The sequence below is a fragment of the Sciurus vulgaris genome, assembly GCF_902686455.1.
Source record: "Sciurus vulgaris genome assembly, chromosome: 10".
In the NCBI taxonomy this organism is placed as follows: Eukaryota; Metazoa; Chordata; class Mammalia; order Rodentia; family Sciuridae; genus Sciurus; species Sciurus vulgaris.
Genome location: NC_136470.1, coordinates 15433628 through 15505716, shown reverse-complemented (window position 1 = coordinate 15505716; position 72089 = coordinate 15433628). Strand labels below are relative to the sequence as shown.

General features: G+C 35.4%; 1 protein-coding gene across 2 annotated transcripts; it reads right to left on the bottom strand.

Moving 5' to 3' along the window:
• Window positions 1–12288: 12288 nt before the first annotated feature.
• LTN1 (listerin E3 ubiquitin protein ligase 1) lies at window positions 12289–67483 on the bottom strand. Of its 2 annotated transcripts, none has more exons than XM_079155207.1 (30): window positions 67350–67483; window positions 62125–62328; window positions 61431–61529; window positions 60543–60773; window positions 55916–55968; window positions 54833–55013; window positions 52578–52751; window positions 51863–52053; window positions 50709–50844; window positions 49037–49846; window positions 48567–48608; window positions 45738–45927; window positions 45027–45266; window positions 44070–44223; window positions 43210–43354; window positions 42664–42850; window positions 39629–39788; window positions 38427–38531; window positions 29550–29692; window positions 27746–27881; window positions 27401–27545; window positions 26110–26323; window positions 25423–25660; window positions 24603–24677; window positions 21919–22105; window positions 17947–18118; window positions 16859–17079; window positions 16209–16403; window positions 14861–15028; window positions 12289–13985 (listed from the first exon to the last, which is right to left on the bottom strand). In XM_079155207.1, exons 1-30 carry the CDS (start codon window positions 67389–67391, stop codon window positions 13923–13925), a joined length of 5301 nt encoding a protein of 1766 aa, XP_079011333.1. In that variant the 5' UTR covers window positions 67392–67483; the 3' UTR covers window positions 12289–13922. The 2 variants fall into 2 exon arrangements, with proteins under 2 accessions (XP_079011333.1, XP_079011334.1); XM_079155208.1 differs by having other exon boundaries at window positions 14861–14901.
• Window positions 67484–72089: the final 4606 nt, after the last annotated feature.

Sequence of the window (72089 nt, the reverse complement as noted above, 5' to 3'; positions counted from 1 at the left end):
TCAATAAAGCTGTTAGCTAAGGCTGTAATCATCTCAAGTCTCAAATGAGGATTAATGATCCACTTTCTGACTCATTCCCATGGTTGTTGGCAGGAGAACTTAGTTCCTTAGCATGTGGGCCTCCTCATACGCCTGTTCACAATGTGTTTGTACCACAGCAAGTGCTCTAAGCAACAGACAGCCCAAGATGGAAGCTTCATTCTTTTATAACTATCTCAGAGGTGACATAACATCACTTCTGTGATATTCTACTGGCCATATTGAGCTCCCACCCCAAGGTCTTATCCTATGATGACATCAGCTTAATCTATAATCTCATCATCTTGTTTCTAACCTACAGCACCAGATAGTGTCTGTTCTATTTTAAGGCAGCAGGCAGCTGATGGGCAAGTAATCATAGGTGTGCCCAAATGGCACTAGCACAGTGACTAAAAAAATCAGGTGTAGGTGTGACCAACATCCCTAATGTGTAGTTCCTTAAATTCAGCTCAAGTATAACAACTTCATTTGTAGAACTTTGAAACTATAGAGACAAGGTATCAGCTTCCACAACCAACATACAATGGTGAGACAGATGGCTGCTATAGATAACCCCTGTTCAAAAGAGGAGGAAGATAGGCACAAAGGTGTCCTTCGTCCTGAGCATTCATCTCCGTACATGTTGGAATATCATTAGTTAGCATTCAGTCCTGCTCCTGCCCAGAAACGACTCTCTGTGGCTCTGGGTTCTGCCCTCTGATTTGCGTTTCCTTTTTCATTAAAGGTAGCATGTATTTGCATCTGAGTAGTTTTCTCAGGCTGGTTCCTGCTTGCAGTTTAGAGATCTAATGCCTCTTCCCATTTTATATGGATCATGTGGATATGATTCTCTTCAAAACTTTAAAGTATCCTACAGATCTTTTTGGGATTAACTCCATTATCTTTATTTTCAAGACAAGCCCTTATCTGTCATGCATTTCTGCTATTTTAGAACTCAAGAACTTCCGAGAAGCACTATTACTTGAGAATCTGAGGTATACCCTAAAATATTTAGATATTCTTTTTTTCTGACTCAACAATACTTTGAGGCACGACCTTTGATCTTTCTGGGGTCAATGAAGGATTGTATAGTGATAACCTCCGAAGATCTTTAGGTCAGGTTTTCCTACATTTGCCTATAAGTCACCCCTTCCACACTAAACCATGAGGTTTTTCTTGCCAATTCTGCTGCTCCTCTGTCAACAAACTGGGCCAATCTGGTTGGTTAAAATCTGTGAGAAAAATGGTAAAACTGAACCCAAGTTGTTTTTCACTTGATCATCTTGAGCAAAAATCAAATCTGGGACAGCATGGATGGGCCCAGGTGAATTCTATACAACACAGTAGATTGTACTACAGGAGAGAAATCCTCAACATGGGGAGCCATTAATCTTTCATTAATGGGCATTAACATTGCCTTCCTTTGCTAGGCATGTTTATTAGACTGGAGAGTAAGAACTATGACTTTTTGCTCCAGAGACTTCTATTTTAGAGAGACACTATCCATATGTCCCAAAGATGTTCTCTATGCAAACATTCTTGAAAATACAGTCAAGAACAAAGTTCATGCTTCACTGGCAAGACAAGAACACAGGAAACCCATGGAGAATTGTCTTCCAACATGTACCTTCTGCCTAATGGAGGAAGGAGACCAAGGATTGAGAGCAGAATTACATGTGAACATGGCTTTTGGCTAAATATCATAGCTGTGTGGCAATCCATAGGCAAGGGCTCTTGAGAGTAACTTCGGAATGTTACTCTCCAACATGAACCTGCCACAATGAGGTTAAGAGTGGGGATTCTGGTAGAAAGGTAGTTCTTAATGGTGTAGTTCTATACTTGACAAATTATATCATACCTAAGCCTATGCCAAGCAGCTAGTTTCAAATGGTAAAGATTAGAGAAATTGAACTATTTGTCATTGTTAGAATATTAGTGAGACTCTTGCAGCTTAGCCCTGCACCAGCCTTCTATTGTAGCTTCAAGGTATCATTTATGTTGTGTTGGTCTAATTCAAGAAGTTGACCAACTATTGCCCACAAAGCAAATCCATACCACAAACTGTTTTTGTAAATAATGTATTATTGGACCAAGGCCACACTTGCTGATTTGCTTTTGTGATACAATGGTAGAATGGAATAGTTGTCCATGAAGCCTAAAACATTTATCTAGCCCTTTACAGAAAAGTTTGCTAATTCCTATTAATCAGAAATAGAGCAAAGGTTCTTAATTGTGGCTGCACATTGTATCTCCCTGGACATATTACAAAATATACTGATGCCAGGATTGCACCATACACCACTGAATCAAAAATGTTGGGGAATGAATATTGGGAATTCGTATCTTTTCAAAATTAACTACAACCCAAAATTCAGCCAGGGTGAATAAGCACAAGAATGGAAACATTAGAAATGGATGCCTACACCCTTCACAGGTTTGGTGATAGCCGCAGAAACTGGAATAACTCCCTTGTCTCAAAGTAAGGGAAAGACTTAAACTAAGAAGTACAGGGCTAGCCCTTAACTGGCCCCAGGGATGCAAACATTGGACTTAAAAAAAAAAAAAAAAAAAAAGGTACCTGAACCAAATGTTCAGAGAAAGAGAAGTGACAGGTGGTGCTGGTTTCTACTCTCAGGAGGGAAGCTTAACCTTTGTGGGTGAACTAAGTTCATCCTTAAGCACCTAGTGGACTGATTCTATTTACAGTGTGAATAATTAGTGAAGTGTGCTCGAATGGAGGGCTAATCCATGCAAAGTGGGGCTATACATACCACAACTAGGAACTACCACTAGAGATCTCAAGGTGCTGGGGTGGAGAATAGATTATAAAAGCTTTTGTCTTTTTGTCTAGAATTCACTCACTTTGGGGGAAACCAGATGCTATTTTGGGGAAGACACAAGCATGGAGAGATCCATGTGGTGAGGTGTCATGGTCTCCTGCCCACAGCCACATTCGGGAGCCATTTTGGAAGTTGATCCTACAACCACAGTCAAGCCTACAATGACTGCAGACATGGCCAATTTCATGACAGAGTATGATACAGAATCACCCAGGTAAGTCATCCTTAAATTTCAGACACACAGAAACTGTTAGGCAATAATTCTTTGTTCTTGTTGTAAGCTACTGTTTTGATTTTTCTTAAGTACACAATAAACCTACATATTTCTCAAAAGAAGACATAACAATAGCCAACAAGTATATTTTTAAATGCTCAACATCACTAATCATCAGGGAAATACAAATCAAAATTGCAATCAAATACTTCACTCCAATTAGAATGGGTATTATAAAAAAATAAAAATAAATAACCAGTGCTGTAAGAATGTGGAGAAAAGAGAGCCCTTTTACACTGTTGGTAGGAATATAAATTAGTACAGCCATTATGGAAAAAATAGTATGGAGTTTTCTTAACAATATAAAATCAGAACTACCATATATTCCAGCAATCCCACTACTGGGTATATATTCAAAGGAAACAAAATCATTATGTTTGAGAGACATCTGCACTCACATGTTTACTGCAGCATTATTCACACTAGCCAAGAAATGTCCAACTGATGGATCAATAAAGAAAATGTGGCATAGACAGTGAAATACTCTTTGAATCATATAAGAGGAAATCTTGTCATTTAAAACAATGTATATGGAACTAGAGGTCATTATGTTAAATGAAATAAGCTAGCCACTGGAAAAAAAAATACCTCATGATCACACTCATGTGGAATCTCATAAAGTTGATCTCACAGAAACTGAGAGTAGAGCTGGGCATGGTGGCACACACCTGTAAGTTCTGGTGTTCTCTTGCACAGTAGGATGATTACAGATAATGTGCTATATATTTCAAAAAGTCGAGGAAACGATATTTAATGTTTTCTTCACAAAAAATGTTTAAGCAGACAGATATACCTACCCTGATTTGTACACAACTTATACGTGTTATTTAAATATCATGATACCCCACAAATACAATTTGTATGTGAACGAAAACAAAAAAGCATGAGAAAATTCTTCAGTGATATACCCATCTTGTTCTTCATCAAACTTTCACTTTAAGGTTTTAACATAGTTGATGATTTTTGCCTGGATCAGTCATTACTGTGATGACAATAAAATGAGTATTATTTAAAGTCTGAAGCCAGGCTGAAACAGTAGGGCTGTGTGCAAACTTTTGTATCTGTCTCTACCTCTAAAATCCTGTTTATCATCTTTTTATCATCTCCAAAAGGCTTAGCTTGAAATCCCAACAGAAAGGTAAATTCCCAGGAAGACTGAGAGTCTTATAGCCCAGGTTGAGGATATCAAGCACACTAAATTTGTCTGTATCCACCACATTCTATCTCCAGAGTTGCTGGGGAAGTAGATGCCGTTAGACATTTTTGTTGAATAAGACAAATTGATCCAGACCTCCCCTCCATAAGTAATTTTTCAGTGTCTCTAGGCAGCCACATTGATGACTGCTGAAACAAATTTGGACTCTTGACTTAGGAACTCCAATTTCCTTGGCAAGTTGTCCTTTGGAATCAGTTCCAGGTAGAGGTTGCTCATGAATGCTTTGATGAAGGTGTGTAGCTGAGAGAAGCTGTAGGTGGTTTGACACCATCTGACTTTACTTTGAATGTGTTCTTGAAGGTGATCATGTCTAGCCTTGGCTTAACTCCTTAAGTTCTGGTCTTTTCTGGAATTGGTGCTTAGCTCTTCGATTCTAAAATCAAATCTGGATTCTTGACTCTTCAATGTTGATTTCCAAAGCAAGTTTTTGTTTGATAGCATAACCTGGGTAAGGCTCTTGGTTGAAGGTGTTAATGAGGATTTTCAGCTGTTCTTTGGTAAATTTGGTGCAATTGTGCTTCCAATTCATTGGCACAGACTTGTTTGAAGAGTGTCTAGCACCATGTTGGAAGAATCCTGATATCCAGGCATCCATCTAAGAGACCACTACTTTAATAATCAGGAATGTCTGAGGTAGACAGAGCTGTGTACTTAGCAGATTTGCTAAGTATGGTAAATGTCATTTTCATTTATTAAAGATTCCCAATTGAGTAAACAAAATGCAACCAAAACATAGAGGACTTCTTAGAAAAATGCATCTAAAATTCAATTTTTGACTGGCAGCAAAGAGAAAAAGTATTGCTTTGTTGAAGAATATATTTTGCTTTACTGTCAGCATAAGTATTCTATAGTTCAGTTACTAATAAGTGTTTATGTGCAAAGTGAAAAACTATAGGGCTATTTTGACTGACTGACAGTTTGGATAAAATTTTAACTTACACAGGCGCTACAATCAGTTTTAAGCCACAGAGGTTAAAGCCTTCCGAAAGGTCCTCATGCAAGAATATGGTACATGTATTTGTTATTGCTATGAAGGGAATAAATACCCCACCCCAAAAAAGAGAAAGAATGGAATTGATAATTGAAGAATAATCTAGGTGACTGCTTCACTCCAGTGGGAGATTTTGTCATGGAAAATATCGTGGCAACTTCTGATTTTGGCTAGAATAAACTTTTACCAGGCCAAGTACTCTACCCAAAAAATTAAGACATATTTCTGTATATGCAAAAACAGAGATAGAAATATCTGCTTATATAAGTCAGAGGGCTACAAGCTAGTAGAATTTGAAGAATTAGGCACCACTGGGTTCAATCCCCAATACAAAAAAAAAAAGTAATAGCAACTCAGTTTTTCACTCATAATGTCAGGTGTTCAGAACATTATCTACTATAGTTGGAGACAAGAGCAATGACTGAAAGTCAAGAGAAAAAGAGAAACTAAAATTGTATTAAAATTTACTAAACATGTTGCTCACGGTGGCGCATGCCTATAATCCCTGCAAATTGGGAGGCTGAGGCAGAAGGATCACAAGTTTGAGGCCAGCCTGGACAACTTAGCAAGATCCTATCTCAAAATTAAAAAAAAAAAAAAATTAAAAAGGTTGGGGATGTATGTAGAATGCCCCTGGGTCCAATTACCCCCCAAAATTACCATAGACTTCTAAATTATTTCCAAGTAACTATAATTAATATGCTGAAGAAAACATACAAGATGAATTATAGTAAATGAGCTAAAACGAGATTACACAGTTGAAAAAATAAGTTCATTGAATTAAAAGATAGTTCAATAGATAGGTCAATAGAAAAGAATTCAGACTAAACCCAAAAATTAAAAAAGATGACTTTACCCAAGTAAACTAACTTCACTCTTCACAAGAGTAAAGCAATAAAACTGAATAAATAAAATTAAGACGTGTGGTTAATGGTGAATGCCCCTGAGTAGGAAACAAGAGAGAGAATGGGATCAAAGAAGTATTATTAGAGATCATGCCTGAATTTTTCCCCCAAATGAAAAAAGACATCAAATCACAGATTCAAATAATTTTACAACCCCAAGCAGGGGAAAGAAAAAAAAAAAAAACACTAGGGCCATCATAGTAAAGCTGCTTAATACCAAAAACAAAGAAAAAACTTAAAAGCAGTGAGGGTAGGTTGGAGTGGAGGGACATATTTTCTTAAAGAGAATAAAGACTTAGGGCTGACTTTGCAACTGAAACAGTTTAAGTCCAAAAGACAACAGAATGATGCTGTCAAGATAATGAAAAACTGCCAAAGATGCAAAAAAGAATGAAGAACAATACATAGGGTAAATAATGAAGAAAAATGTAAATGAACATGTAGACTTAAAAAAGCAATAGTAATGTCCTGTGTGTTTAAAATATAGCAAAATAGAATACCTGAAAACAGCAATACAAAAAACAATAGAACTGAAGTCATTTTAAGGTCCTTGAATTTTCTAGGAAATTTAATGAAATTAAGGTATTAATTTATGAGATGTTGGTAAGTATGAAGGCTATAATCTCCAAACTTTAATAAAAGAATATAAACATTTCATTTTTACAATGTAAAACAAGACAAATGGAAATAAAAAGTACCCAATTAATAAAAAAAGCAGACATAAGAAATTACAAAACTATATAAAGCATATCAGTAATTACATTATATAAACTATTACAATTAAAATACAAAAATTGTACATTTTAAAATGTACATACTCAGTCCGTAAACAGAGGGGCCATGGAAAGAATATCCTAAGAAACAAAACTAGCCAAAATTCCTATAGCAATGGCACTCCAGGAGACATCAGTACTTAATAATTCCCTAATATTCTTCTAAACTCCTTCAGAGAATGATCTACAAATATAGGACAATAAAATATGAATATATGTCATGTTACCTAATTCTCCTACCATACCACATCAGACCCCTCAGAGTACTAAAGCCATGAAAAAAGTGGAAATTTCTAAGAAGTTATTGTAACTATAATTTTGAGAACATTATCAAGGTATAGTTCTTTTCTTCTCCATGGTATAGCTATTGCTAATATAATAATTAGGGATCAACTTAACAGGTGGAACTTCAGGTAAAATTAATTGCAGGATTATTTTTTTAAGTTCTGGAAAATTCTGCATATGATTAAAGTATAGCTAATCTGGACATATACCTATACTGTGTATGATTTAAAAAACAAATGAGCTATATCAAACTCTAATAAATAAAACTAATCCTAGGCAAAAGTATCTGGAGCTGAGCTTAAGAGTTCAGACTGATTCTTCCTATATTATCATAAACCTTTCTTTTTATATGTACATCTAAGATTAGGTGTGCACTATCCAATACAGTGGTCTCGCCCAGCATAGTGGCGCACATCTGTAATCCAGTAACTTGGGAGGATGAGGCAAGAGGATTGCAAGTTCAAGACCAGCCTCAGCAACTTAGCTAGACCCTGCTTGGGGGGCGGGGGCGGTGGGGCTTGGGGACTTAGCTCAATGGTAAAACACCCCTGGGTTCAAACCCCAGTACAAAAAACAAAAACAAAAACACAATAGCTACAAGCTACGTGTACCTACGAAGAATTGAAATGTGGAAGTGTAACTGAGGAACTAAATTAACGTAGTTTTAAAAGGGTCACTCAATCCAGCTATTGGAAATTTTAAGTATGTTTGGAACTGGAGTATGTGAATTCACCTTTCAGTTATAAATTTTCTGAAATCTAAATACAGATCAGGGATATGTAATGAAATTTTCATATCCAAATTGAAATGTGCTATAAACTTAAAATACACACTGGATTCCAAAAATTTAACATGAAAAAAATGTAAAATATGTAGTTAATTTTTATATTGATTACATTTTAAAATATCTTGGATATACTGAATTAAACACAATGCGTTAAAATTAATTTCACCTATTTTTGTCTTACATATTTAATATGCCTACTAGTAAAATTTAAAATAACATGTGGCTCACATTGTTTCTATTGAATGATACTTGATTAATCTGTGCTCTAAGGCAATTGTTCCCCACCAGAGGCAATTCTGCCACCCAAAGAACACTTGGCAATGTCTGGACACTTTTTGTTGTTACACAGGGGATGGTACATGGCTATCTAGAGGACAGAAGACAGGGATGCTGCTAAACATCCTACAACACACAGGACAGGTCCCAAAACAAAGAATTATATAGCTGAAAATGCCAACAGTGCTGAGAGTAAGAATAACCATTTCTCAATAATATGACATACATAAAAACTCCAATGCCTTAAAAAAAATGCATTGCCTTGCTGGGCACAGTGGCACACACCTGTAATACTACTTGAGAGGCTGGGGCAGGAGGATGCCAAGGTAGAGGCTAGCTTTGGCAACTTAGTAAGACCCTGTCTCAAAATAAAAAATAAAAAGGGCTAGGTTTATAGCTCAGAGGTAAAAGCACTCATGATCTATGAAATACGAAAAGGTATTTGTACCTTTTAACAAATACCTTTTAATGTTGAAAATATATAAGGAAAGGTTAATGTTGAAAATATATAAGGAAACCAAATGGTTGTAGAGCAAGAAAACAACCAAATTTTAACTCCTGTGTTCAATCCTCAGTATTGGGGAAAAAAACATCAATTACCTCTTACGCCTGTCATTTGACCCAACAGTTGATCTCTTATATCAGAGAAACTGCATCCTAATTAGTTGAAACATCTTCAGATCCTGTACTAAGTTCACCTTTAAGCCTGATTATATCACCCAAAGCTAACATCACAATGGTGATTAATTAAAACAGCCCCCTAAGATCAGGAAAAACACAGGATATCTGCTCTTAACCACTTCTAATCAACACTGGAGGTTTGGGCCAGGGTAGTTAGGGAAGACAAAGAATTAAAAGACATCCACACTTTAAAAGATGAAAAACCACTTCTTTTTGCAGATGACATGCTCTGCTAAGTAGAAAAAGTAAGGACCCCATTAGGATAAAAAGAGAGAGAGAGAGAGAGAGAGAGAGAGAGAGAGAGGACATTAGAATTAACAAAGGTGGTTTCAGGGTATAAGGTCAATATGCAAAAAATAATTCTAATAGTGGCATAAAAAGGATAATATTATCAATTTCTCCTTTCCCCATCTACAGGAATAACCCTCTGAAATAAAAAAAAACCTTTCTTACCCTTAAGTGATAAAGGAGAAACTCATGATTATGGTTCTACAGTTGGGGAAATATACATGCCCAGAAGTCAGTTTGAACGATTCTTTCCCAAATTCTCACAGATATTGCTTGTTAGCGGGTTTTAAACAGTGAAAACAACAATGCTAACTGGTTATGTAACAATTACACCAAACTCTTTTAGAAGCCAGTTCTTTACCAGAAGCCAAATATGCTCAAGTGTCCAAATCTGTGGTTCCCTATTGGGTATGTCAAATTGAGAATAACTGATATAGGGTTTGTTTCTGAAATATTATGACTTTGGAGTGCCATGGAGACAAACTGGTTTCTTAACCTATTCAAGCACCCCCAGTAAATCTGGATACCAAACAAAAATTATCGGATGCATTGGTGCTAAAGAAATTCTTGTTGTTCTTAAAAAGAAATCCACAATGAAAACGGCATTATCAAAGCTACTGAAAATAGAAGACTCCCACAATAAACACCCTGTTCTAACAAGTCCTTTTGCAAGGAATGTTTATAGAAAGAGAAGGGAAGGGGAGGGGAATGAATTAGGTTGTAGGACCCTTGAGGATAGTGTCTAGTAAAGCCAGAAGAGCCACCTGGGCATATTAGAAAAACTCAAGTTAGACATTTGTCCAGTTCTTCCCCAAGACAATCTATTCTAGTAAGAACTGATTGATCATGATATTAAACAAATAGAAGAGTCGATGTTTTTAGATAGCAGACGATATGGCTTACCCAAAGAAGTCAGGAAGCACTGAAAAAGAAAAAGACTGAAGAACTACTCACAATTAATTATAAAGCTATTTTTAAAAGAAAAAAAATGTAGAATCAGTACAGACAGATGAATAGATAAAGGGAAAAGAATAAAACCCAGAAACCAATCCACACATACAAGAAGATTTAGTAATGTAAAACAGGAGGCACTACAAAGTCAATGGGAAATGAGTCTACTATTTATATTTAATAAATGATGCTATCAGAAAAATCTATCAATATGGAGGGAGGGAGATGGGGAGATGGAGCTCAGTGGCAGGATGCTTGCCTAGCAGGTATGAGGCACTGGGTTCAAGCCCCAATACCGCAAAAAAAGAACTACTATTAATATGGAGTAAGAATTCTACCTAACAATAGTAAAACACACACACAAACACACACACACACACACACACACACACACACACACACGTACGTAGATAGATAAATAGATGATAGATAGACTGATTGATTACTGGTTAATTATGCACATTTTGAAATTTAAAACTTTTAAGACAAAATATAATCAAATTTTCTTTCTTCATTTTTTAATCTTAGGGGGAGGAACAAATTTTTAAAACCTAACATAAAAAAAGGTTTGATCATAAAGGAAAAGGATGATTAATTTGATTACACTAACTGAAAAATTCTGTAAAATTAAAGACAGTCACAAGACCATGTTAAAGACAAGCCACATACTAGAAGTTCTATAAGGTAAGGCATTATGATCAGTAAGACCACAAGTAATGTAGCAGAAAAATAGGCACAGATTATGGACAACATATTTGTAAAACAATGACCAATAAACATTAATGAAACTGTTTCTTGGTAAACAGGAAAATAAGAGCCCTGTATCTCACAATCCTCCAACTAGAAAACTTAAAAATTCCGGTAAGACTAATAAGTGTTGGTGACAAGGTAGAAAGAAACTGAATTCTCTCACCTTGCTGCTGGGTGTGCAAACTTGCACACCACTTTGGAGAGCAATGACAACATCTAAAGTCAGAGTATACATATCCTGCTACCCGAAATTCCATCTTTAGGCATATATCCAGAATACCTACCACATTTAAATGAGAATGTACACTTGTAGCACTGTTCAAAATGGCAAAAAATAACTAAAATAACCATCAACGGGAAGACTGATAAATAAATACAATACTAAACAACAGGTATAGTAAGTAAAACAAATTACAAAAGATTACATACAGTAGGATATGATGACTAATTTTTTTTAAAAAACTACATATTGTTCAGGGATACAAACGTGGTCAAGTATAAAACCTTAAATAGAAAGGGGTCATACCAACTTCAGAATAGGAGGCTAGCTCTGGGGAGGGAAAGAGGAAAATGGCGCCGGGAGGAGTATAAAAGAGTAACATTTTATTTCTTTAAAAATCAGAGGCAAATATGGCAAAATAGTAGGTGAAGAATACAAGGGCATTTATATTATTATTTTTCTGTATATTTGAAATACTTTGTAATTAAAAGAATTTTAATGGGCACATATGGTATAACAATCAAATAACATTAATTATTCACACCACAAAAATGTATCAATAACATATTATGTAAGCCATAAAACATATGTACATACATTAGAGCATGAGATAAATAAGAAAAATAAATTTTAAAATCTGCCATTTATTTGGGGTTTTTAAATTAATGATTTTATAAAGGGCTCTGAATTTCATGCAATTTTATAAATGTCCTTATGCTAATATTTTAAGGGCTGCTATTTTTTTTTAGGATTGTGAAAACTATTATAAATAAAATATTAATGTGGTATCCTAAATTTCAGTATTATTTTTTAAAGTTTTTTCTTTAAACAGTAACAAGATTTACGATTATACTTACAAGTCTTAAGGACACATATTAAGAGTCCTAAATATGAAGAGTAGTTATTTAATTATATAACTACTTAATTACAGTGTTTCAACAACAAGCTATTGCCCTAATACTTCTGTAGAAAAACAATGCTGTATTTTCCCCCACTACTTGGGGTTGAGTGAGAAGCCAAGAAATACCAATACTGGAGAGGTTATAAACAAAGTTTTATTATAAAACCATTTTTAAAGGAAACGTGTGTAACTTTCACAGGAGAGTAACACAATCCTTTGGGATTACTATGTCAAAGACAGACATAGAAAGAGAATATTTTAAGAAAGGGGTTAAAAAGAGGTAGTAGAATTTTGCTATCTGTACTGCATTTACTGACTCTGAGTCTCAAGGCTAAAAAATAATATTACAAAGAAAAATTTCAGAGACAAAACTGGGTAGGACACTGTTGTCTACAAATAAAACTCCAAGAGATCTGTAATTCACACATTGTATTTCACTCTCAACTATAATCCTCTGATCACATTCATACTATTTCAATAATAGTCATTTTACCCAGTTGATGGTAAGCAATAATTTTATTTAACATGAGTTGCTTTTTGCCAATTAAACATTTGCAACACAGATGATTAGCTGATCTCTTAAATAGCCTATCAGATATACTATTTCTTATGAAATGGAAGACTGTATGTAATAAAATTATTCTAAGTTCCAAACTTCCACACTTTTATACTTTGGGCACAATTTTTAAGAGTAATAGTGCTGTGGCAAAAGGCAAGTTTTCACCTATTCATATACTTCAGCCTATTATACTTAATTTTACTTAGTACTAAAATCCTTAATTTTCATTTCTGAAGGCTGAAAAAACTTAGCTCCCCCAAATCCCTTATTTAGTGTAACTTTGGCTAGTTAGAATAGCAAAATTTTCTTACAAAATTGAAAGCCTCCTACAACACTTTTAAATGTTGGTTTTTCCATCAATCCTAAAGTTCCAGTCATATGTATTTCTTCCCTCTCAAAAGAGGGATAACTAACATTTTGCTTCACAAATGAAATAATCAATTTCTCTCTAATTCCCACCCTTTGAAGATGCACTCAAAATGAGTAATAAAATCACTGACAAATTTACAATTCAAATTTCACTTAATACATGAAAATAATTCTTCCACAAGCAAAAGGTCAGTGTCATGAATTTAATTTTCTGAATTTCATAACCCTTGATAAATGGAGGCACCTTAAAGTTCAATTTACATTCTTTAATATAGGATTTCATAGCATGCTTCAAATAGCTTAAGATAAGCCATATTAATAGCTTATTGTCATTTTTATCATTAAAATAATCTAAAAAATCAGAATACTAATTTTGCTGTCATAACTAATAAATAAATCATAAAACATCTGTAGATGTAAATCAACTCTCTCAATTCATTTTGGTTCACACTTGGACTGTTCTAGAACACAGACCAACAAACTGAATGGGTTTATAACTTACAGTTGTACAATGTTTTCGCAAATTTTAATTCTATAATTTAGGGTTTTTCATATTCATTTTTAAATATACAAAGAGATTAAACCATTAATATAAATATTTTCTCTCAAATATGTAATATTCTTTTGTAAAAGTAAAAGTTTCCAAACATTTACAAAGCAATCTAAAGATAGGTAAACCTGATTTTAAGATCATCACATTAACCAAACTAATTTTCCAGAGAAGGCCCTATTTAAAAGTAATGCTGACTGGCTTCCTCACATCAACACTTTAAGATGGATCCAAATCCAATGCCTTTGCTTAATTTACTTCAGGGATCACTTCCAGTGAAAAAAAATCTCAGAAAAATGTCTCACGACAGAGTGGACAGGTGGATTTGTTGCTAGATGTAAACCATTTGTACTGAAAAAGAAAAGGTTTTAAATGTTAGAAGAATTTTTTTAAAGCTATCATCTCATAAAAATACATCAAAATAACCTTCAAAGGATAAATCAAAAGGGAGAATATTAACACTTCTCTCTCCCCACATCTGAACACAAAATCAACACAGCTGAATATTACTTCCAACTGTATTGACTTCCAAAGATTACACTAGATTCTTTCTTCCTAAGCTCATGCTCAAAAACCATGAAAACATAAGGATGACCTGTGAAGCAAGTAAACACAGGGAGCTGCCTTTCAATATGATGTTTAAAAGTGTAAAGGGCTCTGATGCCAGAGGGCCCCAGCTCAAATCTTGCTGCTTTTTCTCATGGTCCAGATCTCACTAGATTATCCATTTCTTGAATGCTGAGAGCTCTATTAGAGATATCCACTTACAGAAGAAAGAACAATAGAGTAGAGGAAGGGGACTGAGGTGGGGAGGAGGGTAAGGGTATGGGGAAGTACCGGGAAATAAAATCTACCAAATTATGCTGTGTCTATGTATGAATATACCACAATCAATCTTGCTTATATATATGATTATAATGCACTAAGCGAAATAACAGAAGAGAGATCAGTAGAGTAGAGCAAGCAGATCAGGGGGAGGGAAAAAGAAGGAAATGGAAGGTACTGGGGAATTAGGCTGGTCTAATCATGTTATGTGCAAATATAAATATGGCATAATAATTCCCAGTATTATGTATGAATATAATGTACTAATAAAAAAAGAAATATCTATTTATTAAAGTACTTGGATGCTACCAATCTCTATAAATTACTAATTGTTTTCTTTCCCAAAGTTAATCATCAAGAATACACAAAATGTAAGAAAGTTAATTTTGCCTCAGACTTACCAAACAGGCTGAATGGAACTTTTTCTTGCATGTTCTACAAGCTTTTTTGGGAAGAGAATAGTTGAAACCATGAATGACTGAGAAACAGATCATGCAATCTTCAACACCCTCAAAACGTTTATCTACGTTATTTTTCCATAATGCTAAGCCTTCCATAATACTTCCATTCTGTTAACAAAGAGAAAAATAAAATAATCATTATATACTGAAGACCAGCTTATTTTTACTCTTGATTTCACAAATTTCGAAGTTGAATTTTAATTCTAGAAAAAGAGAATCTGCCTGACTACATTCACATCTTCTAAGTTTTATGAATGCTGGTTTTTTTTAAATAACCTCCAAAGTTTTTAGGAACAGATATATTTTTTCTCCATTAAAGATAAACTTCAGGGGCTGGAGTTGTGGCTCAGTGGTATAGCACTTGCCTAGCATGTGTGAGGCACTGGGTTTGATTCTCAGCACCACATATAAATAAATGAATAAAATAAAGGTCTATCATAATCTAAAAATATTAAAAAAAAAAAAAAAAAAGATAAACTTTATCCGGGTGCAGTGACACACACCTGTAATCCCAGCGGCTTGAGAGGCTGAGGCAGAAGGATCAGGAGTTAAAGCCAGCCGCAGCAAAAGCAAGGTGCTAAGCAATTCAGTGAGACCCTGTCTCTAAATGAAATACAAAATAGGGCTGGGGATGTGACTCAGTGGTCAAGTGTCCCTTAGTTCAATCCCCGGTACTCAAAAAGATAAACAAACTTCAAAGACTTCTGAACTAATACTTCAAGTCCTATGGTCTCAGCTTCTTTGATGAAACTCTTAATAATTAAATCATAAAAGACCTAAAGTTCTCCCAACTCTTAACAAAAATGACCACATTATTTTACCTTCTCATCTGATTTGTTCCAGCTTCACAATATTGGTGAATATATTTGTTTTAAAATAATTTTTCTTTAATGCAGAATGCCTGAGATATATCACAGTGTACAAAGAGAACTGGAGGAGACTTACAATTTCTTTAAAGTTCAAAGGTCTTTCAGAGTACTGGGATTTCTCTAACCAAAGAAGAGTTGAAATATAAAAGTAGCTCAGAAAGAAACAGATTCTGAATTTCCATTTCCTTAATACCATGTATTGTTCTACATGTTCTATATTGACAATGAAATAAAGTCAATCCCCCTCAACTACCAGAAAATAAACTACAGTAGAGATGGCACATTTAGGCACATATCTCTTTATTCAAGAATGTTTTGACTATTTCCATCTTAAGCAGAAGAAATAACATTTTTTGTTCAATTACCCTTTGAAAAACATAATCTCTCCAGTTTGGGAAGCCAAGTGAGCAAATCCTTACCTGATGGGTGAGGTAAGTGCTTAGCTGCAGCATCCAGTTCCGCCACTGCTGAACAGCCACTCCAACTCTTTTCCCACTTTCCACTGTTATTGAACCCAATGGATAATTTGAAGGCAGTTGTATTATAAGTTCAATGACTATGTCCTCGATAGTGTAAGTAGCCATTACTTCTCGAGTAGTAGCTCGAGCTTTAACCTACAACACACAAAAGGTCATATTTTTGCCAAATTCCTTTCTTCCATTCAAAACACATTTTACTAGGTTGACTCTTAGCAGTTAATATCTTCATGGGAGGAAAAACCAGGTAAACATTCATTTATCTGACACAAGTCATTTAATAATTGTAAGTAGTTAGCATGTTTCACAGTGATTTTCTGACACAATTTGTGTTAAAAGAAAATATGCTATTCATAAAAGTACATACTATTATATTAGGTCTGTCATAATAGTTAAATCATTTTTAATAGCAAATGATGCCCTGAGTATTAAACATCACTTCTGTGTCTACTATCTTTCTCAACACAAAACAATCAGAAAATAAGGTAGACAGATTTCTGTAAAATTATGAATCAAGAGCTACAACTCTGTGATATTTACTAATGACAGATATAACCAATTTGTAAACTTCACTACAAAAAGATGATACTAACCGTCATGCCATTAAATAGCTGTGTACTTGTTTGCACAGAAGATATTTCTTGAAAAGAAAGAACACTGCTGACATACTTGCTTGTAAATCTATCTACAATATTAAAAACACGCTTCTCACTGCTATTCCACCACAGCCTAACCATGGCAGGCAAATCTTTTAGTGTCATATGATAGACTGAACAAGCCAAGTGTGGAATATGGTATGGAAGAGTTGTAGTTTCTGAAGAAAAAATAAAATTCTTAGTTAGTGATATGCACTTACAGAAGAATTGTTGCCTTGTATTAGTATTTTCCTTAGAAAGTCATCCTTAATCAACAAGAGTGCTTACTCATAAAACAAACACACCAGAGAAACCAGAACCCTGGAGTATTAGCATCCTCCCACACACTCAAAATGAACCACAAGAATGACAAAAGAAGTTGAGAGTGAAAATCCCATCTGACAATGAAAAATTTGCCTAGAAATAACATTGTCTCTCATATAAAAGACCACAAATAAAATGGAAACCACATATTTTTAAAAAGGAGTGAGAGTTAAAGATTCTCTTTGTCATTAATTATGAAAAGGAGTTTGGCCTCCTTTCTCTAGAGCTCAATGAGCTGCTGTGCAGAAGTCCTAGAATAATCACTTCAATATTCACAAGACACAGTTTAGATCGCTGACATTTAAAAACTTCCTATTCTTAGTAAATTGTTTATAATGCTGTAGTATAGCTAAATGCCTTTATGTCTCCCATCTTAGCAATGTTTGAGCTACTAGAATGAAAGATATGAATTTTACTCATCTTGTTTTCCTACCTGAAGACAACTTATTAACATAGCCACAAAATATCATCATATAACCAGTACTTGTTTATAGAGTAAAAGATAAAAACCTCAATACAGTAAGCTTTAAAAATCATTAGAATCTCTACAATCTTATGCACAAGATCTTTTTGTCCTACTTAGAGAAATTCAGAAATCTTGCATTTTAACATTCTGATTGAGCAAGGACTCACATTTGATGTTATGCCCCAGGATAAAAGTTTATTACGACCTAGTCTAAGCCTAGTCTCCAGGAAAGGACATAAACCCATATCTTACTGACCTCTAATACTCAGCTGGAGCTCCTCAGTAAAAAATGTTTTAGGGTCTTTATTTGAAACCTCAATAGCTGTCTCTCCGTAGGTTGGATTTTCTGGCATAAGCCTGAAGAGGTGATAGAGTAATTTATTCAAACTCTTTGTTTTCCGAAGGTACATTGAATACAGAGCCCGAAGCTGATGGAGAACAAGGAATTTGTTAATAAATCCAATTAAAGCAAGATCATCAGTAGAAAAGAAGAAATCACACTATAACAAATTACAAGAACACAATAAAAAATGCATTAATTTGAATACTTAGAACTACATGCAAGAGTCCTATATGCCATATTCTCACTTTCCAGATATGTCATATGATGTGGCCTGACTCCTTACTTCAGACTGGCAGAAGTTCTCTTTAGCCCCTCCCTTATTATAACACATATGCTTCTAACATCTTTCTCAAATTATGTCCCTATTAATACACTCAGCTTGGCTTGGAGTCACTGAGCCAAGAAAATCTTTTCACTATTTTCCACAGTTGACTTGCTCACTGTCCTCCCAAGTCTTCCACAGATTCCTTCCACACCATAGTCCTTAATCATGCAAATTCCTGGTAAAACTCATCCCATTTTCAAGAATAACCTCATCCTATTATCAAAACTACAGCATCCTTTAAGTATAGAAAGAACAGACTAGTAGTCCAAAATGTCTTGGGGTCTCCTTACAGTTGTTTTATCAATTAGGAAATTTCATATACAAATATAGATTTCTGGTTTCTCTTTTAAAAACAGGAAAATCTGGCACCACTGGAAGCACAATATGTATCTGTGTGATACTTGTGTTTTACAGCTCCTTCTTTCTCAACTGTTGTCCCTTAACAACAGTCTGCATTTTTCACATTTACTTTGTAGTTCTTTGGTATTTACATCTGTTTTAACATGATTTCTCCTACTATACCATACATCTCTTAGTACAAAAACACCATTTTATGAACATTAGTATGACTACTCAAATATAATAATCAAGCTATAGGACTTGGAACTCATTCTTAAAATATGTTGATCAAAAAATGAATTAAAAAAATTAAAGTTATAGGTAAAAAAAAAATATGTTGATCAAAGTACCTTTACAATGGAGAAATCTGTGGACACTACCTTTACTGAGCAATCCAGATTTAACATCACCAATAAAAGGACACACTATCATACGCCTTCTGAAATAATACCCTGAGGACACATCACACAACTTGGGCAATAAGTACTGTTGCTAAGTATTAACCAGAATCTATCAGAAACACCCAGACATCCAAAAATCCCAAACAATAAGAAACATCCAAAAATCCAAAAATTATGTGACAGGCTACATACAGCTCTAAAACAATGACAAGAAAAAAATGAAAGGTATGGGTATTATAGGTTAAAGAAACTAAAGAAATATAGCAAATACATGCAAATGTGATCCTTGACTGAATCCTCCAATAGAGAAGGAAATAAAACTAAAAGATATTACTGGGCAACTAGAGAAATCTAAATATAAATTAGACTATATTCATGTATCAAAATTACATTTCTTAAGTATAATTATATTTTGCTTATGTAGAATGCTCATGCTTAAGTTATTCCATGTCTTTATTCTTAGGTAATTACAAACTTACTTTTGGCAAATCCTTGAAATCTGCAACTTAAATCTCAAAGGAAATAAGAAAAATAATATATAGAACCAAATTATGTTGTATGCATGTATAAATATATAATAATTCTACCAATATGTATAATTATAATGTGCCAATACAATTTTTAAGTAAAAACAGAGGAAATACAAAAATTTAGCAATATGTTAAAAACTTGTGAATTTAAAAGGGTATGTGATTTTTCATTCACAAATTATTTTTCCAACTTCTCTGTAAGCATAATTTCTTTTTAAAAAAACAAAAAATTCGAGGGGAAAGAGAATTTTTTAAAAATTAATCAGCAAGATCAATGGGCTTTAAAAAAAAAATTTTTTTTAAAAGCATGAATGTGACCCAGACACCCCATGCTCAAAAACTTGTACATAAATGTTCACAGCAGATTTATTCACAGTAGCCAAAAGTGTAAACAAATGTCTAGCAACAGCTGAACACATGTGATATATCCAAACATTCAGAGATTCAGTAGTTTACTGCAACATTGATGAATTTAGAAAATAATGTACCAAGTGAAATAAGGCATTGTCATGAAACATCTAGAATAGGCGAATCCATATAGAGACAGAACATAAACTAATGATTGCTGCAAATGGGGTTTAAGAGAAAAAAGCAAATCCATATAGAGACAGAACATAGATTAATGATTGCTGCAAATGGGGTTTAAGAGAAAATGGGAAGTGATTGATAACAGGTATGAATTTGTTTGGGGGATGTTAAAAATATTCTAAAATTAGTGGTAATAGTTCCACAATTTTAAAAATATAATAAAACTGCCAAACTGTAAACTTGAAATGGACAGACTTTATAGTATGTGAAAGCTAAAAAACACAGAGTGCTTTGTTTCCAGTTCAGTCCGATTTGCTTTGTTTTTTTTTTTTTTTTTTAAAAGAAAGTTAAGATAACCAATGATTTAGGACCAATTAAATTCTGTTTATTTCAGGATTTATCTACTTTTCTTTATTTACTTGATTATTCTCACTTTATCTTCACAGCTCAAGTTTCAGGCTCAATAATAAATGTTGTTGTATAATTCTCTGCACTCCTGCCCACATCCTGACAATGAAAAGATGCCAGATGGCCATTTTCCTGATTTTTCAATATAAGATAATAAAAAAATCTTCTATGTCAAAAGTTTCAATCTGCTGCAGTCTTTTAAAGACCAACAATATTTGAAGAAACAAATGTAAAAGCTCAACAAGAAGTTCTCGAAAAACATAAGCAAATAAAACCAGTATAAAAACCAGGATAAGTCACAAACTGTGACAGGCCTGAAGAAAAATAAAACAACCAGATCAATGTTGCCTCTGTGATTTGATCTTCCCCTTAAACACACAAATGTAAAGACAAAACTGATGTACCTGTGCCACAATATGGATGTAAAAAACACAAATAATAATTTTAATAATTCTGAAAAATCATATTGGAAAGGAATACCACAATAGTTCATCACATTTTAAATATGAAGTAATAAGCTAATCTTTTTGTATTAACTTGTCAAAGAAGGCACTAATTTTATTAGGCTGATTCAATTAAGGTTTGAGATTTCTTTTTTTTTTTTTTTTAAAAGAGGTCATTCTAAAAGAAGTAAAAGCTAGAATAGATCTTCCCAGTTTCTTCCTGGACAATGAGATCTTTCTTCCTAAACATGAGACAACAGAGACATCTAGTGGCTGCTGGAATAGTCTGGGCAAAATAATTACAAAAGGATATTTTCTCCATTTAGATAGAGATAATGGTTTTACACAGGTAATGCCTCATACATCTTTCTCTGAACACTGATTTTTCTAGAAGGTAAGTTTCCATTTCCACTGATGTATCCACTTTAAAAAAGCAAGATTCCATGCCAATTTTTTTCATTATTTTTATATATAATTTTAGTTGTTGATGGACCTTTATTTTATTCATTTATTTATGTGCCGTGCTGAGAGTTGAACCTAGTGCCTCACTCAGGCTAGGCAAGCACTCTACCACTGAGCCACAACCTCAGCCCTCCATGCCAATTCTTTTGAAATCCTATGATAGTACAAAATTAAAAATTATATGGATATTGTTTCATATAATAAACAGGCTTATGACTACTATATTCAGTTAGAAAAAAAATGTATATCTGGAACAGTAAGGAAATAGTAAGTAAACTTAATAGAATTATCTAAAGGTGATTAGATCAGATTAGATTAAAATGGAAAGCATGTCCCCTTTTGTTTGAGAGAAGGTGGTGTTTAGAATAGTAATAGAGAAACACTACAACAGACTGTCAAAAGTTGTCACCTGGGTTTGATCACCAGCATGAAAGAAAAAAGTTATTTACCTGAGATGAAGCAGCTTTGAAGAAAGTAAGTATTAATTTCCAAGTGAGGAGGTACCCCAGAACATAACAGAAGTCTTCACTTAGTGGTTTAATAGTAACTATCTGTCCAACAGGAACACACCCCAGAACGTTTTCCAGCAAGTCTTCTTGAGTACTGAGAAGAGACATCAATACTGCTGGTGGTGACCTAAGAATCAATATTTAAACAGCAACATTTTCTTCAAAACTTAATATACTGACAATATTTATAAACTTCAAGCACTTTTTAAAAATCTCTATTTTCCAAAACCCTTTTAAAATGTTCCCCTTTTCCAGGGTGTAGTGGTGCATGGCTGTAATCCCAGCCACTCAAGAGGCTGAGGCAGGAAGATCATGAGTTCAAAATCAGCCTCAGCAAAAGCAAGGTGCTAAGCAACTCAGTGAGACCCTGTCTAAATAAAATACAGACTAGGGCTAGGGATGTGACTCAGTGGTTGAGTGCCACTGAATTCACTCCCCAGTACCAAAAAAAAAAAAAAACAAAACTGTTTCCCCTTTATACATCCAATTTTAACTCCTAATTATTTCACATAATGATAAATGTGAAATCTAAAAGACATGCTGTAAAAATATGTACCCCAGATGTTACCACTTTAAGTCACTTGGAAAACATCTATTTCAACTTTCTGCTTTATAGATAAAAGTCACACAGTCAGGGAAGTCAAATGATTAGTACAAAAGCTAGTCGGGAGGACTGTTAAGTCTTCCAAGTCTTACCAAATCCTTTATCATCCTATAAAGGGCAGAGAGAGGATTAAGACTGAATTTTGTCACTACATCTTACTTTGTATTTTGCTGCATACTGTCTACTTAGCAGTATAAGCAATGTCAGACCATCACAATTTATCAAAGAATAAACAGGAAATAATTATGTGCTTTTTAAATCATAAGACTATCTCTTTTCAAGAAATTTAATATTCACATTAATTCATAACAATGTAAGTTGACATTCTCCTTTCCTGAACTACTGAACTCATTAACATTTTCAGGAGAATTTAAGAGATTCTCAAAAACTGAACAATTTATTTTTATTTACATCTTTTTTGGGGTGGGGAGCAGGGCCTTGCACATGTGAGGCAAGTGCTCTGCCACTGAGCTACACTACCAGTCCTTTCTATTTTACTTTGAGACAGGATCTTGCTAAATTGCTCGTCTCAAACTTAAAATCTTCTTGCCTCTCTAGAGTAACTGGATTACCAGCCATGTGGCCTCACCCCCAATTTTCTCCTTTTGCCTCCATGATCTTTCTTCACTGTGACTTCCTTCTTTTAGACCATTAACACAGGCTTTCTCCAAACTTCTGCCTTTATATCTTCAACATCTCTATCTTTAAGTACCAGGCCTTCTCTATTCCTTAACAGTAGTCACCACAGCTCTGAAGAAGTTTTACTTTTCACAATGTCCTCCACATGCTGATACTGAACTTCTATAGAGGCCTCCACCTCCGCTTGTTTCTTTCTATAATTCATGCCTCACACTACTTCTAGCATCAGTTGGTAGTATTCCAACTCCTACTAAATAATGTGTCAAACCTCAATTTAGAATGCTACTTTTTGCCACATATGGTGGCACACACCTCTAATCCCAGCTACCTGGGAGGCTGAGAAAGGAAGATCACAAATTCAAGGCCAGCCTGGGCAATGTAGTGAGACTTTTGTCTCGAAATGAAAAATAAAGGGCTAAGAATGTAACTTGGTGGTAGAGTACCCCTGAGTTTGATCCCCACTTCACACACAGCCATTTTTAAGGGTATCACTTATCCTGCTCCCTTGACTACTCTTCTCACTTAATCTTTCACCAGATTCTGCCTACTCTGTATATAGTGGGTTCATTTTTTCTTTCATTCAACAAATGATAGTGGAACCAATCTGGGTGCTGTGGATAAAGTAAAGAATAAGACAAAAATTCCTGCCCTCCCAGGGCTTACACTTCAGTGAAAGAAGATACTGACAGTTTTAAAAAAAAAGGGAGAAAAAAAGTGCAAATACTCAACATTCCCCAAGGACATCCTGAACATTCATGCCTCAGTGGCTTTGCACATGCTGTTTTCTTATATTATTTCTTGTCTTGCTGAAATGTTAACCAACTTAATTTTAAATTTCTTTATTTGTTCTAATTAGTTATACATGTTAACCAAGTTTAAATGTCTCTTCCTCAAGAAAAAGGCTTATCTTCCTGGTATACAATAACCGTGTCCCATAACATGCTATCCTTCCTTCTTCTTAGCACTTGTCATACACTGATCTTCTATTACAAGGCAGTACCATCTATATTAGATTACTGTATTCTCCCCTCAGCATTTTAAATACTTTTACAAAATGGGTGCTCAATAGTTATTTGAACTACTACCCTTTTTCCACAGCTACTATGTGGCCAAAGAAAGTTTCACTGAACAATAGCAAAATGAAAATGTGATTTAGGAACAATTAAAAGAGAAAAACCTTTTGGGTGAATTCTACATTTCATTTATATCTTATAGATAACTTTAAAATGGTCTATCCAAAGAATGAATATATACTGTAAATTGAGAGCTTCTGTGTTGTTCAGTTTTATGAAGACATAAGTGAGGTAGGTTATAACAATTTAATTAACCAAGTTATAAAAAAAAAAAAAAAAAGGACAAAATAAAGCAAAAAACCACTTACAAGGCTGGTTCTTCTTCTTCATCTCCATATGACTTTAGATTATCTTGATCATACTGTGGTAATTCAGGCATCAATCTGAAAATAGATTATTTTAAATATTTCAAATGAGCTTGTCCATTACTACATAATATTTAAGAGCAGAAAGACTAATACTTATTTTGTAATGAGGATACCTTTTGTTTTGCTTTTGGTTCCAAGGACTGAGCCCAGCAGTGCTTAACAACTGAGCCACATCCCCAGAACTTTTTATTTTTTATTTTGCAACAGGGTCTCACTAAGTTGCTGAGTCTGACCTCAAGCTTGTGATCCTTCTGCCTCAGCTTCCCAAGTCACTGGAATGACACACATGCACCACCATGCATGGCTTGTAATGAAGATACCTTTTAGTGCATTTTTTAAAAAATAACTACGTATGGTCAGAACTATTTAAATATAAATTGGGTAAGAAAAAAAATGACCAAAAAGATCAAATAAACAACTTGGTATTCCTGTTACTGAAATATATAGTCAGGTCTCCTTTTTATTTTTGACTTTTTTTTTGGTTCTGCGGATTGAACTCAGGGGCACTCACCACTGAGCCACATTCCCAGCCCTATTTTGTATTTGATTTAGAGACAGTTTTACTGAGTTGCTTAGCATCTCACTTTAGCTGAGGCTGGCTTTGAACTCATGATCCTCCTGACTCAGCCTCCCCAAACTGCTGGGATTACAGGCATGCACCCCCATGCCCAGCTTAATTTGACTTTTTTTAATGATTGAAAGTAAAAAAATGTATGTATTCTATTTGTTTGACGACTATAATATTCACTCTATTGCTTACTTGAACAGCATATGATAAACAGCAATTTGCACAGGCCTAGCTCTGAAAAGAAGTAATGGGGCCAATGTATTTAACAAAGTCTGGAGATGTTCTGGCAAATTTGTTTTTTGGCCAGCAACCAATCTTGCAGGAAGTTTGTGACTCAACAGCTGATCCTTTGAGATGTATGTTAATGTTTCACACATGGGCTTCAGCATTGCATTCTTAAAGGATGTTTCAGACATATCTTTGTTTTCTCCTGATAACACAAATAAAAAAAAAAAAATACACATACCAAAAGAGTTAGTAATAGAGGTTGACTGATTCATGATCAACATCATTTAAGAAAATGAAAACTAGATATAGACATTACAGCATTCCTAATTAGAAATAAGAACTGAATACTTATTTCAGTTAATCTCAACAGTTTAATGACTTTTATTACATTCTTTAAAAAAGCAAGCAAATATTCAATAAAGATGTTCTTCTCATGTTACCTGAATTACTATTATTTTCAAATATAATGGTCTTTGAGTACCTTGACATTTTTCCATTTGTGTCTATACTGTAAAGCAGCAGCATATACAAGTTTTTTCTTCTTTTTCTTTTTTTACTATATAGTACTGTTTAAACATCCAAAGCTTTTGTTTTGAATTTTTCAACACATTATTTCCAATCAATTTCATTATTATTCCCTTTTTTACTTGCCTGTAACAGTCACCAAAAGAGGCAAAAGCAAACTGTGAATGCCTTGGGAAAAAAATTCTTTCCATTCACTGATTAGATTTACAGGAAGATTGCCAATGTTATCCAGAGTTGTTGAATCAAAAAAAGCACTGAGATCACAGGCCAAATCACAGCTGACACAGGCAAACAGTTGTATAAGTGGAACAGAATACAATGCCTGATTCTCATTTGTTGTCTGAAGAAAGAACAGAAATGAAATCAGTAAGCAGACTTCTACCAGAATACTATGAACAAAGATAATAAAGAAACCCTTCTTATATTTCTCTGCATTAAAAAATAAAAAGCTGTGGCAGTATAGTCTCAAGAGAAGTTTATGTATTTTACATCACTACAACTTTTTTCAAAGTAAAATATTAGGAATTATAATCATTAATGAATGACTTATTCTGAGATGCCCTTTTTTATTTCCAATCTCTGGAAGAAAATACTATCATCTACCACCTTCCAGATACAATATATTTAATGTGCATTTCTAATCATCTCAGTAGCCCTGCTACAAGTTGCACACTAAGTTATTTTAAAATAAAGAAACTGAGACTTATATAGCTCAAGTTTAAAATCCCAAGTCACTACAGCTAATAATCAAGTAAAGCAGAGACTTGAAACATTTCAATCCTGACTAGCCATCCTGAAGCCCACAAGCAACCTCAGCTTGCTTTGGGTCATAAAAAGAACACTAATTCCCTCTTAATTTATTTATCTTTCATTCATTACTCTGGCAATTCTGTCACAGTATATTTAAGAAATAATCACATCCAAAAAGACCAAAGAACTTGTCATGAAAAGATAAAGTCTGAAAGGTCTGTGTTGGAAATATTTAATTAAAATACTAACAGAAGAGTATTTTAATATCAGCTCAAAGATCTCATCACTGAATTTTGATGACAGTCATCATCAGTCATTTTCCTAGTCTGTCTAATTGTACCTAGGGAGAATAATATCTACAAAGTATTTTAAATATTTGCAAAGGAACTAATTGCAATCACTTATAGAATATGATGAGTAGCCAGGCACAGTAGCACACACCTGTAGTCACTCTCGAGACTGAGGCAGGAGGATAGCAAGTTCAAGGCCAGTCTCAGCAACATAGCAAAACTCTATCTCAAATAAAAAATAAAAAGGGATAGGGATGTGGCTCAGTGGTATAGATCCCCTAGGTTCAAGCCCAGTACCAAAGATGAGTAAATAATTCTGATACACAGGTAAGCACAAAGACCCAACAGAGGGAAAGATAAATATCAGGTTAATTTACCTCCAACCAAGCCAACATGGAACACATGATGAAGTCCCATTCACTCTGTGCCAAAGGAGATGAGCAATATTTCAGAAATAAGGAAAGGAACCGGATTATTTCTATATTTACACCCAGTACCTCTGGACTTGCTTCTGATAGATTACTGTGGTGAGGATAAAAACAAAACAATCAAAATGTATTAAAGAATTATATTCAATTAGAAAAAACTCCATTTTAAATCATATACTTGTAAATAACTGATTTAAATACCGATCATCCTATTACTACAAAATTATAACTACAAAACACATAACCTAGGCTTACCTTATATATAGGAAGGAAAAAGTATAAAATATCACTTACCAACTGAAAAGAAAAATATCTTCATGCTCTTTCTTCCAGGATATTATAATTTTTAATATACCATGTAACAGCTCTCCATCATCTATGCTTCTGGTTTGCAGACAAGAATTGAAAATGGCAAGATGTCCAAAACCTCCTAAATTAAAAAATCAAAAGGAAAGTTTAAAAAATTTAAATTATATTACTACTCTAAAAAAGAAAGTCTACTCTGAAAAGCTAAAATCTTCCTTGAGAAGTACCCAAGTTAAAAACTCTTTAAAAAGGCTTATACGAGAGAGTTAACAAATGAGTATGTCAATACCACAAGGCAGAAACCCTGCCTCCATAACAGCATCTAGTACAAAACAAGAAACTAGGGGAAAGGGAGACAAAGAGTGATCTTGGGCTTTAAACTAACCTCTGCTGTTTTTTAAACAGGAGATACTTGTACTCACCTGTACCTGCGGTTTGCATAATGAAATATCCCCCCAAAAGCTCGTGTATTGAATGTATGTCCCCCAGTGCAGTAATGTTCACAGATGAGGCTTTTAGGAATCAGTGGATCATGGGGGCTCTGACCTCATCAGTGGAGTAGTCCACTGATGGATTCACAGCTGAATGGACTGCTGAGGTGGTAGAAACTGCAGGAGCTAGAATCTAGGTGAAGGGACTAAGTCCTTGGGAACACACCTCAGGCCTCTTACTTACGCAGTGTGTGCATGTTCATTCTCTCATCCCCCCACCCCGCTCCTGGCTAAGAACTAAGTACATTTCCTCTACCATACTGTTCCACTACAATGTTCTGCCTTGCCTCAGGCCCAAAGCAATGGAGTTAGCCAACCATGGACTAAAACCTCTGAACTGTGAACCAAAATAAATCTTTCCTCCTTTAAGATTATTTTTCTTCGGTATTCAGTGACACAGAGGTAACTAACACACCTCCCAAATTTAGGGGAAAAAAAAAAAAGCAAAGTTAAATAAGGAATAGAAAATATAACTTCTGATTCCATAATTCATACATGTATCCCCAAAGCATCTATTCTATCTGATCAGCTCTTACAGAGTCCCTAATCTTTAGAATCCCTACCATGTCTCAAAATCCATCTTCTGGTGCATCCTAACACCCTTTTCCCCTAACCTTTTACCTTAAATACCAGTTGAACACAACTATCCTTACCCTTGTATGATTTTGTGTATCAGGAATGTTCTTTCCCAACTATGTCCACATGTAAAGTTATTTATCCTTCAACAGCTAGTTAAAATACTTCTCTTTGTGAAATCTCCATTGAAACCCTTAAAGCAGAGTGGAAACTCTTTCCTTTCTACCATTATCATACTAATCCATTTTTTTGCTACATCATGTATAACATGATGGAACTTTATTTATGTCTGTCTTCTCTACAATAAACTACCATACAGGAGACTTTTTGCATTTATTAATAAATAAATTAAGAATGCAGAGAGTTCAAAAAAGTTTCAAATATTGCAAAAGCCTTTACATGTTCAATCACTGGCTGAACTGGGAAAAATGAGGCATAGTTTTAAAAAGTTATAGATGGAAAAGAAATGATCATGGTTATTTTTGAGTGTAAATCTTCCCTTAAGGCCATAATATTCCTTAACTACAAAATGATAAAAGCCACTCTTCAGGCACACTCATCCTAATGACTGACAACTTGTTATATAAAAGAAGTATAAAATAGGAACAAAACCTCTATAATTCAGTTTATCTCCGTGCTGCATTTGGTTGTACATATTAAGAAACACTTCTTTCATCTTAAGCAATTAATTAAAATAAGGAAATATAAATTAGCAGGCAACTAACCATCAGTACTACAAAGGTCCTCCTTAGTCCAACCCAAAAGAGCAGGTATACATTGAGCACTGAATTCTTTCTTGTCTTCTTTTGACAAAAATGGACAGAGACTTTGAATGGTATGCAAATTGCCTTCTGTTAGTGGAAAGAAACTGTTTAAAGAAAAAAATATGAATCACATTTTTTCTACATGTACAGTTATTTCATAAAATTCTCAAACTATTCCAAAGAACCAATAATTCCACTATATAAAAACAAACTATGATGAGATTAACAACTGCTGATTCTAGATGATGAAATTGTACTTTTTTTTTTTTTTTCCTTTTCCTGCTTCTCTTTTCTGCATAGTCCTAATTTTTTAAATGAACACGAGGGAGATCCAAGATGGCGGTCTAGAGGGAGGCTGTGTTCCTTGTCGCTCTGCAACGCCGGATTCAAGCAGAGGATATCTGTTTCTCGGTGAGGCAGTTTTTGCTGCTTATCAATCCCCTGCTCTTTACCCCATTTGTCTGCTGTGATCACCTGCAATCTGCCAACGTATCGACACCTTTTTTGAGAGCAGATTGCTCACTGTCAGGCGTCTGTCATCTACCATTTGCCTCTCGCCTGTCCATCACCTGCCTTGCCCCTATCCATCACCCAACACTCGAGGTTCACCTCCTGATCGACCGACAGCTGCCAGCAGATTGACTGCAGACCGCCAGTGGAGAACCACCTGCCTGCTGCTACCTGGAAGTTCACTGTTACAATACCTGCAGGTTTGATTACACGTGGCTGCCGCCATTTTGAGACAACAGCCGGGCCCTGTAGGACCCCTGGCCAGACTGACTGAGTCCTCTCTCCAGGGTCCCTCAGCCCGACCGATCACTCCCGGCCTCTAGGGCCCTTACATCAACTGACTGCTCCCCGCCGCCAGGACCCCCAGACCAACTGTGCCCTATCACCGGGAACACAGACCAACTGATTGCAACCGGCCTCCTGGATCCCACAACGACACCAAACACACCCGACCTCCAGGACCACTGCTGGAACAACTGCATCCTCTGTCCAGGACCTCCAGCTGACCACGTCCACCCCTGAGCTGCAGCTCCCCATTTGCCAACACATTTGGAAGCCAGAGCAGCCATCTTGGATAATCCTGGAAGCTGTAGCTCCCATCTTTGAGTGGGGCAAATCCCATCTTGCGACGCCTGCTGGAGGCTTGAAGCCCATTGTCAGGTACCTCTCACACATCAGGATTCATTAGTATATGACTGTTATACAGTAGATTTTCTTTTTTTTCCTTTTTAAAAAAAAAATTTAAGTTTTTATTTCTTTACATTTCTTGCTTTCTTTTCCTTCTGTTTACCTGTTCCCTCAGAGTCAATTTCTCCCTTATTTACATGATGTTATTGTCCCCATAGGGGCTATTTGGTCTAGGATTGCATAGTGTCTGATTTGGGCACTGCTAATATTGATCTACCCTTAAAGAAAGGGTTTTAGAAACCTATAGGGCCACTATAAGCCTATAGGGGAAAATCTGCAATACCCCAGATCTGCAGCGCTAGAGGAGAAGATACATGAACAACATGAAAAAACAAGGGAAGAAAATGATCCAAACAAATCTAGATTCTATAGTAATAGAATCCAATGACAGTATGTTAGAAGAAATGTCAGAAAAGGACTTCAGATTATACATGATTAAGATGATTCATGAAGCAAAGGATGAGATAAGAGAGAAAATGCAGGCAATAAATGATAATACCAATAAGCTGAAAGAGCACCTGCAGGAAGCAAAAGATCATTTCAAAAAAGAGATAGAGATTCTCAAAAAAAACCAAACGGAAATCCTTGAAATGAAGGAGACAATAAACCAAATAAAAAACTCAATGGAAAGCATCACCAAAAGACTAGACCACTTGGAGGACAGAACCTCAGACAATGAAGACAAAATATTTAATCTTGAAAATAAAGTCACCCAAACAGACAAGATGGTAAGAAATCATGAACAGAATCTCCAAGAACTATGGGACATTATGAAAAGACCAAATTTAAGAATTATTGGGATTGAGGAAGGCACAGAGATACAAACCAAAGGAATGAACAACCTATTCAATGAAATAATATCAGAAAATTTCCCAAACCTGAACAATGAAATGGAAAATCAAATACAAGAGGCTTACAGAACACCAAATGCACAGAATCACAACAGATCCACACCAAGGCACATTATAATGAAAATGCCTAACATTCAAAATAAAGATAGGATTTTGAAGGCCGTGAGAGAAAAGCATCAGATTACATATAGGGGGAGACCAATACGGATAGCAGCCAACTTCTCAACCCAGACTCTAAAAGCTAGACGGGCCTGGACCAACATATTTCAAGCTCTGAAAGAACATGGTTGCCAACCAAGAATCCTATACCCAGCAAAACTAACCTTCAGATTTGAAGATGAAATAAAATCCTTCCATGATAAACAAAAGTTAAAAGAATTTACAAATAGAAAGCTTGCACTATAGAACGTTCTCAACAAAATATTCCATGAGGAGGTAATGAAAAACAACAATGTAGGTCAGCAAAGGGAGGAACTACCTTAGAGAAAAACCACTCAAAGGAGAAACCAAGCCAACTTAAAAACCAAAAATAAGCCAAATGACTGAGAATACAAATCATTTCTCAATAATAACCCTGAACGTTAATGGCCTAAACTCATCAATCAAAAGACATAGACTGGCAGAATGGATTAAAAAGAAAGACCCAACAATATGCTGCCTGCAAGAGACTCATCGCATAGAAAGAGATACCCACAAACTAAAGGTAAAAGGATGGGAAAAAACCTACCACGCACATGGACTCAGTAAACAAGCGGGGGTTTTTAACGATCAAGTGGGGTTCATTCCTGGAATGCATCCTTATATCAGATAAAGTGGACTTCAAGCCAAAGTTAGTCAGAAGGGATAAAGAAGGACATTTCATACTGCTTAAGGGAACCATAATCAGGAAGACATAACGATAGTAAATATTTCTGCCCCAAACAATGGTGCATCCCTGTACATCAAACAAATCCTTCTCCATTTCAAGAATCACAACACAATAATTCTGGGTGACTTTAACGCACTGCTGTCACCACTAGATAGATCTTTCAAACAAAATCCAACCGAAGAAACCACAGAACTCAATAACACAATCAATAACCTAGACTTAATAGACATATATAGAATATTCCATCCATCAATGAGTGGATTCACTTTCTTCTCAACAGCACATGGAACCTTCTCGAAAATAGACCATGTGTTATGCACAAAGCAGCCCTTAGGAAATGTAAAAAAATAGAGATACTGCCTTGTGTTCTATCAGATCATAATGGACTGAGAGTAGAAATCAATGACAAAGTAAAAAAAGGAAATTACTCCAACAATTGGAGACTAAATAATATGCTATTGAATGAAACATGGATAACAAAAAACATCAGGGACAGATTAAAAAATTCTTAGAGGTCAATGAGAATGATGATACAACATATCAAAATCTCTGGGACACTATGAAAGCGGTACTAAGAGGAAAATTCATTGCATAGAGCGCATTCCAGAAAAGAATGAAAAGTCAACAACTAAATGACCTAACATTACAGCTCAAAGCCCTAGGAGAAGAAGAACAGAATAACAGCAAAAGTAGTAGAAGACAGGAAATAATTAAAATCAGAGCTGAAATCAATGAAATTGAAACAAAAGAAACAATTCAAAAAATTGACATAACAAAAAGTGGGTTCTTTGAGAAAGTAAACAAGATAAACCCTTAGCCACACTAACAAAGAGGAGAGAGAAGACTCAAATTACTAAAATACATGATGCAAAAGGAAATATCACAACAGACACCACTGAGATACAGAACATAATGAGAAGCTACTTTGAAAATCTGTATTCCAACAAGATAGAAAGTACCGAAGACATTGACAAATTTCTAGAGACATATGCTCCTCCCAAACTGAACCAGGAGGACATACATGAATTAAACAGATCAATATCAAGCAATGAAATAGAAGAAGCCATTAAAAATCTACCATCCAAGAAAAGCCCAGGAACAGACGGATTCTCAGCCGAGTTCTACAAGACCTTCAAAGAAGATCTAATTCCAATACTTCTCAAAGTATTCCAGGAAATAGAAAAGGAGGGTACCCTACCAAACTCATTCTATGAAGCTAATATCACCCTCATACCCAAACCAGGAAAAGACACATCAAGGAAAGAAAATTTTAGACCAATATCCTTGATGAATATGGATTCAAAGATCCTTAACAAAATATTGGCAAACCGTATCCAAAAACATATTAAGAAAATTGTACACCACGATCAACTGGGGTTCATTCCTGGAATGCAGGGATGGTTTAACATCCATAAATCAATAAACGTAATCCATCATGTCAACAGACTTAAGGATAAGAATCATATGGTTATTTCAATTGATGCAGAAAAAGCGTTCGACAAAATACAACACCCCTTCATGCTCAAAACACTAGAAAAAATAGGGATAGTAGGAACATACCTCAACATTGTAAAGGCTATTTATGCTAAGCCCATGGCCAACATCATTCTTAATGGAGGAAAACTGAAACCATTCCCTTTAAAAATGGGAACAAGACAGGGATGTCCTCTTTCACCACTTCTATTCAACATTGTCCTCGAAACTGTAGCCAGAGCAATTAGGCACACTAAAGAAATTAAAGGGATACGAATAGGAAAAAGAGGAACTTAAGCTGTCACTATTTGCGGATGACATGATTCTATATTTAGAGGATCCAAAAACCTCCTCCAAAAAACTTCTAGACCTCATCAATGAATTCAGCAAAATAGCATGCTATAAAATCAACACTCATAAATCTACAGCATTTTTATACGCAAGTGACGAAACAGCTGAGAGGGAAATGAGGAAAACAACTCCATTTGCAATAGCCTCAAAAAAAAATAAAATACTTGGGAATCAATCTAACCAAAGAGGTAAAAGATCTCTACAATGAAAACTACAAAACACTGAAGAAAGAAATTAAGGAAGACCTTAGAAGATGGAAAGATCTCCCATATTCTTGGATAGGAAGAATTAATATTGTCAAAATGGCCATACTACCAAAAGTGCTATACAGATTCAATGCAATTCTAATTAAAATCCCAATGATGTACCTCACAGAAATAGAGCAAGCAATCATGAAATTCATCTGGAAGAATAAGAAACCCAGAATAGCTAAAGCAATCCTTAGCAGGAAGAATGAAACAGGGGGTATCACAATACCAGAACTTCAACTACACTACAAAGCAATAGTAACAAAAACAGCATGGTATTGGCACCAAAATAGACAGGTAGATCAATGGTACAGGATAGAGGACACGGACACAAACCCAAATAAATACCATTTTCTCATACTAGACAAAGGTGCCAAAAATATGCAATGGAGAAAAGATAGCCTCTTCAACAAATGGTGCTGGGAAAACTGGAAATCCATATGCAACAGAATGAAAATAAACCCCTATCTCTCACCCTGAACAAAACTCAACTCACAATGGATCGAGGACCTTGAAATCAGACCAGAGACCCTGCATCTTACAGAAGAAAAAGTAGGTCCAAATCTTCACCTTGTTGGCTTAGGATCAGACTTCCTTAACAGGACTCCCATAGCACAAGAAATAAAAGCAAGAATCAACAACTGGGATAGATTCAAACTAAATAGTTTTCTCTCAGCAAAGGAAACTATCAGCAATGCAAAGAGAGCCTACAGAGTGGGAGAATATCTTTGCCTCTCATACTTCAGATAGAGCACTAATTTCCAGAATATATAAAGAACTCAAAAAAACTCTACACCAAGAATACAAATAACCCAATCAACAAATGGGCTAAGGAAATGAAGAGACACTTCACAGAAGAAGATGTACAAGCAATCAACAGATATACGAAAAAATGTTCAACATCTTTAGTAATAAGAGAAATGCAAATCAAAACTACACTAAGATTCCATCTCACCCCAATTAGAATGGTGATTATCAAGAACACAAGCAACAATAGGTGTTGGAGAGGATGCGGGGAAAAAGGTACACTCATACATTGCTGGTGGGACTGCAAATTAGTGCAACCACTCTGGAAAGCAGTGTGGAGATTCCTTAGAAAACTTGGAATGGACCTACCATTTGACTCAGCTATCCCACTCCTCGGCCTATACCCAAAGGACTTAAAATCAGCACACTACAGAGATACAGCCACATCAATGTTCATAGTGGCTCAATTCACAACAGCCAGACTATGGAACCAACCTAGATGCCCTTCAATTGATAAATGGATAAAGAAACTGTGGTATATATATACAATGGAATATTACTCAGCTAAAAAGAATAATAAAATTATGGCATTTGCAGGCAAATGGATGAAATTGGAGAATATCATGTTAAGTGAGATAAGCCAATCTCAAAAATCCAAAAGAGGAATGATTTCACTGATAAGCAGATGAGATGATGACACTTAATTGGGGGGGGGGGGGGACAAGAATGGAGGAAGGAGGGTCTGTATAGAGGGAAAAGAGAGGTTGGAGGGGTGGGGGGGGAGAAAAAAACAATGGAATGAATCAAACATCATTACTTTATGCAAATTTATGAATATGCAAATGGTATGCTGAAAAAAATCTGTATAATAAAGATATTTATAAAATAATTAAAATAATAAAAATAAAAAAATAAATGAACACTATTTGTCCCCTATGTATGTTTTTAAAATTATACCGGCGGGCTTGGGTGTAGCTCAGTGGCATAGTACTTTGCCTAGTATGCATGAGGCCATAGGTCAATCTCTAGCACTGCAAAACAATAAAGATAAACACACGCACACACACACACACACACACAGATATATGAATACACTAGCAATATGTGATTATGCTTTCTTTGAGACTATTGCAAGGTGGTAGAAACTGTAGGAAAAGGGGGTCTAGTTGGATTGGAAGTATCACTGTGGGCTTGCTTTGGAAGTATGTATCTTGCCCCCAGTCCCCACACTTCCTTGCTTGTTCATTCCCTCTACCTCCTGTCTACCATAGAGTTAGCAGCTTTGTACTGCCATGTGCCTCCACCAGGTTGTACTGCCTCACCACAAGACATGAAACAACGGAGCCAATCAACCAGACTGAAACTGTAAGTCAAAATATCTTCCCTCCTTTAAACTGAGTTCTCTCAGGTATTTCATCAGTTACAAAAAGCTAACACACCTGTATAGATCTATTCTTTACATTCAGATTTTATCTGAATTTATTTGCACATGTAATGTAAAAGGGGGGGTCTCATTTTTTTCAAATACATGTTCAATTTTCCATTTACTACTTACAATTTTTACTATTTCAATTTTCCATTTACTACTTACAATTTTTCATTTACTACTGACTTAACTCACGGATTTAAAATGCCACCTATATCAAACACTAAACAAACATATGTAAACTGGTTTCTAGACTCTACATTTCAGTTCAGTGATGTATTTATTTTCTAATTTCATACTGTTTTATTGCTATAATTTAATAGCACATTTTATATTTGGTAGATTAAGTCCCTTTCACATCTTTTCCTTCAGAAACTCCCTAACATTCAAGAAGTACTTGAGTACTTCTTCCTTCAAATGTACACTATGTTTAGAACATTTTATCAAATTTTTCACATTCTTGAAGAAACTGATTTACATTGCATTGAAATTATACATTGATACAACTTTTCAATTTTTTCCCATCTTCTTTTGTGATCTTTATTGAAACTTTATAATTAGTTTGGAATAAATTTATTTCTAGAATAGATTCTCTTACATCATTTTAGTTCACTTATTACTAGTGAATAAGAAAGTTACTGATTTTTTATATCCGATATGTATCTATTTCATTAGTAATTAATCCTAATAGTGCTTTTTATAGTCAAAGAATTATTGACTTTATAATCAGAAAATCAATAAGAAAGCCAGTGTCAAAATGTTACAATACTATATGATTCCATTTATATAATATTTGTTGTTAACATAATTGTAAAATAAAGAACAGAATAGTGATTGACAGGGATTAGGACAGTGGGAAGAAGGGAAATGTTTGAGGCTATACACAGGGATCCTTTTGAAGAAACTACACTGCCTTTGAGTATGGCAGTGGTCAGATAGGAAAGCTACAGAGAACACAAACATGTACTTATACTCCTGGTTAATAGGTTATATCATTTCCTTGGTTGTGACATTGTACTTTAGTTACATAAATTGGTACCAATGGGGGGAAACTGGATAAAGAATAGATGTATTATTATTTCTTACTCTTTGTGTCATTTTTATTCTTTCAATTACTTTTGTTCTTTATTTGTATAATGTAAGCATATCTACTTACCTCAAATGAAAAGTTCTAAAAATTTTTAGGTAAGATTTCTAAAAACCTAAATTTAGTTCAAAATTCTACTGTGCCAGAGAATACATACATATCATTGAAAAATTCTTCTTGGTTAATCACTCAATTCAAAATGTTTGTGAATTTCAGCTAATAATAAATTACAGTATTAATTTGAAGGGTAAGCTTCAATAGCATACCCAACCCCACAATCTATTTCTTAAATAAATTTATTGCATTTCTAGAACACATTATATACAATGATTCTTATTTAAGAGAAGAGAAATAAACCTCTTCCATATAGTGAATAAAATGATGGAAGAAGTATGTTGGGAGGATAAAAAGAAAGATTTGAGGGGGGGAATATAGAATATAAGTTATTTTAAAATCTTACTTTCCATTAATTTTCTCATTTCCTAAACTTTGCTTTTCTGATTCATTAGAGATTATTCATTAATTGTAGATTGCCAAGGTAAGCAATTATAACAAATTACAAAGTGAAAAGACATTTTAAATAAGAATACCTTTCTTTTCTTTTATAATGTGGCTTTACTTCATCAGATGAAATACTTCGGGAAAGGATCAACTTAGCAATAATGAGAGACCAGAGTGTGCCGTTTTCTCTGGATCTAAAAAAGGAAGAAAGAAAAATTACATTGCATTTGGGAAACATTCTTAAAAAGAGTTTTAAACATTGGCTACCTAGACTACTTTTACAGACTTAAATAAATCACTTTGTGAAGGCATTAACTGACCCAAAACTTCACATTCAAGCAAGTATCATTAATCACGCAAAGGACTGGGAGTTTAGATTTCAATACTCCTTTCATAAGTGGGACTAAGCTCTCATTCTGTGGCAATTCCAAAGTCCCTCAAATCCCAACAGAAGTGATGAGCCTGAAGACCAGAGGCTATAGCTAAGAAAAGGATATCTCCCAAAGGACAGTTGTCTGGGGTAGGGTGACCCTAACCCTGTCTCTAAATAAGATACAAAATAGGGCTGAGGATGTGGCTCAGTTTGAGTGCCCCTGAGTTCAAGTACTAATACCCACTGAGGAAAGTTTTGAGTGTCAAATATGTGAATTGGGGTTGGAGAGGAAGCCTGGGCCCTCTGCCACTCTAAAACATGCTCAAAATATTATAGGCAACTGATAATGTCTTGAACAAAAAGTTTTTTTCAAAAAATATACCTAACTGCTATAACATCCACAACGACTGTTTTAGTTATGTACTTTCCTCAACTTAATATTGTGGTTACAACATGAAGACATGCCTACAACATGTAAAGACTGAATATGAAAGTAGTGGAAGGATGGATCAAACACAATAAATTAAAATTTTCTATAGGGCTCTATTTCTTTCACTACCATCTGCTTTGAATGTACACTTAATACATAAGCCAAGACCAAAAAATTCCCCCAGAATATTAACTAATATCCATAAAGTATTTATCATGAATAGGGATTATCTCAGTCAAACCTCTGAAACATTAACATGAAATGGGCTTACCGCCTTAGAGAAGGCAGTTATATACAAGTAAACTAGTCATTTAAGGGCTGGGGTTGTGGCTCAGTGGTGGAGCGCTTGCCTAGCACGTGTGAGGCACTGGATTCGATCCTCAGCACCACATAAAAATAAATTAAATAAGGTGTTGTATCCATCTACAACTAAAAATATTTTTTTAAAAATAGTCATTTAAAAAATAGAAACTGAAAAGAATTCTTACCTATTAAATAGCAGGTGTAGAAGGCCAGAAGTATTACCAAGCACACGTAAGTTATCATATGTAATATTCATTTTTTGAAGCATTTCACAAAATCCAGTTACAAAAATAGGTGGATTGTCTAGCTCTTCACACCACTGCAGTGAATAGAGCAGTTCTGCAACTAACAGAATAACAACATTGAATTATCAAGTGTACATGTGACCAAACTCTTGAATCATTTTCACTTCACTACCCCATTTTCTAACACTGCTGTGCCCACTTATCTCAAAATATCTATGAGCCAGGGGTGGTGGCAAACGCCTGTGATCCCAGCAACTCGGGAGGCCGAGGCAGGAGAATCACGAGTTCAAAGCCAGACTCAGCAGCGGTGAGGCTCTAAGCAACTTAGTGAAACCCTGTCTCTAAATAAAACAAAATAGGGCTGGGGATGTGGCTCAGTTTGAGTGCCCTAAGTTCAATCCCCAGTAACGCCCCCCACCAAAAAAAATCTGTGAAATGATTTTTTTTTAATTAAAAAAAAAAACTTTATTGGAAGACACACCTGAATCAGACCTTAAAAAATAAGTAGGAATTTTATGAGGCAGAGATGGGAGAAATTATCTGAAGCAAAATGAATGGCATGAGTCAAGCTATGAAAAAAGCAACAAAAGCACTTGTAAATTGAGTACATTCACTGGGTCCTAGTCCTATAAAAGGTTTCCTTACTCTCATCTGAAATTGTAACACTAAAAGCAAAGAAAAGTTCTTTTTTTTTTATTGAAACAAATGGGGTACAACTTGTTTCTCTGGTTGTACATGAAATAGAGGCATACCATTTGTGTAATCATACATTTACATAGGGTAATGGTGTTTAATTCATTCTGTTGTTTTTTTCCCTTCCCCCCACCCCTCCCACACCCTCTTTTCCCTCTATACAGTCCCTCCTTCCTCCATTCTTGACTCCCTCCCACCCCTCATTATGTATCATCATGTGCTTATCAGCAAGATCATTCGTCCTTTGGTTTTTTGAGATTGGCTTATCTCACTTATATATTCTCCAATTTCATCCATTTGCTTGCAAATGCCATAATTTTATTACACTTTATGGCTGAGAAATATTCCATTCTGTGTGTGTGTGTGTGTGTGTGTGTGTGTGTATATATATATATATATATATATATATATATATATCACAGTTTCTTTATCCATTCAACTGAAGGGCACCCTAGGTTGGTTCCACAATCTGGCGATTGTGAATTGAGCAGCTATGAACACTGATGTGGCTGCATCACTGTAGTATGCTGACTTTTAAGTCCTTTGGGTATAGGCCAAGGAGTGGGATAGCTGGGTCAAATGGTGGTTCCATTCCAAGTGAAATGATTTTTAAATCTGATTTGAGATGTTCAAGGACAATGAAAACTGAGAAGAGTTATCAAAAAAGTATCACCCTTGCAAGGGATAGGGCAGCCTGTGCCCTAGTCCAAAGCCACTCAAGAGCTTAGGAGAGACTGAGGCTAGCCTAGGCAACTTGGTGAGGCATTTCAAAACAAAATGCTACTCCTCTCCAAATCCTTCTTGGGGGCAAGGGCACAAACAAAACCATCAGCCTAAGTAACAGAATAGTCTGTTACAGATTCAAATCTATGTCTGCCTCAAAATGTATATACACAGTTAACAATGAGAATAGTATAACTTTTCTCACAGGAATGTTTTGAGAATTCAATGACCAAGTGTCTATCACAAAACTTGGAAATCATAGGTTTCTAATACATAAAAATCACAACTCCCTTTTATAAAACTACATATGGATTGTGGAGTCAGAATCCTTGAAACCTGGTTCAAAAGATAATCCTACCTTCACAAGCTGAGTAACTCTAATCAAGTCAAAATAACAAAAATAGTAGGATTCAAATGATAGGGTTGATAAGAATTAATAACACAATTAATAAAAATGATTTATTACTCTAATTTCCATTTTTTGTTTGGACAGATTAACTATGAGCAATGTAAACTCTGGGTTTGCCTTGTTAATGAAAATGCGGAGCTAGCTGACCAGAAGGAGTTTCAGCTTTCTTCCACATACTAATAATTGTGTTAAAGCTGAGAGCCACAACAAGAGATACACTGCAAACCCTCTACCTTTAATACCATCTTAAATAAGCCACACCATGAACCACAATTGTTGTTCTTCCCCTCCCTCACCCAAAGTTGCATAGTCAGAGGTTTATTTAGGAAAGTAGATACACAATCAAGGCAGAATAGGGTCAGGGAGTAATCTCAAAGAGAGATGCCTATGGGGTAAGCAAAGGATTATATACTCAAGGGAGAAAGCAGGCTGTCTCCCATTATCCACAATTCTAATCCAGATCCCAGAAAGGGGAAATTTGCTAAGGTCCTAAGTCCTCTAGAGATTCAACATCTGAACCTCCACTTGTCAGAAAAATAATTAGGGCCCCCAAAATTCAAAGATATAAAGAGGCTCAGCTGGGTGCTATGGCACACACCGATAATCCCGGCTGCTTGGAAAGCTGAGGCAGGATAATCTCTAGTTTGAGGTCAACCTCAACAACTTAGCGAGACCCTCAGCAACTTACAAAACCCTATCCCAAATAAAAAAATTAAAAGGGCTGGGGTGCACAGTGGTTAAATGCCTATAAGTTCAAATTGCCAGCGCCAAAAAAAAAAAAAAAAAAAAAAAAAAAAACTACAGAAGTTCAGAAATCAAGGGAAAATTCAGAATCCTTGATAACAATACACCAAAGTTCCACAACCATCTTCCTTGGGACACATACCGTAGGATCTCCTTCTCCTTATGTCATGCCAACTTATAAATGATTTTATACCAAATTCTGCTGTACAACTAACAAGATTAAAGCAAGATTTCAGTACATATGGATCCAATTTGCAATTTAACATCACTAAGCAACTACAAGCTTCCTATCACTAAAACAGTCAATAGAAAGCTAAAGAGTCTTAAAGATTTAAGTTACTGTGCAACAATTATTTAAAAATTTTACTTATTTGTGCATTATATCTGAATCCTCATATTTACTTACTTATTTTCTCAAGCACATTATTTTCTAGGACTATTTTCTTCTTTAGTGCAACAAAGATCATCTTGCTCAATAATGCTGAAGTACACAAATGGCTGGGAAGTGTCTTTGTATCTTGTTCCTTAAAATCTGTCTTAAAACACTCATAATTTAAACTCAGTCTTCCCTCTAAAAGAGGTCTGTATAACCACTATAAAAAAAAACATACAATTATATACAAAATCATTAACATTCTAAATTATCTAATTTATGAAGGATTATGTAATTCATGAGAGAAACAAAAAGGTTATTAGAATATGTACTTCATTAATAAAACCTCTAAAACATAGAAGTGTAGTTTTTAATACAGGAAATTATCAATATGTATATTTTCTCAAGACTCCTTAAGGACAAAACCAAGTCTCATTGACTTTTGTACCCAGCTCCGATGATGTCAAAGGCAAAGCAAGATACTCATTTTTTTCTTCCCCAGAATAAAATAAAAATATTCAAGTCTACATGAAATTCAAACTTAAGAATGAGATATGCACTCTCCAATCTCAAACATACCTGAATAGGAAGAGACTGTCTCATCTCTTCCCACTCACTGTTGTTTGGCATTACACTTTTAATATAAACTCCCAGAAGATAAGTACCTTCATTCTCTAGAAGTGTATTTAACAAATCATCAACAGCAGACAAGAGGACCTGCAGACTGAAAATAATGTAAAGAACTTAACTGTTTTAATTATGCTATGACCAGCTTGAATACCCTGGTAGAAAATAATTACCCTATGACAGATAATAGTATACTTGAACAAAAACGATAAAAATAAAAGTAGAAGTAAATGATGCCCTCTTCCCTCTAGACGTACAGTCAAACAAAATAGAGGGCTGCTTCTATTTCATAATGAAGAGGACTCTAGACCAAATTCAGATCAGATATTTCTGAAATATAACTATCTCATTCCATGTAAAGAACACAATTCTTTGATCCAACCCCAAAAGCCTCTACATGCATTGTTTTCATTTTCGTTATATGCATTTAGGTATGATATGTGAAATATATTTGCAATTCAACAAAACAACCAAGAACAACAAGTACATGTGACAGACATGAGAGATTACTAACCGTAATCTAACCAGTCTTCAACACAGGATGTAGGCACCATCATATCACTGACCACAAATTAGCAGTCCAGTAGATAAAACAAATCATTCTTCCATTAATCAACAGTTTAAATGGATGATCATTAAAACAAATGTTTTAGAAAAAAATGTGTGCATTTGCATCATCTCTTAGAGTCCTATAGATTTCTTAAATAATAAGTCAATTTTCATAGGCACTCACATTAATCATGGAATCATATTCAAGGGCAATGATTTAAGTATAAAAGAGACAATGTGCAATTGACTACAAAAAAATTTACCTTGTGTTATCCAAAGATGAAGACTGAACTTGTGTCTTCAGCCATAGAGCAGACAAATGTAGGAAGGTACTCTGTTTATGTGTACTGCCAGTTTGATGAACCAATAAATTTACACCAGAGAGCCAAGTATTTTTCAGTTTACAGATTAGAAAATCTAAAATTAAGATGTTAACAGGAATTTATAATCTCACTGAATTACTCTTTATCAGTACAATATGTCTGAAAGAACTCACTGTGGATCTGAGATATTTAAGGTATCATTTTAAAAAGAAACATTAAAATTAAATTGCTAAAAGAAACTGTGTCATATACATGCAAGACTATAAGCTAGCCTGTGTCACATAAACGTAAACTGGTAAGATTTTACAAATTAAGTTACTTACTACTCTGAACTTCTTTACTAAAGAAGTTCTCCTTTTGGAGATACAATAAGGAAATTACTATTTCCAAACAGAGAAGTTAAATTAAAGGAAGGGATGGGGAAGAAGGGTTCTCAATCACAACATTTTTATGTCCCTTTGATAGTAAATCTGAGTTGACACATAGGGCAAGAATATAGTCCCTGCAAGACAATCTCAATTGCATTTTGGTATGCACCAAAACTGAATGGTTTTTACAATGACAAAGAAATTCTATCTTCTTCCTCTTATGGATGAGGAAAACTGAGTCATCAAGAAATCAAACAACTTGCCAGAGCTACTAAGTGGAGAGGCTAAGATTCTAAATCATCTGTTATAGCCCCTTCCAAAACTGTTTCCTTGGTCAAGTAACACCTAATACATCTTTAACTTGGTTTCTAAAACTGATATTTATATAAGACTGTAGCTAAAATTTACTTAAAATGCTTTAAACTTTCAAACACATTATGATTCAATTAATAAAGCCTGGGCACTTACACTCACTATGAAGGTCAGAGCCGGAGATTCCCAACAAAATATTTGAGCAGTAGGCTATTACCTGGCAAATGTGTTTTTTCTTTGCTCTGAGCACATAACTGAAAGAGAGTTAATAATAAATCTTCAGATGATGGCATTAGCAAGCATCCTTTTGCTGAGCTGAAATAGTTATAGGCCACATCACAGATAAAAGACACTGATGAATCACTATTTTCAGCTTCTGACAATTTCTTTGTTTTGGATAGAGTTTCATGAAGTTTATCAATAATTCTTTCAACATATACTTCTCCAATCAAGTAATCTAGGTAAAAAAAAGTCCAAACAGACAAAAAATAAAAAATATTAACCATGTATTTTAAAATATCTTACCTTGAATTAGTAACCATGTGGTCCTTCTATGTGGGTTTCTTAAGGTGCTCATGTATTACACAAAAGAAAATTATCTGACACAAATCAATCTGTCCTCTAACACATAAAAGTCCAAAGATAAAGCAGTTTTAAATTAAGTAAAAAAACAGCAATCGTCTACAAAATTAAGAGTTAGCAGCTTTGCCATGTCCAAAACATTTTGAATATAAAATTAAAAATATTAAATACCTTGTAAGTCACACCACAAAGATGAGTAAATATTTAGGGTGCTTAAAAATTTTTAAATATTTGAATAAGTCTCATTAATCTGAACCAATAATATGCAATCTGAGTAAGGAATCCCCTCAAGAAGTGAAAAGGATTATTATTCCCTGCTAGAGAACAAAAAACATATTTTCCCTACCATTTTTAACATGTTGGGATAATACCAAGCTTAGAAGAGTCCATCCTTCTGAGAAGTGAGAATCTGAAGACATTGTGGGTTCCAAGTCCTTATTACAAAGACCATCTGCCAAGGCAACCAGTTTCTCTCCAAGGATATTGCCTTTTAGCCAAGAAGTTACTAAAGCATGTTTATCTGAACTAGAACATGCCTAAAACCATAAAATTAAAGCAAAGATTAGAGGCAAGATCAAAGGCACATCTTTCTAAATTATTATTTGTACCATATCCCCACCCTTCATCATGATGGCCCCAACTTTATCCCCCACTCCTCCTCCTGATGTTCTAGGAAGACTGATATATTCCCTGTTTCCCACTACCCCTGGTTTATGTACACTTCCATGCTTTACAAATGTTTATCCTCCCAACCATAAACATTACCCCTCTTCTTTATCAAAATCCCATCTACTCTTTGAAAATCAGTTCAAATCCCACCTGTTTTATGACATCTTCCCCCATCCACTCTAGCCCACAAAGATCACTGCTTTTCTCTGAATTTCTAAAGCACTTACTGGATTGTATTATTACTTAAATGTTTCATCTGTATATGTCTTGTCTTTCCAATGAGATTGTAAGTTCCTTGAGAGCAGAGACTGTCTTAAACTTCTTTGATACCTGCTATCAACACTGCAGTTATGTTCAATGAATAATGAATGGATGAACTTTGAAGATAGATTTATAAGTGCTCTATAAATATGACATTTTGTTCATTAATTTTGCTAAAATTAAAGAACAATTAATGCATAATAATGATAAATTACTTCAATCTGAACAAATGGACTTGTTTCCCCAAATTCTCTGAAACAGAATTACTGGGGATAGGTATCTGACAGCAACTTATTTATTTGCATCGGGTGGGGAAGTAAGGAAAAAACTTGTAAATCCACCCCCAAAAGCATGCTGATCCATGTTCCCAGAGCTTCTTTTGCTTTATGGGCTGAGAAGAAAGGAATTTGCAACTTGGTTCATTTCAAAGCAATCTGGAAAAAAAAAATCCAAGTGCGGATTGGGTAGTGCCTGATAAACTGCTTATCCTTTTATTTAAAAAATTATAAGTAATCAGAGCTTATATTTTAGTCCAAGCTTTACCATTAAACTAGCCTTATGACCTTGGACAAATCTCTTAACCAACCTGGGCCTAACTCCTAATTTGAAAACTGAAAAGATTAATCTACAGAAACTCGAAGGTCCTTTTGCAGCTCCAAATTTCAGGGATTTTTTTATTTCTTTATTTTTAAATAAACTGACTTTATAAGTCTACCTAAAGAAAACAGGTTCTAAAAACCAAGAAAAAGTATTTAGCATTGGATAGCTTCAATACTGGCTTTCCTAAAGTAATCTGCTAAATAAATCCAATCTAGTCTATAGAATTCTGGTAGTGAAAAAACAAAAACAAAAATAAAAACTTCTGCATGTCTCTCAAGTTAGCAGGTCATAAAGTTGAACATCTTATACATCGACATATTGTAAAAATCTGTGTAGCTTCAAGGAGATGGAAGGCTAGTAAGTCATGGAAGCATAAGAGGCAAATACTAGTTAGGAATTTTCAAACACTGTGCAAAAAGCAGATATTCTTCTAAACAGATATGAGTACCAGGACTACTTGGCAGGAGTTATCAGTCTACTCTTATCTAATTATTGATTCCTGCTGGGGATGTAGCTCAGTTGTAGAGTGTTTGCCTAGCAAGCATGAGGCCTTGGGTCCAATACCCAGTACTGCCAAAACAGTGCTCATCGTTCTAATTATTGATGCCCTCTGCTCCGAGTCTAGGCATATCAAGCAGCAGTGTGGTAAGTTGGCATTTCATGTAGCTTGGCTATGGTAATAGAGGCACTGGATAAATTAAAGCAATTGATGTGCTTGATAAGTTATATTTCTCATTGATAAGATGTAATATTTTGTATGTTTTATAAAAGTAAACTACTGGGGAAAATGGAAAGTTATTGTTTAATTAACAGAGTATTGGTTTTACAAGACAAAAAAGTTCTAAGGATTGGTTGTACAACAATGTGAACATAGTTACAATGAGAAATGGTTGGAACAGAGCTAAGGTATAGCTCAGTGGTAGAGCACTTGCCTAGCATGCACGAGGCTCTGGGGTCAATTCCCGGCTCAAGAGAGAAAGAATAGGAAAAAAAAATTCTTATAAATACAAGAGTAAAATAGAAAAGCAATACCGCTTTTAAAAGGAGGTAGAATTTTAAATGCCTAGTCACTCTCATTGGAAAAATGTTAGTTATACCACTTATATCTTCATTAGAAAGGAATATTTAAGCCATTTTAAAAAAATCTAAGTTGCGTTTTTTTATTTTTACCACTAATATTCTTATTTAGTCATGTTATATATCACACAAAGGCTAGAATGTTTTAATTTGCCTTCACAGTATTTCAGAGTAGGAAAAACTTAATTTTCTGAACTGTTCTAGTGATGCTAGAAACAAATCACTTCTACAAAAGAAAAAGTACCTAGGATAAGAGCAGCAACCTGTATCCTTAATTAAAAGATAATAAAATATTTAACTGTCCCTGCATTGCTTGCTAGGAAAGAAACACTGAATTTCTCAGAAACTGTTTTTCCCAGATATCCCTAACCAGAAAAGGCAAAATTAAACGTCTTCTCAAATTAAGGTAAGGAAATTACAATAGGAAGGAAGTTCTCTAACACAGATATGTGATTACCTGACCAGATTCCATGTGTGAATATAACTGTGGCTTTGACTGTTCTATACGTACAAATAAAAATCAGAAAGACAAAAAAAAAAAAAAAAAAAAAAAAAAAGCCTAAAATACCTTTTCAATAACCTGAAGAAGAGAATTCCACTCCAGATCCTCCTGAAAGAAGAAAAGGAGTTAGAAACAATATGCTAAAATTAACGACAAAACTTTTTAAAAGTAATGAAGTCTTGATTAACCAATCCAAAACCAAAACATATTCAGTTAGTCCAATTTTTAAAATTATGGACTGAAAGAACATACCCATTTATTCCCAACTTTTGTCACCAGAAGCCTCACATACTTCCCAAATTACAATCAAGAATATACTGTTTTGTTGTTTTTTTGTTTTTGCGGTGCTTGGGATTGAACCCAGGGCCTTGTGCTTATAAGGCAAGCACTCTACCGACTGAGCTATCTCCCCAGCCCAAGAATATACTGTTTTTAAATTGACATTCATAGTCAAAAAAATAAACCAAAAACAATCCCAACAATTCTTATTCTCACTTCTTTTTATAATAACTTAGAAAGATATACAAAATTAATACCGTGGTGAGATCATTCAAGACATCTTTTCTTTCCATGTCACTGTCACAGCAACGGAGGGCGCTATACAAAATGTCCACCAGGAAACCAGCATCTTTCCTTTGATCTTCATTTAGCCATCCTATTAGTTTATGATATAAAAATTGCACTGCAGGATTTTTTTGTGCAAGTTTGGTTATTTCAAGAGATTTGGCTTTAACAATAGTCTCTTTTTCATCACCAAGGAGCATTTTAAATACTTGGCTTGAAGAGAAGGAGTCAAGTAGAGTAGCCAGAAACCTTAAGTGTTGCTCTGACTTTTGTTCATTAACATAATTAATACTCATCTCTGCGAGTTTACAGACCAAGTCTTCCAGAGGTTTTTTCCTTAGAGGAGACACAATGTCTAAAGAATTATTAGTGGGAAAAGATTCAGTTGCTAATTCTGAGCCTTCACTGTTCTCTCCTTCTGAGGATACATATTTTTCATTCTCCTTATTACCTTCAGGTATCTCATCAGCAAATCTGACCTTAACCATTTTTTTTTTATTTGACTTCAAGGAGCTCTTTGGCTTCTGAAGGACTTGTAATAGGTTAGATACACCCAAAACAGACTGAACATCAGCTTCTGGCTCATTGATTTTCTTGACACAGGTCTCTGATAGTTTTTCCCAGAAATTTGACAATACATTCTCCAAGTTTTGTGCCATTTTATCATCTTTATCTGTATCTGCTTTGGCTTCCCAGGAACTTAAAGTTTCTGCTAACTGGTTAAATAATTGACCATGTTGCAATCCTGTATCTTCGAGAACTGTATCAATAAAAGGGATCAACTGAAAGAGAAAGTAAAATATATAAACATTCAGTTTTCAAGAAAAATAAAATTTAAACAAGGTATTTATAAAACACTATAAAATTTCATATTTAATATCTAAAAGGCAAATTTTTCCTCAGAATTGTAAAAAAAAGTTAAGATTATTTTTATATTACATAAAAAGCTTAATGATTTCACAACATTCCACATAAAATTATTTTTTATGATATGATTAACATATGATACATATGTTACATATGATACAATTTTCTTTGCATTTTCAAGACTTCTTCAGGTTATTTGCTTTTCTGACTTAATTACAGGCACATCTAGATATGAGACTTTAAGTAAAAGACAAGGTCCATAGAATTCAAAACTCTTTAAATTACAAAGGTAAGAGAAGTTAACTACCTGAGACAACAACAACAAAGATCTGAGCTTCTGTAATTTCATTAGTTTCTTACCATAGGGACCACATTTTGAACCTGCTCTTATCACTGGATTTAAAAGCCAAACCCAACTGTTCACAAAGGTATAAATGCATACGAGTATTTTAGAAGTAACAAGATGATATTACACAATTTAAATTTAATATAAAAGGTAACAAACAGCATCTTTCAAATTCTGTTTTGTACTGGATAACTCTGAAACAGCTCTTTTAAGTCCAGAACTTGAATATATTTAATTAGCCTAATGCATAGTTGTCAGATATTACACTATAAACTAATAACAGAATTTTTACTTATCTGGTCAGAAATTCACATTATTAAAATAAAATCTTTACATGGAAGGCTAACTACTGAAAGTGACAAACAAGACACAATGAGCTTATGTCTTTATAGTATGTGTACAAAGGGAGTGATGATTTTCACATTAAGTACCTGATCATTGACGAGCATCTGTTCAATCTCTTTCTCACCTAAGTTTTGTTGCATTATAAAACGTAAGCATTCAAAAAAAGCAGATATTACTGCTGAGCACTCTGAAACACTGGTTTTAATTCTCTCTGTTGACAGCCTAAGGAAATAAATAACCATAGATTACTCTTTCATGAATAAGAACATAAGAACTAAAAGTCACTAAAATAAAAACAGTGAAAAGAAACATATCAAAAGATTTTTGAAGTAAAATTCTTAAACTAAAAAAAAAAAAAAAAATTGGGCTGGAGATACAGCTCAATTGGTAGAGTGCTTGCCTCGCATGTACAAAGCCCTGGGTTCAATCTCCAGCACTGGAAAAAAAAAAAAAAAAAAAAAAAAAAAAATGCTTCCAATGAGAATATAAACTTGAAGAAGTATAAAAAGAAAAAAAAAATATTTTCAAAAATGTATTAGCCAAGATGAGATATATTATTTTCTGCTTGTGAATCAATCTACCTGCAAACATGAAAGAGAAGACTTAACCAAAGAGATGATGGGATAGTAAAAAAAAAAAAAAATATTTTTAACCTTAACTGTATATCTTTTACTAAGTGAAATGATTTTCAAGTGTTAATAAGAACTATAAAATTTAACACTGAAAAAAACTTTACAGGCTCAATTTATGCTATTAGGTCATTTGTTACTTATCAACATTAAAAAATATAGCTATTTGAAAAATGGAGTATTTCCTCTAGGTACCTTACCATATTTATTTGGCTTTTTGCTAGGTACAAATAAAGAAGACTTGAGAATACCCAAAAACTGAATTCTGGGCTGGAAGTGCAGGTCAATGCTTGTCCAGCATGCATGATATTCTGGGTTTTACCCCAGCAGTGGGGGTAGTGGGGAGTGGTGGACACTGAGCTGAGTATACTTTCAGGTGCTTTAATCCCAGCCACTCAGGAGGCTGAGACAGGAGGTTGGTTCCCTTGAGCTCAGGAGTTCAAGGTCAGCCTCATCTCAATAAAAATAATAATAATAACAATAATTCCAATTGTATTTTTCCAAAATGTTTTAAAGTATTTAATGAATAGCAAAACAATATAGAGAAATTCAAATAAAAATGTAAACAAGAAAAAGTTTGCTTTTAAAAATACAGAATTTTAATTCTTTACCCTGCTATTAGAGAGGTGAGGAAATTTTTGAAGAAATCCAACTTTGGATCTGTAATGGACTGAGGCAGTTTGCTGATGAATGGCAGAAGATAAGGATATATGACTGTAGCTAGGCCCCGACCACCATCACGAACCACAGTTGACAACTTGGGAAACACACTTTTTTTTGCATTTACATGAAGCCAACAGTCCTAACCAAAGAAAAGATTACAATAATAATGAGAGATCATAAAATACATATAGGCTGTCAAAAATAAAAATCAAATTATTTTACCTAAAAAGGCTAAAATCTCTCCATATCATTAAAACAAAAAAAATCTGAAATTATATATGTATTCCATATAATAATCACGTATTCCATATGCTTACAGAATGACATTAACCAGAAATAATTATTTAATTTAAAGTATATCCATAAAAGCTGGTTTCTTAAAGAGACAAGTTTTATATAAATATAAGATTCAGGTATGCTGACTATACTGAGACATAGGTTTAAAAAATAATATTGGTCAAACACAAGTAAAATAAAATCTCTACACCATTTTATAGTCACTTTAAGATTTTTAGCAAATTTAGATTAAGTATTTCCAAGAAGGCCTTTTTTCATTAAGTTTTAGATATCATAATTTGATTGGTGTCTCTTTCATATGGTATCTAAGGTTTCTAAACTACAACTAGAAAGACAAGTGTTCCCCAATATTCCTCTCTTATATACCTCAACAGTTGTAAGTGTATAGAGTACAGCTTCCCAGAGTGCTGGACAAACAACAGGGTCACTGTCATCAATGCTAAGTAGAACAGATGGGCTCACTTTGGAAGCTTCATCCTTCATTAACTGCGGAATTCGCTGGCACAAAGCAGACACTAACTCAAAATATGCTGAGCGGATCTAAAAAAAGAAATAGTGAATTAAATGAAAACCTAGTAAAGTTTGATAAGACTTATTTATGGTAGTGGCAGATAAGATTATTCACATAAACCCTCCCACTAATAAAACTAATAGCTATAAAAACACTTTTAAAAATCTACTTAAGAATAGCCGGGCATGGTGGCGCATGCCTGTAATCTCAGCGGCTAGGAAGGTGAGGCAGGAGGATCTTGAGTTCAAGGCCAGCCTCAGCAATATGGAGGCACTAAGCAACTCAGTGAGACTCTGTCTCTAAATAAAATGCAAAATAGGGCTGGGGATGTGGCTCAGTGGTTGCATGCCCCTCAGTCCAATCTCCAGTCCCCCCCCCAAAAAAAATCTACTTAAGAGTATCAAATAGCTAAAAAAACATTAGGAATTATTAGGGATAAAGTAAAGGCAGAAAGAATAAATTTAACATCTTCTATGACTAAAGTAAACAACAATCCTTTTTCTTAGGAGATCTCTTCATATGGGGCCTACAAAAGAGCCAAATAAACAAAGAGTAAGCCAGATGGAATGTATATGCCTGACTGCAAGTTCGAGGCCAGCCTAGCAACTGTCATAAGCAACTTAGTTAATACCATGTCTCAAAATAAAAATATAGAAAGAGCTGGGGATGTAATGTGGCTCAGTGGTTAAGTGCCCCTGGGTTCAATCCTGATACAAAAAAAAAAAAAGAAAAGAAATTCCCAAACCTTTTAAAATATATTGTATATTGTAAATACCATACTTAACATTGAAAGTTTAGAAATATTTCCATTGAAGTTAGAAACAGGAAATATATGCTACTATCACCACTTCTCAACATGGTAAGAGAAACTAGTCAATACAAAGAAACAAAAAAGACTTGAAAAGGAACTTAAATATTACAATTGCAGTAATATAACAAGATAGGAAAAAGTTCCAAAAAAATCTATACAATCTTGAGAACTAGCAGGTGTCTAGTGGAAGAATTAACTGGATACAAAATTAGCATACAAAAGCACAGTCTTCCTATACAGCAGTAGAAACAAATAGAAATAAGAAAGAAAGCCCATTTCATACCAGCAACAAAAACCACAAAGACACATTCACTGTAAAAAATACTAAAACATTCTTAGAGACAAAAGATCTAAATAGCAAAAACTTTGAAAATGTACTTTCCCTGCCGAAGTGATGCCCTGCCTTCTTATTTCAGTTTTCATATTATGAAAAAATATTCTTTCAGTCTTTATCATATCTTTTTAAAATTCTTATGGTTTTGGTTGATGATTTTTGAGTTTTAAATGGCCTCCAAGTACAGTGCTGAAGTGCTATCTACAGTGTCTAAGAGCAAGAAGACGGTGATGCACCGTACAGAGAAAATCTATTAGATTAAGCTTCATTCAGGCATGAGTTCCCATGCTACCAGTCATGAATTTATTGTTAATTAATCAAATACACACATTTTAAATAGAAATGATAAGGAAAGGTTTTGTATTGATCAGTTAAAAAAAAAATGTGACCAGAGGCTCATAGAAACCTAACCCTGTATTTCCCTTAGAGGCAATGCTTCCACATTTGCTAATTCAGTAGTTAAACTATCATAAAATATAAACTACCATGAATAGTGAGAATGGACTATACAAACAAATACACACATTAAAAACAGAAGGATCAGCCAGTGGAGATGGAAAAGGGGAGGGAGATAGGGACAAAAGAGAAAAAATGTTAAATGAGAAGAGCCCTGCAGACACGAACAATTTTAAGGGATCATGAACAAAGAAATATGATAATTCAAGGTTGCCTGAGACTCAATCTAAATTAAAAACATAAAAGTAGATAGTTGGGTGGAACTCGGTCATTAAGCATGTGCTTAGCAGGCAAGAGGTCCTGGATTCAATCCCCAGGCACACACAAAAAAAGAGAAAACAGAAATGGAACAACATTCTAACAAGAAAGGTACTTCAGACCTAAATGACCCACCACAAAGATGTCCTTGCAGAATTTTAAATATAAACAATAAACATAAAATATAAGCATAATCTAATAAGAACATCAGAAAAATGACTTAAAATTAAAAAAAAAAAACCTTAGGATACCTGAGGTACACTGTGTTTTCCATATTTCCAAAATTTATTCTGTGATAAAAGAGACTTAAATTTTTCCTCCAGAGACTCAAGCTCATTATCAGGTAAGAGGCAAAGCAATTTCTTTAATGCCAATAAAGAACAAGTTACAACTCGATAGAATTTAGCTTCTCTTTCTTCCTCTGGAACAGTTCTTTATTTGAAGAGAAAATAAATATATGTAAGAATTGAGAATAAGTCAAACTACATTATTGGCACTTTTATTTTAAATGTTTTATCATTAAATATCTACCAAAGTTGCTTTATTTCTATCTTCTGCTCTCCCCTTTGCCAATTCCCCCTCAAAATACACACACACACACACAGAATTTTAACCACATGTTTTACTACTAAGTACAAAATGAAAGCAGATGAAAAGCTACTGCTTAAAAATAAGTGAGGAAACAGCTGCTCTCTGTAGCATGTAGTAGGGGGATTCTAGTATGGATATCAAAGCATCTCTGATTACATTCCCTATGCAGTCTTAAGTTGATTAGAACATAAAAGTAAATAAAACAGCCAGGCACAATGATGCCTGTCTATAATCCCAGCTACCTGAGAGGCTAAGGCAGAATGATCACAAGTCCAAGGCTAGCCTTGGCAACTTGTCCCTGTTTCAAATAAAATTAAAAGTGCTGGTGACGTAGCTCAGTAGCAGAGTACTTGCCTTCTAGCATGCATAGGCCCTGGGTTCAATCCCCAGAACCACCAAAAGAAAAAAAAAAAGTGAATAAAACATTTTATTACTCTTTCAATAGAACTACTTACAGCTTCAACTATTTTCAACCAGGAAATAGTTCCTAGTACGACTGTCACAAGACTAATGTGATAAAAATATACAAATATCCCTTTCTAAAAAAACTAAACATGCAGCTCCCAGATAATTCACGTTAAATAGCAAGATAACTTGCAAGTAAAAGCATCTGGCACATAGCAATATATTAAGTATTCTCATTTCTCCTTCTTTTTGGAAAATTTTATACTGAAATTATATGTGGTTATCTATGAGTGAAACAAAATCCTTAACATGAGTTACTTACAAACAATATAACTTACTGTGGGTCACTGAGTGTATCAGGTGTTTCTTTTAGAAGATGGTCCTGTAGCACCTAGATGGGAGAAAAATAACAGTTCTAAGATTTTACTGAACTGTCCAATGGTGAATAGAGAGAGTATAAATAAGTAAAATTCATTTTTTAAAATTCCATAAACCTCATCTTACCTAAGCAAAATCAAGTAGTAAAACTAAAAGGTTTGAATTTTACCCATTGTTCTTTTCCTATGGATCCCCAAGGTTGGCAGCTGCTGGGGTAAGAAGGACAAGGTACTTCTTTCCTACACCTCCAGTTCCCATCAAGAGAAATTTTCCATTAAATATGTATGGTCACTTGTTCCTTTATTTCTCTTGTACATAGCAGTGAAATGTAATATTAATTAGTAAATCTCAGAAATTAGGCTCTACTTTCCTCTGCCTTCCAGGAGTCTCCTGGCCCAGAGAGAACACACATTGTGCTCTGCTCTATCCAACAGGAAGGTCTAAGTTTTTCAAAATGTTGAGTAAGTCTTCCTACTTCTGGAAGGCAGTACTAGGGAATCCACTGTTCAAGTATCAACTTTATCAGCAGTAACAACAGCTAACATTTATTGAGTTCTTCCACATGCCAGGCATTGCTTCAGGCATATTTTGTGCATAAGCTAAATTACTCCTAACAACCCCATGAAGTACAAGTTAATTCCTGTTATAGAGATGAGGAAATGGAAGTACAGAAACTTGCCCAAAGTCGTACACCTAAAAAATGGCAAAAAATAAAACCCAATGGTATGACACAGGTCAATAATATTGTGTTCTACTCTTTATAATGCCCTCCACCCTTTGTAGTATGAGGGATTGAACCCAGGAGCATTTTGCACCAACCTACATTCCCAACCCTTTTTAAATTAATTAATTAACTTATTAATTAATTAATTAATTTATTTATTTATTAAAGCAACTTGCTAAGTTCCTTAGGGCCTTGCTAAATTGCTGAAGCTGGCCTAGAACTAGTGAACCTCCTGCCTCCACCTCCCAAATCCCTAGGATTACAGGCATTCTCCACCATATCCAACTATAATGCTGACATTTTGATCTTCATTTTCCTAATACCCCTATAATAAATTGGCTTTGAACTTGGGAAAGTTCATACCCAATAGTTATAAAGACCTGTGGCAGAGACAACTAATAGGAAAATAAAATGGAGAAAATAATCCACATGTGATCAATTAACCACAACAAAACCAAAAACAAAATTTTTAGAAAGGCCTATGACATCAGGTATCTCAAAAACCATTTTCTCCAGACACAGTGGCATACTCCCATAATCCCAGCTACTCAGAAGCCTAAGGCAGGAGGATTCCAAATTGGAGGCCAGACTTCATGATACCTCACATTCATAACATCGATCATTTGGTGTTGAGGGCCATCTTGGACAAGATGGCGCCTGGCAGTGAGCCAAAGGGCACTGGCTACCAAAATAAGGAAGTACCTAAAAAGCTGGCTTGCTGTTACTAATTCCTTAAAGACTTATGATGTGTTAACGCCAGGCTCAAGGATTGGCTATCTAATATCATGCCGCACGTGGACAGCTCGTGATTTATATAGTATTATGCTGGTATTCCTCTGCATGCTCTCCTGCATGAGAGAAAGCTTTGCTGTAATTGGCTGATAAGCTAGGAGCCTGGGGGAGAAGAGAGGGAGAGAAAAGAAGTAGGAAGATAGTGGAAGAACAAAGGAGACAGAGAAACAGGGAGGACGCAATAAATCTCGTCAAACTAAAGATTAGTGGTGTCTCCTTTCTCCGCACTGGTTCTGCTGGATGGAACAATTTGGTATTTTAAATGAAGCAATGGAAGGGTTAGAGGAGTCCTTTTGAGAATATCGTTGAAGACACAAATTCTTTCCCTAGGAAAAAAAAGTGGTGCACCTGAGAAATGAAGAATGGAAAAACATAAATATGAAACTATAATAAAGTAATGCACTGGAGGGGAGGTGTTGAGAAGGACGTGTTAGGTCAAGAGATCAGATAGATAAATATGGATCAATGAGGCAGAGTTTTGTATGTTAAGATAAGAAATCTGAACTTGAAGTGTAATAGAAAGCCACAGGGTAACTAGCTGAAAGGAGGAAGGTAAGGAGAAGGTGATAGAGGGAAATATTTAGGCAGGATTATACACATGGTGCTGTGGAAAAAGACTGAGCACTAAATAAGGAATGACTGTCAGCATTAATATTTTTAAATTCTCAATTCCCCCCTCAGTCTCATTCCACTTTTATTTCCTGATATAATTTTAACAATTTTGGTTGTGTGATACACAATGGGAATGGCAGATACAAAGGGAAGAAATAAGACACTATTAGATACAGAATCACTGAAAACCATAGAAAGTTATGGCTGATATCAATCTGGCAACAATGTTGACTAAAGGTAGAAAAACTTTCATATCTAGTAATGATAATATAAATTTGTCCTTTTGAAGGGTAATTTATCATTTATCTATAACAATTTTATTCTTATCCTTTGACTCGACATACAGTTACAAGAAATTCTAGTAACTATCACTTCCATAAGAGTAATAAGAGATTTAACTCAAGAATATTCAGCCAGGTGTGGTGAAACACGTGCTACTCAAGGCCAGCCTGGGCAATTCAGTAAGACCCCATCTCAAAATAAAATTTTCACAAAGGGCCAGGGATGCACCTCAGTGGAAGGATGTTTGCCTAATAGGCATAAGGTCCTAGTGTATACACACACACACACACAAAAGGAATGTTCATTGAAGCAGCATTTGTTATAATAAAAAATGTTAAAACCCAAATGTATATTAATACAAAAGGAATTAAATAAACTATTATAGGTCCATATAAAGGAATACCAAAGAGTCAACAAAAAAATCAAGTAGATGTGTATACATGTATTATACGGAAATATGGAAGAAAATAATTTTAGATGTCTAAATATACTATTTATTATATATCACAAAGCATACATCAAAATATTTTAGATAGTATGATAAATTAAGTTTTATAAATGAAAGATGAGAAATGTAAATATTATAGAAAGGTTCAATATGAAGTGTTAATTTTGTTAAAAATCCAAAATGGTCAATTGTGTTTAATACCACTTTTAAAAGGCAACCACAGGTAGCTCAGTGGTAGAGCATTTGCCTAGTATGTTCGATCCCCAGCACCACAAATTTAAAAGGGCAAACCTTTTCATTGTTGATATTTCACTTAGTTATTCCCCTACTGTGATATTGTGAGATATATTTTGTGAATTTCACTCATGGTTCCTGGCTTATAATTGCCTCCCCAAGGCAGGCCACAAAAATCAGAATTTCTCTTCCTCAAGGCTGGTCATGGAAACTCTAATCTTGCCCTGCCTTTCAGTCTCAGTGCTGGCCATAAAGAAACTTCCTGACCTACCCTTGTCCAGTAGTGTGTCATAAGCCTCCCCCTCCCTCATTCCAGAAGGGTCCTGCCCCATAACCTGGAGGAAGACTTCACAAAGAGCCCAAGAATACTGAAGCAGATGAGCCTTGCTGGGTTTCCCCACCCTATTAGCTTTAGATCATACCCTTTGTTCAATCACATGTTCACAGTTGCCCATGCTTTAATCAGGCCAATGTAACTTAATTTCCATAAAAACCCCAAAGGACAGACCTTGGTAACTGCTGGACAGCTGAACATGTGGATGCATGCAGGAAGGCAAACAAGAACTCATCCACATGCCAGAAGGTACTCTTGATCTGGCTGCTCATTTGTATCCTTTAAAATAACCCTAAATGAATGGAGTTGGAGAATATCATGCTAAGTGAAATAAACCAATCCCAAAATACCAAAGGCCGAATGTTTTCTCTGATAAGTGGATGCTTATAAGTGGATGGGGGGGGCTGGGGAGATAGCTCAGTCAGTAGAGTGCTTGCCTTGTAAGGCAAGCAAGGCCCTGGGTTTGATCCCCAGCACCCAAAAAAAAAAAAATAAGTGGATGGGGAGGCGGGGCCAGTATGGAGGAGCACTGGATTATGTAGAGGGGAGGGGTGGGAGTGGGGGAAGGAAGGATAGAGGAATGAGACAAATATCATTACCCTATGTACATGTATGATTACACAAATGGTGTAAATCTCCAGCGTGTACAACCATAGAAATGAAAAGTTGTACCCTATTTGTGTACAACAAATCAAAATGTATTCTGTAAAAATAAAAAACTGAAAAAAATAATCTTTAAAATAAACCAGTAAATACACGTATAGTATTTCCCTTAGTTCTGTACACCACTCTAGCAAATTAATTGAAACTAAAGAGAGGGTTATAGGAATCACAAATTTTTAGCTGGTCAGTCAAAAATTTCAAAGGCCCAGACCCGCAATTGAGTCTGAAATGGGGACAGTTTTGGGGACTAAGCCCTTAACCAAAGCTAAGTCCAAGGAGACAGTATCAGATCAGAATTAAATAAGAGGACACTCAGTAGGCAGTAGAGAAATTCCCATAGCCTTTGAGGTCATTAAAGTCTTCTGTGTTGATTGTGGTGAGAGCAGAGGATAAAACTTTTTTCCTGACACACCTACAATGGCAGGTAAGAGAAATGTCATTGTAACAGATCTTATACACCTTAAATACTTAAGAGAAAAATAGTGTCCAAAAACTTACGATGGTAATTTCATCCTTACAAAATGCTATGGCTTCAGGTTGCTTGCTTGGAGGGAAAGCTGCTTCAAATGCATCTTTTGCTGCACATGCGGCTGGTGTATAGGTATCACACTGGGCCATTAGCCAATATCCCATTAAACTTTTTAAGTAGGGAGCCAAGTGTTTCTTTACTTTTAGGATAAGTTTTTCAAAAGCTTGCTGTGTGGCTTCTCGAACCCGGCGGTCATGATCCTATTGAAAATACATGTTATTTTAAAATAAATACAAATACAAACATTTCTATATAAGCTACAATGACCCATTATTAGGAATTCACCTGTGTACAGAGCCAAAGTGAAACCATTTTTGAGTATAGCTCAGTGGAAAAATACATATTTTGTATTCATATGGCCCTGGGTTTGATATCCAGAATGACAACAGAAAATTTATTTTGAAATATTGAGAATTTGGGATTTTTTTAAATCACAAATTATGTAAAACAACTAAATTTTCCTTTTTCTCCTTCCCCAATAAGATTAAGATTGTATTCAAGATGGATTTAAAGCTGGGCACAGATCACATAATTCATTCTCCTTTGACAACAAATATACAAAGAAATAAAATAACTGCCAAAATTTATTATGACTGCAAAGTATCTAGGTATTTCTCTGGTAATGACCTAATTTCTGAAAATATATTCTCAACACTCCTTCAAATCAATGTGATCTAATCTGCATAACAATCCTGACATAAAATTTAAAAACCCTCACCAATAATGTATCACTTACATGACAGTCACCATGATTTCACCTAAAATACATACATACATATACATACATACATACACACACACACACACACACACACACACACATACATACAACAAACTAGTAAAGTTAAAATACTTACAAGTGAAATTTTACAGAAAATTCTTGGCCAATATGGAAGAACTCCTTTTACAATTTCTGTGTCTCTCTCCATACACATGGTTCCAAATTCCTGCATGGCCTAAAAGTAATTTATTAACATCATTAAGGATTAACAGCCATAATATTGGCTATTGATCATTCTGTTCTGAAAGCTCAGTCTACTTTATGTAATGCGTAAATACATTATTTCTGTGTATGTCATATGGGATTAATATAAAGAGTTGTTTCACCGTCTATAAAAGTAGAAACTATTCATCTGCATTTTTTAAAATAATAATATACAAAGAAATTTTAAATCACAGGGCTGAGCTGAGCAATGATACCTGTCTATATCCCAGCTACTCAAAAGGGCTCCAGAAGGAAGATCACTTGGGACCAGAAGCTCCAGATTAGTCAAGGCATTATAGTAAGACCTCATTTTTAAATAAAAGACAAAAATTACATTCCCTAATGGTAAAAAAACAGTCAAAATTCTAAAGGTTTAAAATGTTTCAGAGCAATGAACTAATGTATAAGCCACAGGTATTAACTAAACTTACTTCTAAATGTCAGAAAAAAGTACAACTATAAAAGAATTAATGATCATTTATTGTTCTTTACACTAAATATGCTAATGATATTTGTTTTAACAAAAAAATTTTTTTTGATCATTTTATTAAAACAAGAAAACTTGCTTTTAATTTTGTTGTGACGTCTTTCTTAGAAAGTTTCCGAAGCACCATTCGAAAATCAGAATCTACGAGACTGTCTATTTCTTCAGCTCCTTGAATAGCAGGAACATAGCCTAGGTCACTGTGAGATGTTCCAAAACCAATAAATCCAGGCACCGTTCCCTGTTCTTTTGCAAGGAGTTCTGCAGCTCGGCCACTGTTTGAAGGCTGATAAGAAAACAGGAAGAAAAAAGTCAAGAGTCCAAGAATTCAAATTTTAATTACATAATTCCTTGACAATTTTCATAAGAACAAACTATTTTTGAGTACTTTTTTTTCCTAGCCTAAGATTTCATCTATTGCAGTATTTCTCAAAGGTGAATATTTCTGTCACCAAGAACTTATCAATAATGATCCTACAAATCACCCAGTATTTCCTGGTTTCCTAATTATGAGAACAATGTTTTTGAAGCTGTAGATACAATCCATAGGCGACTCATATTATCAATAGGTAATGGGTCATAAGAGAATTTTAAAGAAATGGAATAAAATTTTAAAAACCAGAATATACCACATATGACAAAATTTCATAAATATTATTTTGTGAAATTTTTTTCAGACTTTCGCATAAATAGCCTTTATTCACATGCATTGTCCAATGATATAATATTAACTAATAAATGGGTCTAATCTTTTCATTCATCCATTCATTCAAAAGATGTTTGTCTGTTTGTTTGTTTTTGGTACTGGTGATTGAACCCAGGGACACTTAACCACTGAGCCATACCCCCAGCCCTTCTGATTTATTTTGAGACAGGGTCTCACTAAGTTGCTTAGGACCTCACTTAGTTGCTAAGGATGAGCCTTAAACTTGAGATCCTCCTGCCTCAGCCTCCCAAGTTATTGGTATTACAGGCATGTGCCACTGTGCCCAGCTCAACACATATTTATTAAGCAATCACCATGGGACAGATCTAATGACAGCTGCTTCTAGACAGAGTCCCTCAAGAGCAGACACATTAATTTCCACATACTCAAAGCCTAACCTGTTGGGATAAAATTACATTGTTAGGCCATAAAGTTCAATGCAATGGTCAAAATATAAAACCAGTCAGGGATTTGTCTGATAAACAATATAGTATTCTCTTAGTACTAAAAGTTAGAGAGTAATTTGTTACAGAGAAAGAAAATATTTGAACTATTAAAAGAAAGTAACTTATTCATTGTTATCCAAGGGGAAAATGCTTCAAACAACCACCATATGATGACATTACACTGGATATTATAACATCTATGTTCATATAGTTCTTACTTCTCTATAGGGATATTTGCAAAAGATTATCCAAATGTGTAAAGCAAACAACTTGTATCTAGCAAAATCATGTTTGGGAAACATTTGACAAGGAATAATCTGGCCTGCTTTCCAATCTGAACTGAGCAAACAGAAATGAACATCATGACCTGAATAACATGTTTTTTCAAACTGCAGCATTACAGACTAATTCCAAAAAAAGATCTCTATATTGAAACTTTATTAAAATGAAATATTATTCAGTTCAGCTTTCTCAATATTGGCACATGAATAAAGAGTACAAAGGAAATTAATGAATTATAATAATGATGAAAACTAAATGATGACATTAGGCTATCAGCAGAATGTTACTTAAAATTTCATTTGTAAACAGTTTCTTTTATTATGAAACAATCAAAAATTAACTACCAACTCAAGGAGTCAAGGTTGCATTCCAAACTAACTTGAAATATCGAAGCTGACAACAATTACTAGGGGTAGAAGAAAAGGTATCCTGATTTTCAGTTTCCTATTTAAAAGTAACAAATTATTTTTTAATGTACTCATTGTATCTTTTACTCGTGTCTACTGTGAATTTAAAATACAGTTGCTATCTTTGTAGGTTAGATGTTTATACCCATAGTTCAATCAAAATTAAGAACCCTGATTCACACTCCTGTAACCCTAGCGGCTCTGAAGGCTGAGACAGGAGGATCTTGAGTTCAAAGTAAGCATCAGCAATATCATGGTAAAGAAACTCAGTGAGACTCTGTCTCTAAATCAAATACAAAATAGGGCTGGGGATGTGGCTGAGTAGTCAAGTGCCCCTGAGTTCAATCTCCCGTACCCCGCTCCTTTCCAAAAAAAAGAAACTTGATTCTATCTCTGGCTGTTAATTTTTCTTATACTGTGCCTACTTCTGTCTAATTCTTTTGTGCCTGGCTTCTGCAGGTATTTCAGGTAGCAATCCTTAATCTACAGTTTAAGGACCAAACTAAAGATCTTTCACGCTGGGGGCAATGGTACGTGCCTGTAATCCCTGGAGCTTGGGAGGCTGAGGCAGGCGGATCATGAATTTAAAGCCAGCCTCAGCAACTTAGCAAAGGCCTAAGCAACTGAGACCCTGTCTGTAAATAAAAAAATTTTAACAGGAGTTGGGGATGTGGCTCAGTGGTTAAGTATCCCTGGGTTTAATCCCCAGTACCAAAAAACAAAAAAACTTTTATCATCTGTTCATCTGTCAATTTTTCCCACTCTTATCTCCTTTCACTCTCTCCAAACCTACTTTCTCTTAATTGTGCTGCCCTCATTCATGTTCCTGTTCCAAATTGAATTCAAGGTTCCCTGAATATGTCATATGCCCTTTCACAACTCAATCTTCTTTTATTATTATTGTTTATGTTTTTTAGTTATTGGTGGACACAACATCTTTATTTTATTTATTTATGTGGTGCTGAGGATCAAACTCTGCCTCATGCAAGTGAGGCAAGTGCTCTACCACTGAGCTACAATCCCAGCCGGACAATTCAATCTTTATATACTGCTTTCTCTCCAACTGAAAACTCTTCCTTTTCAATGACTGACAAACTTCTACTCATCCTTCAAAACACTCATATTTATAGCATTTGTCTCCTTTAGGTCAGTCACCATTTTCTGTTCTCACACTTGCTGCTTATACCTGTATTGTAACTAATCAATTCATTATAATATTTGGTTATGATCTGTCTCTATCATTAAACTAATAGTTCAAGAACAGCAGAATTTTTCTATCATCTTTGCACATAGGGCATCCAGTACTCAATTTTCTCTGAACGAATGTCACTCTAAAGTTCCAATTCTCAACTCTGCAATTTCCTGGCTACATGAACTTAGGCAAGTTAATGTCTCTAAACTTCAGTTCCATCATCTTTAAAATGAGATAAGAGTAATTAACCCATTACTTGAGTCAACATCAAACTTTTTAAAAAATTATATATATATATATAGTTGTTGATGAACCTTTATTTTATTCATCTACTTGTATGCAGTGCTGAGAATCGTACCCATTGCCTCACACATGCTAGGCAAGCACTGTACCACTGAGCCACAACCCCAACCCTCAGACTTAAGTGTTTAAACCACGAGGGTAATAAGAATTTCAGCAAGTAATGTCTAATGTAAAGGACGCTAAAACCACTGGTAAAAGTTTGTGGGAGAATAGTATAGTCAGTTTCAGACTACCTCTCTCCATATTTGTTATTAGCCAAGAGAAAAAGATCACTTTACAGTGCAGGATACACCTTAACCTAGTGATTAAACAAGTACCATTAACAATGGAACAAAGAAAAGTAACATGTGCCCCTAGTGAAAAGATCCATCAACTATGAAGCATTTCTGTCAAATATTTTCTAACCTGAATAAAATCATACAGAAACCATTAAAATCTAAATTAAACAAAAACATACACCTGAACTCTTCCAAATTCTACCATAAAAGACACCCCCCCCCCAGTGGGGGGGAAGGGAAGAAACCACAGGCAAAACTGTCTGGATCAAAGGGAACTAAATGGAATCAGTGATCCTTGACTGGATCACAAATGTTTTTCAAATGACTTATCTTTTAACAAGAAAATAAAAAGATTATAGAGAACATTACTGAGATGAGTACAGACAATGTCGCTTATTATATTAGAATATTATACCAAATTGCTCTTGGTTATGTAGAAAAATGGCATTGTTTTTAGAAGATTCATCCGAAAGTCCTTATGAGTTAAGGAACCCAGTTTCTGCAACTAACTCTCATAAGATTCAGCAAAATATATAATTTGAGACTAAAAGCAAATGTGATCAAATATTAACAGTTGGTGAATCCAGGTAAAGCACATATGGATTGTCATTCTAACATTCTTGCAACTTTTGCTCACACTGAGAACTTTTCAAAACTAAAATGTTGATAAATGTTTAAAATACAAGACAAAACATTGACAAGCCAAGTAGAGTACTTAGCACAGTATTTAATTAAGTTACTACAATTGTTGGTATTCCAAAACAGACTAAGTGACAGATCTAAAAAATGCAGTTTCAACCACCAGAATTAGCTGAATCCCAAAAAGGAAAAGGGCATTTCCATAAAATTGGACATAACACACCTTGAATCATAAAAAGTAACATCGAAACATCCCTTAGGATGAGAGCAGCAGAAGTAACGTATAAAAACACCTTCCTTCAAAATATTTACATTCTAGTGAAGCAAGTGAGTAAATTACGTACTAGTTTGGAAGTCATAAATTCAAAGGACTAAAAAAAAAAAATAGGGAAGAAGAACAGGGAATAGGGGACAGTATTTAAAATGAGTCGACTGGGAGAGCTCACTGACATGTCTAGAAGAAAATCTGGAGCCACCTAACAGAAGAGCGTTGGGAGCCTGCCAGGCAAGGCCAAGGCACAGCACAGTGAGGTCAGTGCAGCTGGATGAAGTGAGGGAAGAAGCGGGAGTTGAGCATGAGGCCGGAGCGGGAAAGAGGCAACGGGAAGCGGCGAGAAAGTCGCCCACAAACCACTGGCCTTTACCCCGAGGCACGAGGGGAGCCACGAAAGGTTTCCGAGCAAGGACGGACGTGGACCGAGGTATCCCGCACGCCCGGCTCAAGGTAATTTCCTCCCACCCAACTCTCCTTCCCAGCCCCCCGCCCCGCCGCGCGACACCTCGGCCAGGTAACCTTCCAGTTACAGCTGACACCGAACCACTTCTTAGCGAAAACTGTGCACGCTCCGGCATGGAACGTCTTTTCTCTCACAATTGCCCAAACTGCTCAAAGACAGCCCATCCCGCCCTCGGGGACTCACAACAGGGAGGTCACACTCGACACGGAAACACGCCTCCCCACAGCCACGCTCCAGACACCCTCAGGCTGCGCTGCCGGCGCGCCGCGGGTGGCGAGGCGCAGACTGCCCGGTCGGCCAGGCCAACCTGCACTCACCCTCAGGTTCCCCTTGGTCCGCTGCTTGTTCTTCCCGCCCATGATCGCGCTAGCAGCCGCACTCTCAATCTGCAGCCCGAGGTTGACACGGCCGGGCCACAACTTCCGGTCTCTTGTGCCGGAAGGGGGTTTACAGTAACAACTTCCCCCGGCCCGCCCCTTCCGCCGCCCACCCCGCCCTCCTACCGCCCCACTTCCGCTCCGCGCTGCTGAGGCTGAGTCTCTGAGCCTCTGTTGCCCTAGACGCCACAATTGAAGTCGCTCCTGTCTGCGTGTAATGGCTACTGGCCAATGGGAAGCCAGGCATTGGACCCTTGGCGCCAAATCCTGCCTTCCTTGATTTCAGAGGCCGGAGTTGTTTGCTAGGAAATTGGCCTGAGCTGTAGAGCATGAATTTCACAGAAGGGTAGCAATAAAATAACATGATAGTGCAACTATAATGCACCAATTTAAAAAAATGTAGAAAAAAATGGTATTGTAGTGACTGCAAAGATAGGAAGGTGCTAGATTTTTTCCCCTCCAGTTTATTGACTCTAACAAAATTATATATATAAAGTGACCAGGACCTGCACCTTCAAAACATAGTTCTATATCACTAACATCTTGATAGATCCATCTTTAATGGTCTGAGAACATTAAAAAAGCAACTTATGTTAAAGCGTCCAATGCACATTAAGTAATTGACTCAACTACCGAAATTTAATGATCTCATGAGCTAATTAAGATGGAACAACTTCCTTTGACAGACTGCCGGAGACTTTATATGAGATGTCAAAAGATCACTTTGTAATCCCAGTGATTCAGGAGACAGACAGGAGGATCAACAAGTTTTACACCAGCCTCAGCAATTTAGTGAGACCCTTTCTTAAAGTTAAAAAATAAAAAGGCCTGCGGATGTGGCTCAGTGGTAAAGTGCCCTGGATTCAATCCCCAGCACCCACCCCCCAACAAAAAGTTTACTTTGCACACTACTGCTGTGATACCAGCATGTTTCTAGATCATAATGTTCCCATTACTCGAGACACCACAAGAATATCAAGTAGGGTTGTGGGTTCACTTAAATACTTGCTGTACTGGAACAGCTATCATCCAAGCTTGCTCATTTAACAGGGTCCCAGGGTGGTCCAGATTAAATCATTGAAAATATGTGCAAACAACTTCAACAATGAATGGATATTTCAGTGTATCCTCCGCATGCTGCTCCAAAGTCAGCTCCATTCCACCGGTCATTCACCCCAGCCAGGACCACCCCCATTCTTGTCCTCATTTTTCCTTATCATGAGTTTAGAGGAAATTGCTGAACTTTTTAAACAATCAATGAGTTTCAGGAAAGGATGAGACTGCAGATTTGTGCTGCTTCAATTTTCCTCCTGCACAGGATTTTGAATCAATCACAAGACTTCTAGGAAGGAACTCTTTCATGGGGTACATAATGTAAAACATCAGCTAAGATGGGTAGTTATATTCTGGAATTAAACTTTATCTCATAAATAATCTAGTTCAGTGTTATTTTTTAAATCAAAGTAACATTTTTTAAATCAAAGTAACACTTTTCAAACTTCTGAGCTACAAAGGACTTAGGTGTGGTTCTTTATATACAACTGGCAAAAGCTCCACAAGAATAGCCTCAGGCCAGGCTTGGTGACACTCTCCTGTATTCCCAGCACCTTGGGAGGCTAAGACAAGAGGATTGTGAGTTCAAGAACAACTCAGTGACATCCTGATCTATGTGAAATACAAAATAGGGTTGGGGAATGTGGTTCAGTGGTTGAGTGCTCCTGAGTTCAAACCCGGTACCTGCCCACCCCTACCCCTACCCCTGCCAAAAACAAAACAAAAAAAAAAAAAAAAAACCAATCTCAGAAGCAGAAGACATGACTCCCAGTCCATTGCTGCTTTTACCCTAGGAAAACCACTTTTAGCTCAGAGTGTGTAATCACTAGCTTCTCCATCTGTTAAAACCTCAGTTACTCCTAAACAGGTCAGTATAGTACAGAAATAGGAAAGAAAATTAAAAGGTAAACCTTATCCGGAATTGTTCAAATGTACTCTGGGAGCCTTCCACACAAATGATTGCCAGGTTCCCCAGGCATGCTAAACCCAGTCAGGGAAAGCTCCTTTGCTAGCTCTGCAATATCCTTTTTTTTTTTTTTTTTTAACAGCTGTTGAAGAGATGATGGCTCTAGATCCACGGCTGGGTGAGAATGGAGTCTGGTTGTGTGTACTTTCTTTGGAGATGGAAGTTGTGAGAGCCCTGCAGACATACTCAGAGATGTGCTCCATCCTGTAGAATTCGATGTACAGACTTTTTCACAATTACCCTAAAAATGTACATTCAAATCTGTGTTCAGTAGGATCTGCTGGGATTGTCTTTAGGCTTTTTACCTGATGAGAAAATGTTACTTCTTTAGGTCCATAAAAATCACACACAAATCATTTGTGATTCACACACACACACACACACACAAAGAGAAGATGTGAAGTTGAACAGAGAATTTCTGTAACTAACCTGATCATAATTTCAGGTGGAACATCAGGAAATTTGAAGAACAACATATGAGCTGGATAACATATTACCTCCAAAATAAAATAGTTTTTTGAGATTTTTCCTTCTATACATAATAGCTTTGCTTATAAAAACTGAGCGTATCATAGATCTCCCTGGCATCTCCAGGTTCATATTCACAGTAAACTTTGAAATATTTCAATTCCATGGTCCTCATTTCAATAAGATCTTTCGGTTTTTCTACCATGACCTTTTCACTCACAATGAACTTGTTCTCACTGTGTGATACTGATGGGAAAGTCTAATTCAAAGAGCTGTGCCTTCTCCTGCTCAGTCTCACTCTTCGACTATTTATGAGTTTCTGTGAATTTACATCCACAAACTTGGGAGAACCCAGTCAGCTAGAAATGTGACTTGTGAAGGAAAAATGTACTTGATCATCAACAAATAAGTTTTCCCCTTTATTCCACTTTCAGGTATACTCTACAAAGATAAAAAATATATAGTGAAATCTAATGGCAAATGAAACAAAACATAATCTACTGACATTTGTTTATAAATGTTGAAAAAACTATTAATTCATTGTTATTAAGTTTGATGAGATGTTACCTCCAACTTCCAAGAAGACCTATTTTTTTAAAGCAAACTTGTTATGTAAGGAGCTGCAACATTACATAAGTATATATGCCAAGAAAGCATTTGTGTTATCTTTGGAGAAAAGAAGAGCAAATACCATGTCCTTGAAGTGATCCTCCCTGTTCTCAAAAATCTAACCAAGCCAAGGGAAAAATGAGAACAAGTCTGGAGCAGAATGTCCAGATACATATTATCTTGAAACTTTTGTGAATGCTGGGAATTAGGGTTCATTAGTGTTATTTATAGAAACCTGCTTTCTTAAATGTATGCCAAGTTTCCAAGAATGTTGGTCATACAATGGAATGGAGCAAACTAAATTGCTGTTTCTGTACTCTAACTTATAAACACCCTCCCTGTAGTAACTGGTGTGGATCAGAACACTGTGAAGAGGGAGTGTTCTTCCAGCCACCCCTGGACAAAGCATTGTTTGGGGAATAGGATTGTTGTTTTCTGGTGAAGGACCAGAAGCATCATGTAAAACAGACAGAGGTGTCCCTGTCCAGGCCATTGCTACTGTACCTTCTGGTGAAGCACCTTCCAGCCTGTTACCACTAGATCTTCCCATAAGCATTGCTCAATAACCTTAAGTCTCTTATCCCAGCTCTGATGTGTTCTTTGATGTCTTGTTGAGAACAGTGTCAACTGGATAATCCAAGAGAGTCAATAGAACAAACGAGGTAGTTCACTAACTTTACAAGATTAATGTACGATAAGAATGATTTCACTAGGTATCGGACATAACACAGTCATAATTTTTTGTCTCCTCCACTAGATTACAATCTTCATTGGGGAAAGAATTTTGTCTTCCTTGTTCACAAGATTTTTCCCAGAAACTAGCAAATGCTTGCATGTTTAGTGCTCAACAAATATTTTCAATCGATATATTACTGGACATATGAATTAACAGAAGGATCAAAATAAATTATTCTATTGATGATAATAATTTAAAAATAGAGCATTTAGAGTTACTAAGAAATGGACAGATCCTATATTTTTCAACATCCATAAAATTTATTGAGTGTAATAAGAAAACTTACAAAACAGAACAAAAAAACAGGTATGGGAGGGGAAAAGATTACATTGTAAATATATAAACACTAAATAGTCTACGCATTCAAATTAATTCCAATAAATGTCCAAATAGGATTTTTTTTCAAAATTAAAAAAAAATTCTAGAGTTGAACTGAAAGAATAAATGTTTTGGAAATGCCAAGGAACTTGGAAAGACTAAAGGAGGAAATTGCCCTATAAATGCCAAATGAGGGGATCCAAGATGGTGGACTAGAGGGAGTCTGCATTCATTGTCGCTCCATAACTCTGGTTTCAAGCAGAGGATATCTGTTTCTTGGTGAGGCAGTTTTTGCTGCTTTTCGATTCCCTAGTGTTTACCCCATTTATCTGCTGTGATGACCTGCAGTCTGCCAGCATATTGACGCCTTTTTTGAGTGCAGATTGCTCACTGTCAGGCGCCTATCATCCACCATTTGCCTGCCTCTGGCCAGTCCATCACCTGCCTTATACCTATCCATCATCCAACTCACGAGGTTCACCTCCCGATCGTCTGACAACAGTCAGCAAACTGATCGCCGACCACCAGT

Excerpts from the sequence above, each read along its gene's own strand:
- LTN1 (XM_079155207.1), bottom strand. The coding sequence starts at position 67,391 with ATGGGCGGGAAGAACAAGCAGCGGACCAAGGGGAACCTGAGG. Across the intron at positions 44,224-45,026 it reads AGAAAAAACACATTTGCCAG|ATTTTCTAATCTGTAAACTG; the intron begins GTAATAGCCTAC and ends TCTTAATTTTAG. Across the intron at positions 24,678-25,422 it reads GTTTATCATATGCTGTTCAA|ATTGATGCCTGAATTACCAC; the intron begins GTAAGCAATAGA and ends ATCTATTTTCAG.